Source organism: Phyllopteryx taeniolatus, chromosome 16 (assembly GCF_024500385.1).
Source record: "Phyllopteryx taeniolatus isolate TA_2022b chromosome 16, UOR_Ptae_1.2, whole genome shotgun sequence".
In the NCBI taxonomy this organism is placed as follows: Eukaryota; Metazoa; Chordata; class Actinopteri; order Syngnathiformes; family Syngnathidae; genus Phyllopteryx; species Phyllopteryx taeniolatus.
In genome coordinates, this window is record NC_084517.1 from 17981540 (window position 1) to 18051862 (window position 70323).

At 41.1% G+C, this 70323-nt stretch overlaps 5 protein-coding genes and 1 non-coding gene across 16 annotated transcripts; 3 read left to right on the forward strand and 3 right to left on the reverse strand.

The window, feature by feature from the left end:
- The first annotated feature begins 1788 nt into the window (after nt 1-1788).
- Nucleotides 1789-9146, forward strand: pla2g10 (phospholipase A2 group X). 3 transcript variants are annotated; one of them, XR_009784957.1, is made up of 6 exons: nt 1789-1944; nt 3013-3190; nt 3681-3787; nt 5629-5853; nt 8049-8105; nt 8934-9010. XR_009784957.1 is itself a non-coding variant. In XM_061750397.1 (5 exons), the coding sequence occupies exons 1-5, from the start codon at nt 1908-1910 to the stop codon at nt 9026-9028; spliced, it is 474 nt and encodes a 157-aa protein (XP_061606381.1). In that variant the 5' UTR covers nt 1789-1907; the 3' UTR covers nt 9029-9146. The 3 variants fall into 3 exon arrangements, 2 of the variants coding, with proteins under 2 accessions (XP_061606381.1, XP_061606382.1); XM_061750397.1 differs by lacking the exon at nt 5629-5853 and having other exon boundaries at nt 8934-9146; XM_061750398.1 differs by lacking the exons at nt 8049-8105; nt 8934-9010 and having other exon boundaries at nt 5629-6331.
- On the reverse strand, nt 6818-6889 carry trnat-cgu (transfer RNA threonine (anticodon CGU)). Its single transcript has one exon. It is a non-coding gene; the product is annotated as a tRNA-Thr (tRNA).
- A 396-nt stretch (nt 9147-9542) lies between the features above and the next one.
- Nucleotides 9543-31598, forward strand: axin1 (axin 1). Of its 4 annotated transcripts, XM_061750367.1 has the most exons (12): nt 9543-9722; nt 11440-11616; nt 16302-17249; nt 22159-22299; nt 22409-22505; nt 23477-23602; nt 25109-25476; nt 25546-25695; nt 26745-26942; nt 27705-27812; nt 28882-29031; nt 29261-31598. In XM_061750367.1, the coding sequence occupies exons 3-12, from the start codon at nt 16393-16395 to the stop codon at nt 29385-29387; spliced, it is 2322 nt and encodes a 773-aa protein (XP_061606351.1). In that variant the 5' UTR covers nt 9543-9722; nt 11440-11616; nt 16302-16392; the 3' UTR covers nt 29388-31598. The 4 variants fall into 4 exon arrangements, with proteins under 4 accessions (XP_061606351.1, XP_061606354.1, XP_061606352.1 ...); XM_061750370.1 differs by lacking the exon at nt 27705-27812; XM_061750368.1 differs by lacking the exons at nt 9543-9722; nt 11440-11616 and adding an exon at nt 14236-14374.
- Nucleotides 31599-36199: 4601 nt separating this feature from the next.
- Nucleotides 36200-44206, reverse strand: galr2b (galanin receptor 2b). 2 transcript variants are annotated; one of them, XM_061750388.1, is made up of 3 exons: nt 44141-44206; nt 41074-41472; nt 36200-39585 (listed from the first exon to the last, which is right to left on the reverse strand). In XM_061750388.1, exons 2-3 carry the CDS (start codon nt 41463-41465, stop codon nt 38823-38825), a joined length of 1155 nt encoding a protein of 384 aa, XP_061606372.1. In that variant the 5' UTR covers nt 41466-41472; nt 44141-44206; the 3' UTR covers nt 36200-38822. The 2 variants fall into 2 exon arrangements, with proteins under 2 accessions (XP_061606372.1, XP_061606373.1); XM_061750389.1 differs by having other exon boundaries at nt 41074-41456; nt 44141-44204.
- A 6068-nt stretch (nt 44207-50274) lies between these two features.
- zfand2a (zinc finger, AN1-type domain 2A) lies at nt 50275-54317 on the reverse strand. Of its 5 annotated transcripts, none has more exons than XM_061750015.1 (10): nt 54159-54317; nt 53347-53423; nt 53172-53266; nt 52914-53045; nt 51919-52070; nt 51731-51841; nt 51290-51365; nt 51134-51210; nt 50777-50854; nt 50275-50612 (listed from the first exon to the last, which is right to left on the reverse strand). In XM_061750015.1, exons 2-10 carry the CDS (start codon nt 53399-53401, stop codon nt 50525-50527), a joined length of 864 nt encoding a protein of 287 aa, XP_061605999.1. In that variant the 5' UTR covers nt 53402-53423; nt 54159-54317; the 3' UTR covers nt 50275-50524. The 5 variants fall into 5 exon arrangements, with proteins under 5 accessions (XP_061605999.1, XP_061606000.1, XP_061606001.1 ...); XM_061750016.1 differs by having other exon boundaries at nt 50736-50854; XM_061750017.1 differs by having other exon boundaries at nt 50777-50861.
- Nucleotides 54318-60754: 6437 nt separating this feature from the next.
- On the forward strand, nt 60755-63382 carry uncx (UNC homeobox). The gene is made up of 3 exons (XM_061749243.1): nt 60755-61069; nt 61361-61536; nt 62269-63382. Exons 1-3 carry the CDS (start codon nt 60796-60798, stop codon nt 63136-63138), a joined length of 1320 nt encoding a protein of 439 aa, XP_061605227.1. The 5' UTR covers nt 60755-60795; the 3' UTR covers nt 63139-63382.
- Nucleotides 63383-70323: the final 6941 nt, after the last annotated feature.

A 70323-nucleotide genomic window follows, 5' to 3' on the forward strand; every position in this document is an offset into this window, starting at 1 on the left:
ACGACCATTTTCAGCTCTTTAATACCCATAAAATGTCTTGAGACACTGTTGTGGCTACTCATTTGGAAAAGTGTGTTTTGTTTTGTTTTGTTTTCCCCCAAAAAAACAATTTTTATTGGGACGTTTGTTCAAAACAAAACTAAGTTGATAACTTGAAACTTACGCTGACTGTCATTTGCGTTGACTGTTTAGTAAAAATATATTTTGGATAATAATTTGGGACTCAGTTTATATTGCTATCTTTTCAAATACAGAATAACAATTCTCAGTTTTTACATGAATATGGTGGAATAGTGACATCAGCCTCACAGTTCTGAGGCTGAGGGTTCGAATCCTTCCTGTGTGGTGTTTGCTTGGGTTTTCCCCACGTACTCTGGCTTCCTCCCACATTCCCAAAAACATCTGCATGTTAGCTTAATACAAAACTCTTAAGTTGTCCTGTCTTTGGCTCTACAGTATTATGTGCCCTGCGATTGGCTGGCAACCAGTCTAGGGTGTACCTGCCGCTCACCGGAATTCAGCTGGGATAGGTTCCAGCGCACCCGCAATGGGCAAAAAGAAAATGCATGGATATAGTTACAGTTTTCAGTGGCAGACAGCACAGTGGTTAGCATGTCTGCCTTACAGTTCTGAGGTTTTGGCTTCAAATATTGGCTAAACTCCTCCTGTTTGGCGTTTGCATGTTCTACCTGTACTTACGTGGGTTTTCTTTGGGTATTCCAGCTAAGTGGGAGTATGAATGGTTGTCTGTTTTCTATGAATTCTGCCCTCACCGTTTTGAGTTTCTGGGTTTGACTCTTGGTCCCCGGCCTCTCCATGTGTATTTCTCTACGCGTGCCCAACAATTGACTAGACGACCAGTCCACGGTGTACCCCGCCTCTTTCCCAAAGTCAGCTGGGAAAGGCTCCAGCTCACCCGCAACTCTGATGAAGATAAGCATTATCAAAAATGGATGGATAACTTATTTTTACACTTGTGTAACAATGAAGATTGCGACATGACCTTCTTATGCCACCTTTTTTGTCATCATTAAAGTTAAGACTGCAGGTTTCAGCGTTTTTTTTTTTTCCATGTTACAATGGTTACTTTATTTCTTCACATGCATGGCGGCCTTCTCCTTGTTTTCAGTGGCGTAGACCTGCATTCCACAAGATAACAGAGAGGATTGTTATGTCATGCGATAAGTTCGCAGGACAAAATGCACTTACCAGTTGTATGCATGCAACAAAATGTGTGTGTGTGTGTGTTTTTTAACAATCAGATAGATACACAGTGATTGAGAGATGTTCAGTGAACATGTGATGGATATGAAAAGGAGTTGAAAGGAAGCTGCTTATCTCTAATGAGGAACTGGTACTCTGTTATCAAAAACATAATAATAATCAAAAAAGAAAGCAACAGAGCCTGATATTAGAACATAACATATGATGATGTGACAGAGCTGAAAATGTACTTTAGAAAAAATACAATAACAGGATCAAATATGACTGGATTTGTCAATAAGACAGGCTTCAGTGGTGAACTCAGATAAGTGCAGTCATTGGAAGTAAATCATTCTGACAATAATAATAGATGTTGTTTTATGGAAGGCGAGTGTATTTTATTCACAAAGTTTCCAGGTTTATTTATGATGGAAAAGGATGAGTTCAAATCTCACTCTACCAGTTTAGTTTGGTACTCTGTTATTACATTTGTGGTAATGTATGTAAACAAAAAGAAAAGAAAACAAAACAAAAAAAATGCAAGCCAGCCAGTTTGACAAACACTGGATCGGCTTAGCTGACCAATGGTGATGCTCAGGAGATTATTCAGACGACATCTAAAAAAAGAACCCCACTCCGTGTTACAAACACACAGGGCACGGATGTGAACAGTGTGCAGCTCAGCAGCCTGTCTGTCGCATGCCATGACTGCCCTTCGCCACGCACTTTTGCTCTTTGCAGGTAAGTTGGCTGTTTAACCTCAGTGGGAAGAACAATGCTGTCTTTTTAAAAGCACGGACGGAGACATTGACAAAGGTCAGCCTCAAAGGGGAACATTCAGTAATAACTAAGGTTCCTCTGCATGCATTTTTGAATGTGTTGTACGCCTTATGAGATTCAAAACATTTGAGGATTAAAAACTATTTTGACCAATGTACGTTGATGTGAATTATTCCATAGTTTTCTTTGAAAGTCTTGTTTTTACATTTACAGAAAGTGGAGGGAGCTTCCTGACACGTGTGGATTGGCTTTTTGCTTTGGAAGCGACTTTTCAAAAAGACCAAAATGTGCATGTGCATCCTGGCTGAGGAATAACGACCCAGCTGTGACTGCATTGCCTTTTTTTTTTTTTTTTTTGTTATTGTGTCTTAAGAAGGACTGTTATCAAAACTATTTATTAAACTTACACAGAGAGATGCACATTTGTATTTTTATTCAGGTTTTCAGCATCTGCACATTCTCTGTAGTAAAATGTCAGAACATACATTTGTGTCCATCATTTTCGGGATGTAGCCTTTCAGGCATATGAGAGCAGTTTCCTATGAGTAAGTGTCAAAGTCAACCATTTGAGTTGGCAAGAATGTGTATTTTTGTGCAACCCCCCTGTCTCCATGCAGGCACAGGAACTTAAGTAGGTTTCACAAAAGTACAACTTTACACATAAGAAGATAAACTACGGATAAAAGTATGACCTGCCCATGACACCTATATGGAAAGGGAGTAAAGGAAGAAACATGGATTTGGATGCATCGTGCAAGTGTAGTAGCAGTCTGTTGTAATATTTGCACATGAAATTTTTTTTATGAAATATGATTTCTAGCTAAAAGAAAATCAAAATATTAATAATACACTTAAAAACATGGATGCCAACATGCATTTCAGCTTCGTCTTCTGCTACCTAAAATCAAGATAGTTCTCCATCGATGCATCTTTGACGTGGTGGCTTTGTTGAATTCAGATGCCAGAGTGCATTGAAGTCGGTTAAAGGTGTTAAACTGAGCTCTTTTTCTGTTGTCGCCTCTGTTGCAGTGACTGCGGCCTCTGCAGCCTCTCCGGCCGCGTTCTCGTCCCGGCGCTCCAAAAGAGGTCTTCTGGAACTGGCGGGGATCATCAGATGCAGCACGGGGAGATCGGCTTTGGCTTACGTTTCGTACGGGTGCTACTGCGGACTCGGGGGCCACGGCTGGCCCCGAGACAGGGCCGACTGGTGAGTGAAAAACCTCCCCTGTTTCACCACACAACGTCAAGTCTGCTTTTATTGTTTTCCGTAAATATCGCCTCGGGCGTACCTGATTATAGTGCGAAAAATATATATATATCCCAGTTGACACCCTATATATGACCCACCTATACATTATGTGGTACCCAGGGTATGAATTAGTGCCCATGAATCTCCAGGTTCCCAATTTCCTTTTGGGAAGGATGTTGCTGAGCCTCAAACGCCACACTGAGCCACCTCCACAGGCACTTCTGAATTCCAGACCCCAATCTTAATTGTCTCCATCTTTTCATGCTTTTCTACTTCAAAGCAGCCAACTGCAAACTAAACACTCTTGTGGCCATGCTCACCCCCCGCCCGCATTTAAAATAATGTTGTGATTCCACATGCCACTTTCTGACCCTGTCTATATGGTACACTGTTTAACCCTCCCTCACACATGAACACGCACGATGTAAATCTTCCATTTTGGCCCCAGGTGCTGCCACAAACATGACTGCTGCTATGACGGCGCCGAGCGCCAGGGATGCCAAACCAAAACAGACCGCTACGACTGGACATGTGATGGCAGGACAGCGGACTGTGGTATTGTTTTCTCTCTCTCTATGTGGAGTATAATACAGGGAAACCTCGAAAATGGGAGGAAAAAAAATCATAAACTGGTGCCTTGAGATACGAGTTTGATTCGTTCAGTGACCATACTCGTGACTTCATCTTTTTTCATTCAAATGAATGGAAATGCCATTAATTCATTCCAGCTCCCCCCCCCAAAACAAACAAACAAAAATGTTTGTAATGTGTATTTTAATTTTGAAAAATAGCACGCCATAATATTGTACTTTATAAAAAGATACAGTACAGTAATGACATAATTAAATAACAGAATTAAAAGGAATAAAAGTATTGAAGCAGCTCTTTGTGAGTGTTTACATACATCCCACACTGTCACAATATCATTTGAACACACAATCACATATGACAGTACATGTATCAAAAATGAAGGCATTATTTTTCAATTTGACTCTTTGTTCTCATAGAAACTTCATAATGAAAAGTGTCATGTGAATGTGTAAGTTATTAAATACACTTATCCAGAGGGTTGCAGTAACAGTGAATCGGTCAACATTTTGTGTCACCGTTGGGCTGTGGAGACTCGATTATTTCAATTGAGTTGGAAAATGTATGTTTCATATATACCAAATATTACTTCTATTAGTTTTACACAACCTTCACATGTTTTATTGTTCCATAGCTCTTAGTCAGCACAGTACTAGCTTTTTCCGGCCATGTTGTGACGACTAGCAGTTGTTTTTTTTCCCAGTCTCTGCATGTACCCATTCCCATGAAGATAAGTTCGAGTGCAGCCGGACAAAGATAATTGCGTGAGAATGCTGTGGAAATGAGAGGGTGTATTTTTTCTTTCCTTTTCTTCTCTGTTTCTCTCACTTCTATATATATAAAACGAAGGTGTTTCTTTGCTTGCACATCAGTGAGGGGTAACAACTGGTGACGACTTGCAAATATTTTTCTGTCTTTCTTGTAGTAAAAACCACAAAGACAAGATTGCTTCCTTACTTATTCTGTCAGAAAAAAAGTTTTGCCCAAAACACAATGTTTCACTTTCTTTCATTTGGGACACCTCATACATTTAGTTATGTAAAAGACTAACTATGCTTGCTATACTACATATTTGTTGTCGCTAGAGTCAGAACAAAACCTTCCTTCCATCAAGCCATCATATGTGTTTCTGTGACAAACCCTGGCCAAGCCACTCCTCAGTAAATGAGAACATTCTGCATAGATATCTTTTTTTTTTTTGTATGCCTTCGGCAAGTGTTCATAGGTCTGTAATTTTTGTTTTACACACATTAACATATTTACACTCAGGTTTTTCTAATGGGTAAAGCAAATTCCTGACCCAATTTATGTCAAGTTTCAAATTTGTCAGCGCTTGTGTCATTAATCTACATGAGTGGTTTCATTTTTGTTCTTTTTAGGTTTGGGTGGTATAACAATATGTATTTACACTTGCGTGACTGTGAAAGGCCATGGAACGGATGGATTTTGTTCTGATATTGAAAGAAACTTGTTTCAAAATCCAAACAAATCAGAGCACAATTAGAATTGCGTTTGAGTTTAGATCTTTCCATGAACAGTGGATGCAAATAGGACATGTCACACATAACCTGCTCAACAGGCCTCGGGTACAACACAGATGGCGGAACGTTTGATCAGCTTTCTTCAAACACACCTTTGGTTAAGGTGTGTTTGAAAAAAGTAGATATTCAAATCGATATACAGTACAATGCTGTCAATCACCGTTGTTCTGTATGGTTTGTATTTGTTTTTTGGTTTTTTTTGCATTTGCTCTCCTGTCAAATCCTCTTTTCCGCTTTTGACTAACACAAGCGTGTCATCCCTTACAGACGATTTGACGGACACATGTGAGAAGCTGCTGTGTAAGTGTGACCGAGACGCCGCCAAGTGCCTGAGAAATTCGCCCTACAAAAGGAAATACGCCCTGTGGCCAAACTGGTGGTGTGGCTACCACCATCCAATGTGTACCATTTACTGACTCAAACAAAACAAAAACAAAAATTACGACGACGGAAGAAAATACTGTTTATAATCAACGAACACACGTCATAGAGGTACTTTTATTCGCTTAATTACTGTGTGAGACACTGAATGTCTTGTAATAGCACAATTGGTGTTCTGGTTATGTGGGAACACTGAGCTATTGAGGAAACAGTTTCTATTTGAATTTTTAAAGTCTTTGATGAATCACATCACTGGGTGGTGTTTTCCACTATGTCACTGAATAGGGCGAATGAGTGACCGCATAAAGCCTTAACTTTATTTGGAGGAAATGTGGACAGTGAGTGGAAAATGAACTTATTTAACTCATTCATTGCCATTGTGTTAATGATGTCATTGGCCTGTCTTTTTCTTCTGGAATTTAAAAACAACTGCAGCGATTGATCGTAAATTATGTCAAACTTACCATATACCAACGTAGTTACCATATAGATAACCGATGATAGGCGCATGACAGTAAATATTTGTATTTAAAAAAATACTCTTTAGACTGAATATAAAACAAATGAAAAACTTTTAAGTCAACGGTTACTGAGCGTGCCTTCTTGTGTTGCGTGATGACGTAGTCTTAATTTCTTACGATTTACGCCAATGTGCAAACTAGTTCATTGCGTGCCAATCGTAACCTCAAATAGCCGTTCGTAACTAACAAATGTAAACCGAGGGTCTCTTGCACTACGTGTAGTGCTTTAATTTGTGAACTACCCAAATGTGCCAGGAGATGACGCCAGATTCTGTCTGCTAAACTCCTGTGACGCCAATCACTGCGTGGTTTAAATACCGTTTGCTGAACAACAAGTATAACGCCAAGAACACCCGCAGCTTTTTAGCTATTTTTGTTTTAAATGAAAGATTTAACGTCATGTGGAGCGATCGTTGCTGGAAAAAAAAGCTTAATTGACGGTTTGACGTCATAAAGACTCCAACTGAAAACGCAAGCTGACGCAATATGTAAATTACAAAAAAATAAATTGCCATAAATCTAAAATCTACGATTGATGAGCACGTTTGAGTAAAAGGCACGGACGGGGTTCGAACCCGCGATCTTCGGTTTACGAGACCGACGCCTTACCACTTGGCCACCGCGCCTGCGCGAAGGGCGCCACGTCTGACGTATATAAAGTATATATTAATATATAATTTTTTTTCAAGGATTGCCCGTATTCATTTCGGGTGAATCTATAAATGAATGACAGGTCTTTAAAGTTAACAATTCCCACCTTTTAACATAATAGGGGGAATCATGTCAGTGGTATCACAGTCGTTTGTGTTTATACATAGCTCTAACTCCAAGCATGGTACTATAGTAGTGGTACGCGAGCTCCTCTAGTGGTACTCGAAAAACTCACTGCCGAAGTATATATAGTTACCGTTTCAGTGCATTTGCATTTAATCTATATTTAATTGAATTTAGTTTTTTGTTTTGTTTTGTTTTTTTAAATTGTATTTAACTTATGTGCAATACAGTACATTTGAATTCCAGTCCAGTTTATTTTCCAACATTTGAGGGCAGTGTTAATGTTCAAACTGTGCATAATGTTACAGTGGCTTACAATAATATTAAATGTACTTTTTAGGAATACAATCTGCGTCTCATTTCGTTTTTGATAAACATTTAAGCCTACTACAGTGCTGTGCTTTAATGTTTATCATGACAGTGTTACTTGGCGAACTAAGTGGAGAACTAAGTATTTTTTTTTAGTGGTACTTGGTGTAAAAAGTTTGACAACCACTGATCTAGTAAAATAAACAAATTTCCGATTTGCCTAATTCATAAAAAGAAATAAAGACTTCAGATGTCCCTGATGCAAAAAAAAAAAAAAGTGAGCGTTCACTGCACTGGTATGAATTTGCAGCTGACATTTGTTTAACCCTTGTTTGCATTTTGCACACCTTATTACTTTGCTGATATTTTCAACCGGCTTTAACCGGCTTCCAAACAACACAGGCCTTTCTTTCTTTTTTTTTTATTGTATAACAAAATCTGCACACAACTGACGGTGGCAGGAAAAGGTCAATAAAATGTAATGTGATGCTAATCCGCAACAGAAAAGGCCCGACATTGAGCTTGCATAACTAATAACGCGGAAAAGCACATGGCTGCCTGTGAGTCTTTTTTTCCCTGCTCTTCCTGAATCTTGCAATATGCATGGGGCCTTACTGTGTCGTCTCATTATGTTTATTCACAAAAAAAAAACATCAAAGCTATATCCTCGCCTGAGGCTTTTTTTTTTTTTTTTTTTTGCAGAGGCAAAAGGGGGTGAGGAAGATCAGATAGAAGCTGTGTTCAAAACAAATGAATACGGTAAGACTTTTTTCCAGTAGGATGGTTTTAGCTGCGTGAGAAAATCAAATTTGATGTGGATTATTCACCTTGACCTGTATTAAAATCGAAGGCTATCTGTGGGAAAACAGTCATCCCCTCATTCTTCTACATGATAACAATGCAAAGTTTGCATGCATGCATGTCTTCTAAGGAGGCACATACAAGTTATCAAATGTTATCTATACCCTCATAAAGCACTTCATTACAGTTTCTAGAAGTAGATTTTCAAATGAAAAGCTACACAGTATCACAATAGCCTCCCAAAAAACGCTCCCGCACCAAAAGGCAAAGACGTATATACCAACAATACTATTTAAAACCTTGGATAAACCTCAGTGATAATGGATTGAAATGGTTACAAGTTTCCGTTCTTAGTTTTTATTATATTTCCCGTAAATGAGGTGAATCGACGACAATGGATCGTTGCCATCTGTAGGAATATCTTTAGCATAACATCTCACACTAGGGTAACCGACATTTTAAATAAAAAAGAGGATATAAGAAAACCAGCCTCAGACCAAGGTGAGAAGATAAAGACCCCCAGTCGAGGAAGAGACAGTAGACAGCACAGACACATCGGGGCAAAACGACATCTATGACATAGACAATGACTACGCCATGAGTCCTGATTGTTGTCCACCTGGTACTAGGCAAAAAACGCAACCCAATGAAAGGAAATGCACCACCCGAGACAGCAGGTTGAGAAACTAGAAGAAATTAAGTTGGATGACTCCGTACAATGGAAACACGTGACCCAGTAGTCAAGAGCCAGTCATGACTTTGCAACTTTGTGCCATTTATTTGCAGTCCAGCCGTGGAGGAGTGAAGCACTACAAAGCCAAACTTATTTCAAGTGGCAGAAAGCCAAACTGGCCATTGTGACGAGGCTCGGCTTGATGTGACCCTGACCACAACCAGACGTGCTGGTGTGAAATCCAACTGAAGGATAAGCAGCTGATGATAAGGCAACAAAAGCAGATATCATCACCCGCACTTCTCATTAAAAATATCCCCCACCCATCTGCTCATTTTCTCTTTTTCATTGAACTTATGATGAGCTCGCTTTGTCTAGTTGCAGAAGTTATATAAAGAAATGAGACATTATGGTAAACGCGACAGAAGTGTCCTCAATCGCAGACGTGCCAGACAAGAAAACATGCGTTCAGGCCCAGAGATAATCATGAAGAAGCTACGGGCTGATGGTAATCAAATGCTTTTGTGGGCTACCCCTGTCACTCTGAGGACAACACGTGTGGTCGGTGGACGTGCGGCACGGAACGGGACCACGGCCAAAGCAGCATGTTCAAGATGCCCCCCTGCTGGGCGGCCCTCCAGCCTGTCGATACGGCGTTTTGATGTCGGATGGAAAATGAGAGCACCCCCCCCCCCCCCCCCCCCCATCCTACCCTGCCACTAGCAACAGAGAGAGGGGCTGGAACAGAGAAAGAGAGGACTCGAAAGGGAAGAACCCTCGACAGATGGACTTGCTCGAGATTAAATATGGCGGCGGTCTTAGCTGCGGATCACGAAGGAGGCTGCCGGAGCCGTAGTCCGGCGGCGGAGAACCGGGAAGCCCGCAGGAAGCGAAAGCGGCAGGTAGGACGTCTGGTTGCTTGGCGCGGCTGGTCGTTGGTCCATTGTCTGTCTTTAGTGTTGCTGCCACGCTGGTGCTGCTGTGTCTGGATTGTCATCAAAAGCTGAGCACATCATTTGATGTGACCGATAAATGTGCATCCCACTGCTGGAGAACAAGAACACTTGATTTCATTGCAGTCTTCAATCTTGATGCCTGATGATGCACTTTCTTCATATCGCAAATCTCGCTATTATGTCGCGGATCTTATTTAATCATTTTATCCGTGTGGATCTTTGGCTCCATCCGTAGGAATATCCAATTTAATAAGTCCGATATTTGGTGGATCCCCTGCGTTTAATCCACCCTAGGGTTTGTTCGTCATGATATATTCAGCCAAGACAAAGAACATCAGCAGGACTCTGGCATATATTTTTTTCTGACAGGCTTTCCAAATATATGAAATAGCTTTTTAATATTCAAAGCACACTTTCATTCAAACTGTACTAAAAAAAATGGTTTTGGATGTCTCTACCTAAAGGTCTATTTTAATTTGTAGGTTTTAGTCTTTGAAAACATTGCAGTACTGTTTTGCTCCTCTTTTGAGTGCTTTCAAGGAGACATCTTTGTGTGCTTTCAGAACAGAAGCATTCTTCCAAACATCTTAATGGGCTTTTGTTCATCCACAGCGGAGATAAGCCTATTTCATCCAAGGCCTAAAAACAGGCGTTTAAATCTGCACTGACAAGTTGAACAAAAGCTTATGAGATGCCCAAATGGGAGAAAAACATGAAGTTGTCTGGAGCAAAGAATGCGAAACTATCTAAATATCGGAAAGATTTAAAACCCTCCACACGTCTGCATCTGCAGAAACTAAAACATTACTTTGGCTGCTTTTTACCACTTGACCTTTGCTCGTTTTGGCATTAAACTCAGCTTTTACGAGCCAATTTCAAGTGGTCTACTCTTGCTCTACTGAAACGGCTCATTACTGCAATTGCAAGGCTTATAGTCAATAGGTTTGCCAACACAGTAGCTCAAATATTACAGAGAAAGTATACGTGGGATTGGGAATGCCTTAACGCATACATTTAATCAGCTAAAACTGTTTTCCCATAAAACTTACAGTGCCAATAATAAGGCAGGATCACATGAAAACTGTTCTTTGAATTGAACAAATAATGGAAATATTATGGCATCAAAATTGAACAAAAAGATTACATTTTTGGCCCATTTTGAAGTCTGAATTATTATTATAAACTCACCGAATTTGGACATTATCCAAAGAAAGATGTTATGTATGTTGTAGTGAAAAGACTATTTTAAACATTTTCTTTTTACTGTATAGCACATATGGCAGGAAAAGTTGTGAAAAATGAGCTGTATACATAAAAATTGACCAATTCATGAATCATTAACTACTCGAGTACCCCCAGTTGGAACACGTTGAATTTATATTTTTGACTAAGTTATATTAAATACCTTTTAATTAGTGCATTCACAGGAATGCTATGATCCCAGGCCATTGATGTCTTCTATTTAGGTTGTTTTATTTATTTGTTGCCAAGCAACCAGGAAAACTTCAGATTTTATTAGAACTTTATTGTCAAAACAACTTTATAACCTTCTTTCACAATATCCACATAAGCAATCAAAGTCAATAAACGTGTTATCCTTGAAGCCTTCCACTAACGTAAACGTTTCAGGGCCCATTGAAACAAATAATTTCTTCTCTTTCAGGTACAAATGGATGGAAAAGACCAACTCTGGCGACTTTGCACCTTTGCTGGACCTTTCCCTTTCATGGAAGTGAGGTGGATCTTAAATCAACTTGAAGTGTGCCCTAGCTTTGCTATGGAATCCTGGGTAATTGGGCGTACGGCACGAGGATGCAGAGGGGAGGCGTTCAACCACGAGGTAAAACAGCATTTCTGCGCATGACTTTCCTGCAGTTAATCGGGGTACACACATACCGAATATCGGGACGAATTTTAGCATTCTTCCGCTCAAAGTCAGCAAAGGCTTGACTGCTGGATGTCTTGGCTTGATTGTTGGATGTCTTCTAAAGCAGTGATTCTCAAAGTGTGGCACACGAAAGAGAAAGAAACTTGGTGTAAAAAGTTTGAAAACCACTGCTCTAAAATATTATCCTAAGCGATTATCGTGGAGTGCGTTACGTGGGATTTTTCCTCCCCGGACTGCTCTGACAATGCTCGAGACATCTATCCATCCATCCAGACGAGCGTAAATGTTAAACCTGTTCAATATTTACGATTGCATATCCTTATGTGCGTATGGTACGAGTTCGAGCCAATCCACAGTCTCTGTGATTGTGATATGAAACTGAACGATTGTCAAGTATGATGCATCCTGAAGTTCGTTGACATTTTTGTATGTGTCTCACAAGGCATTCACCACAAAAAAAAATGCCAAAGAGAAGAGTTTGTAACTGCAGTCGAGTTACCAGATAGGCTAAGCCTAGTTTATTCTATTTCTTCTTCTGCTCGGCCTACTGCTCTTTGTACTTTTCCTTTGGATTGTCAATTGCCTATATGTCGCAATGTATGTGGTGTGCTGCATAGTGGTAGTAAGAATGCACATGGCGATTTATTTTTCTTGTCATTTGTGGGATCTGTCGGATTTAAAAGGTTACGTTAATAATCCTTACGTGTGTACCCGTCTTAGTTTAAAGGGGGCGTGATAAGTTGTCTTTCTACACTGAACTCATCCAAGCATGGACCTTGCTTTGCGCACTGGGAATAGAAAACAGGCCTTCCCCAAACTGTTCCTAACACACACTTGTCTTCTTAATGAGGAATTCGGGTTTAGTGGCCTAGTCCAACCCGCGATTGATTGATTGATAATTGATCATCCAGAGAATGGATGGCCTAAAAACAAGTTTCCTCTTTCTAAACTTTCATGTCGTTGACAATAAAACATTCGAGCAAGCAACTGTGGCAATTCGACGGGACGCCGCATGAAACGGATTTCTGCACTTTCTATTGCTCTCGTGTGTTTTGATCCATAAACCCCGTCAATTTGGCCACGTGTTATGCTCTTCCAGCATTTATCCCGGGCGCAGTCGAACTGTGTGAGTGCTCAGTAGCTGCCAAGTATGAGAGCGGATCTGAAACGGCCTCTTTGGCAATATTTGCCTCGTTTCGCCTCTCTCTTGTATTTTAAAGTCAAGTGATGACATAATTAAAAGTGCCTAGTGGGCTTTGCGCAGCACAACACAGGAAGTCACTGTGCAGCGTTAAAAGGAATGCAAAGTGTGTCTTCTATTGATGTGAAGTTAATTATGATGAGCAAATGCTAATACATCAACGGACTTCCAATGTAATCATCTTCAGACACTTGCCATGGTTTACAATGAGAAATTTAACATGCCATTAATTAACGTTATTTAGACTCGCAATGTTAGGCTCGTGAGATTTGAAGGTAAATCACAGCTATTTTATCCGCTTAGTTGATTATGCACTCGTGAATAAACACACGCACACACACACGTACGCATACACCTCCGTGTTTTATCTGGGGGAAAAGTTGGGTTTGTATTCTAATCATTATGTACAGTGGCATGAAAAAGTATTGGCCCCCTTCTCAAATTATAGCTTTAGGGGGACATTACTTTATCCACACAGGGCCAGGTAACAGAATATTGTTTTCCCATAGTAAATTAAATCACCATTTAAAAAAAGTTCGCTTGGGTTATATTTGTCTGATATTTACATTTGTTTGATGATCTTAAACATTAAAGTGGGGAAACTATGCAAAAATATAAGAATTTAAGAAGGCTAATACTTTTTCACAGCACTGTCCAGCACTAGGCTGCCTTGGTGGAGGTTTCCACTTGGTTGGTGATTTTTGAGTGTCCCAGAAGGGAACATCTGAATTAGATAATAGATACTGTTGAAAGAAAGCTGGGTTCACACTGTCCCTGAGAGCAACAACTGAAAGAAAGCTAATGATACAAATACATAAGCAACAGTGTGTGTGTATGTGTGTATATATATATATATAGAGAGAGAGAGAGAGAGAGAGGGAGGGAGGGAGAGAGAGAGAGAGAGAGAGAGAGAGAGAGAGATTTCAGATAATCCTCGAAGGCAACACCTGCGAGATTGATAGATGGATGGATAGAGAACTAGATACAGATTGATGTAGTGACGGATATCAATAGATATATCGTGATTGATAGCGATAGATAGAGAGATTGATAGATAGATAAATAGAAGGTAAAATATTGATAGATAGTGATATCTATATTAATAGATGCGATAGATAGGTGGAAAGAAAAAAAGATAGTCATAGATAAATGGATAGAGACAACTGTGATTTCAGACAGAAGAAGACAACAACTGATAGTTATCTAGATAGATAGAGATAGATTTTGGACTGTCCCTTAAGGCAGCACCTGACAGCTAAATAGCTAAGAACATACAGTGCAACTGTGGTTGTGGGCAGCGGCAATGCGCGCATTGGCCGATAGGGGCGCCACGCACCATCTTGCAGCAGACACATTAGAAGAGAAGAGAGACAGCCATGGAGAGGCTGACAGCCGCCGACTGTCCTCTTTGTTCCGCTTAAAAACTCTCGCCATCCGCAACTATGACACCGTCCGAGACGGCTGCTGGTTCCCGTCCAGACGCCTGCTGCGTTCCGTGGGGCCGAGAAGGTGAAGTATTTGTCACTTTTTGTTTGGGGCTCGCGCTGACAGCGGAGGAGAGATTGCGGTAGTCAGTATAGAGGGGCGAGGGGAGGGAGATAAGAGATTAAATGCGTGCGCTGCCGTCGCTTCTCTGCTCGTTATAAATCCGGTCAGAAATGTGCGTGGAATTGTCCACCGCGAGCCCCTCGACGCAAGCGGAAGTGTCGGCGGTGGTCTCGTCTCAAACGCGGACTACTTTATGTGCGCGCGGCCGGCGGAGGCGGCTCGGACATGTCAGCGGGTGAACAGTGGCACAAAGTTGAGCACTTGTCGGTGCGCCGTCGGAGGCCTGCTGGCTCGCTGTGAGTATATACGTGTATACACTTGAGTTAGTTTGAGGCGCCCCTCCCCCATTTTGGCCGTTGCTCTCCCGTTCATTTTTGACGTGAATGCGACGAGGCTCCCTCACGTCAAAAGCTGACCGACCACAAACACGGAAAAACTAATATTAAGCCGGCGTCTAATTAATTTTGTTATACGTACCTTCCAGGACCTCAACCCCCAAAAAAAGCACACCTGTGATGGGCAGGGAATCTGAATATCAATGCGCTAGCCGGAACGTGCGACTGAAGAACAACCGATTTAGATATCCATACGCCAAGCGAACAGAACAAATGCAGTTAATTAGTGCCCCTTGGAAGAGTCAATTGCACCATAATACCCAAACACTGCAAATGCGAATCCTCTTTGTGAATAGACATTTCCAAATAAACAGCACAAATGCATCATAGATGAGTCAGTTTTGACATTAATGCCCACATTTGATTTAATATTAAAGCCCGGACATTCATCCGTTTCAATTGCGCTTATCCTCATTACGGTTGAGTGAGCTGGAGCCTATCCCAACTGATTTTGGTAAGAGGCAGGTACACCCGGGACTGGTCGCCAGGCACATGTAGGCAAACAACCATTCACACCTATGAACAAGTCTTCGGTGAAGGTAAAAAAAAAAAAGATGCAAGATTTGAACCTGGGACGGAACAACTCCGCCTTAGAACTGTCAATTTAGTGCTGCAAATCTACCTTTGAACAGTCATTTAGATTATAATATGCAGACAAACAGTGCAAATAGTTGTTTACACTTCCCAACAGACTACAGACTTTTTTTTTTTTTTGGTGTGTGCGCATTCGGCAAAGACAGGGAGTGGGGGTGTGCCTTGAAGCAGCCTGCAATCGCGTTCGATATTTCTTGTGAAATATTTAATGCAGCTGGAGCGTGTCAAAAGCCAACATGTCACACTTGACTAGAGACTCTTGTCAATGGAATTCAAAACCACACCCTACACCAATTGAGATGTGCTCCCTGGTGTCTTGGCATGACACCTATCCCAATGACACATATTTGTCCTTGAACGACCTCTAAAATCCTGACACATGCAATGTTGCAGCTGACCCTGCAATAAAGACAATTGAAACACAAATGGAGTATGATGCAAGAATGAATTGAGACATTTTCATTACATGTGAGCTAATAGCAAAACATTTAATTAATGCTCCGAACCCCAAGTGAGTCTTTCATCATGATACACTTCAGTGTCAAACTTTTGCTGGTTAAAAAAAAAGGACATTTTATTAACTCATGTTCATCCTGTTGCCATGCAGAATGTTGTATTGGGGTCAGGTGTAACCAAAAGTGAATATGGTCTACATACCTTGCTCTTTCTTTCTGTCACTTTTTGTGCAAGCTGGTTTATGATTTAAACATTCAGTACCTGATGCATTCCTCTGGCTTCATGCTGAATTTGCTTTAATTTCACTGTTCAGCTCAAAATTGCCACTTGAGTCCTTCATGAAAAAGCTGACTCTGCAGAGTTGTAATTTTAAAAAAAATGGGATGCATGCAAATGGACAGTGTTGTGGGTCTTATGGTGTATTTTCCTCCCCCCCCTCGCAGGAGTTACTTTGCTGTGGTGTAAGTAGGCATCTGGATCTAGTAATCGTGTTGTTCGGGCTTGACGGGGTCGTGCTACTTGGATGCCGGGACTATGAGCGTGAGCAACCAAGGGGGCTTCCTGGTCGACGTGGGTGGCAGCTTCAATGAGGATGCCCCCAGACCTCCAGTCCCGGGGGAAGAGGGTGAGCTGGTGCTCACCGAGAGTCACAACGCCGGCTTCCCGTCATCCAAAAGCCTCAAATGTGAGACGTCCGTGGCCACGCCCAGGCGGTCGGACCTGGACTTGGGCTACGAGCCAGAGGGCAGTGCCTCTCCGACGCCGCCTTACTTGAGATGGGCGGAGTCGCTTCACTCGCTACTGGATGACCAGGATGGCATCCATCTGTTCAGGACGTTCCTCAAGCAGGAAGTGTGCGCTGACCTGCTGGACTTCTGGTTCGCATGCAGCGGCTTCCGCAAACTGGAAGCCGGTGAGGGCAATGACGAGAAGCGGCTAAAACTGGCGAAAGCTATCTATAAGAAGTATATCCTGGACAACAACGGTATTGTTTCCAGGCAGATCAAACCAGCGACTAAGTCTTTCATCAAAGACTGTGTGATGAAGCTACACATCGATCCAGCCATGTTCGACCAGGCTCAGACTGAGATCCAGACCACAATGGAGGAAAACACCTACCCTTTATTCCTTAAATCAGATATCTATTTGGAACACGTGCAGGCAGGGGGCGAGAGTCCCAAGCTGTACTCTAATCAAAGCCCACTTTCCGGGAATGCAAAGAATCTGGCGGGGTATTTGCCGACATTAAACGAGCACGAGGAGTGGCGGTCCGAGCAGGAGCCAGAAGCGCCGCCTAATTGTGACCTCACGCCCAGCAGCAGGCTTACCCAGAGGCTGCTCACGGAGACACCTTCGCATCGCACTGCAGGAAGATTCCAGGAAGAGTACAGGTAACTCCTTGAAGCTTCACCCCCCCACCCCCCAAGCTTTCCTCTGCTAACTGCTGAATTGGAAATAAACTCCCTTGCCACCTCCAGAGCTGCCCAAAACGTGAGATGAAATGTGTGTAGTGGGAGATAAGAGGCAGATGGTGCATGAAGAATTCCAAGTACTTATGTTGGGCTGATGAGAAAGCTGCAGGGGAGCGTTCACTTGTTGTAAGTCAGAGAGGCAGCTTCTTTTGCTGCCACTTTGGCTTAAGTCTGCTACTGCTGAAATGCTCTTAAATATAGTGTACTACCTGTGTGAGGGATGGGCAGCCGCCGTGGCCCATGCCCACACTCTGCATGGCCCCTCGATTAAAAAAAAAAAAAAATAATAATAATAATTTTTATTTTTTTTAAATGATTTTCTGTACCGCTTATCCTCACTTGGGTCTTTTCTCTGCTATATCTAATCAGTTTAACTATTAATGGCACCATTCACCACTAGATGGCGGACATCGCTTTGTAGCGCTGACACTGGATCTTCTCCTCCATCAGGAATAGGAAGCAGTTTATATGTTTCACCAATTTAAAGGTGAGCCTATATACCTAGTTTGCTTAAATATATCAGCCATGATTGTTTTGTTGTGCTGATGAGTATTACAAAACAAACCAAGGCTCTTTTATCTCAGGGAAGCTGGCTTTGTCTCTTAATTACAATATCTAATTACCAGGAAAAGCACACTAGCATCTTGTATATTTAGTAAGGCAAAAGGTAACACTTAGCTCAGCTTAGCTTAGCCTAGCACACAATAAAACTGACCAGGAGGTTACTTTATCGTACACAACTCACAGTCAGGGTTTTATGCAAACAAAGTGCAACAAATGTAATCAGACAGTTAATCAAGGGAAACAATCAACAAACTATATGTAACATAAACACACTTGAATGATAATGATTAACATCCTTATTAGGGCAAAATGTCAGCATTGAATGGCGCAGTGCATGCTGGGAACCAAAGTTGATGTGGGAAGTATACTGAAGCTACCAATCTCTCAAATCAAAAGTCCAAAAACAACCTTTTTTTTTTTTTTTTTTTTCTTCACAAGAACCGTTGACAGTTCAAGTACATGAGGAGTTAATAAAATGTGTGTCCTCTGAAACATGGACATCTTTAACGCCGTTAATAGTGTTGCAAACGCATATGGTGGCTTGAACAATCGGCAGGACTAAGGAGACTTCCCAGGGCTCCTTCAACAAAGCAGAGTGAACTGCCCTATACTGCAAAGTGAGTCGGCCTAATAATTTCTGGATTTTGAATGACATGCAGGACAAATTTTGAGTTGATTTTTGTGAAAAAAAAAATTAACTCTTGCACTTATTGTAGGTTTGCTGTTTAGCAGTTTTGCGCCATCTTTGAATGGTATATTTTTTAATGTAAGAGAGCCCTTTGCACTGGAAAAAAGATTCTTTTTTTGATTGCTTTAAACCCTTTATTGTTGAAGAGAGGATGTTTTATACGTTGAGCATGAAATATATGAAGATACTGTGATGTACATTGGTTCAATGGAAAAATTATTATTATTATTCACATAGTTTGACCATATTTAAAAGGGTGTTTTTGTCATACATCTGGTTAGGAAGTGCATGGTGCTATGTGGCCCCAGGTAGCACTGACGAAAAATTGTGGCCCCCTCCGTCATTTAAGGTGCCCATCCCTGGCCTATCTCCTGGACTTGGTTAGTTTTTTTGGTATGCCTTGTTTATAATATCAATATTGTTCAGAAAAGCTTTCATCGGGGCACCACGGTTCAGGTTCATACCATTCTGTTGCATTGTAACATGAGACTAGGACACATGGCGAGAGACTTGCTAACGTTTGCTTACCTACGACATTTTGCCTGAGCTCTGCAGTATTAGTCTCTACATTCTTCGCGTTGCTGCTGCGGTCCTTTTCTTGCTGCCCTCAAATACAATTTGTCTCCTTGAAATGACAAAAATAAACACAAATACTCAGTACATTACCCTATGCTGTGCCTTACCTGTTGCCTTACCTGACTTCACGGTTTCAGCTTTGCTGCATCACTGTTTTTTTTTTCTGCCCTCAGTCTCCTCTCGAATACATTTTATCTCTTTGAAATGGAAAAAAAATAACATTGGCTTACCCTGGATTCTTCATTACTCTCCACCACAATCTGTCCTGTTCTTGCTGCCCTCAATCTTCTCTTGAGTACAATTTATCTAAAAAAATAAAATAAAATTGAGGAAAATAAACATTCAATTTACCGTGAAGTCGGCGCCTAAGCTCTGAATTCTACAATACTCCACAACACAGTCTCCACTTTGCTGCAGCAAGTAGCAGTCCTGTTCTTGCTGCCTTCAGTCTTGAATAAGTCTCCTTATGTAGTTAGCTGGGATAGGGTCCAGCACGCCTGCGACCCTAGTGAGGACAAACAGTACGGAAAAATGGATGGATGGTGAGAAATACGTACAGGAGAACGTTGCTCTCCATTGTTTGAGTCAGAGTATGAGTGATTAATGTTAGTGTTTAATGTAGCATGATTCTCACAGATTCCATCGACAGGTATGTTACCGAACTGTAAGACTCAAGGGTGCAAAACCTTTGCGATGACGAGACAGTGTACCTCAACCATAAAAGCGTACTGCGACCGCCAGATTCTTAAAGTCTAAAATAAATGTTTGATAGTCTTTGTAGTAAGAGGCTCACACAGGAAAGTCAAAAGCTTGCAAAGTGAGTGCATTGAGACACATTCCAGCTGCAGACTTGCATCAAGAACACAACCAAAGGTGAATCAATATCGATAACGTTTGAAATCTCAGGAAAGTGTGCTGGAGGAAATAAAGGGTCTCCATATCTCACTACCGCAGTTGTTTCAGCCAAGTGCATCCACACTTCTGTGATGTATAAATAATAATAGAGACTCCAGTATAAAAGTGCGATCACTTGTTCAAGAATCAAACATCTTGGGCTCTGTACAAAAAGATTCCTCTTGCCTTTCTCCAGTGACCTTTAGGCCTTTTGATAAATCTCACCTTTCTTCTCCCGTAATTCCCTAATGTCCCCTTATTTCGTACTCTGCACTCTGCTTGTTGCATACATTTCCATTATTAAGGACTGTGGAAGCTGACGGAATTAGCCGGTTGCAAAGGTTTCTCACTGAGCCTTTTTTTTTTTTTTTTTTTTTTTTTTTTTTTTTTTTTCTCTCCCTCTCTCTCTCTTTCTGGCAGCGTGTGCATTCTAAACACGGAGGGAGCCCGGTTGAATACTTTAGGGACTTCCAATGTGAATAGAAAAGACGATGCCAAACATCTATAATTCATGTGCGGGAAGCATTGTCAGAAGTATTCTCGGCAATGTCAAGCACAGAGAATGTGAGTGATTTTAAATTAATGTGTCTCGAGATGTTCAGTGTGCAACACTTGGTAAATTTTGACGTGTGTAGTCATCACCGCAACAGGAAGATGGCTAGAAATATGTATTGAAATCTAAAACTCCTTTTACTACCTTGGGTAAAATAAAATTTTACATTTTTAGTTTTTTAATTCAAACCTATTCAGCAAGTAGAGAGGTTCCACAGGTGTTAAATTGTGTACTTAGGATTTTGTGATGCATTTTAGAAGAAAAAATAATAAATAGGAGTGGTCTTGGTAGTCAACCTTGGGGAACACCCCTTGGTTATTTTGGTCCAAAATTTCAGTCCTTTTATCAACTCCATGAAAGATGCACACTCATCAATACTAATATCTGTAGTGAGATTTTAATTCAATCTTAGTCGATTTTAAGGTTATATGGAGTTGATGGTATGTTGTATATTACTGGGTGATCTGCATTTTTTTTTTTTTTTTTTTTTTTACAGCAGTGGATCCCTACCTTTTCTATTCCCCATCAGCTCTACAATTATGTTTGTTATTTCACTATGTTTATTGATTATGCAATCATTGATAATATGCAGGGGAAAACATTTACGTTACAACATAATCTATCTGAAGATGGGAAAACTTACAGAAAACATTTTACATTCGGAGCTCCATTTTTAAAGAACAAACAGTGGTTCTATGACAGACCCCTGAGGCAAATTGTTGATTGCCTTTTTTTTCCTATACAGCATCCTGTCAACCTGCTCACAGTTAAATCTACCGTAATTTAAATATCAGCAACTCTACCCAACAAGTTATCTTGAACGATTTAAAGCAAGTTTTAATGGCTGGATTTTATACTGCTTGAGTCACCTGACAAAATTCAGATTGTATTGCTCTCATGTGACACAATTTGGGATATGCGTAATGGTGGCAGAAATAAAAAAATAAAAAAACATGGAATAGGATAGCTTCAGATCGGGATCAAGTCTCTTCTAAATGTGGATAAGAGGATTATCTGATATAACCCATCAATGTGAGCTTGATGTCGTCAAAATATACCAATTAGCAATGTATACATATCGTGTCTGCTCAAACACCATGAACAAACACATTAAAAGCATCAGTTGTAAATCGAAACTACAGCGAAAGCATAGAACATTAAATATGATTTGAAATCAGTGACTGGTCAAAATCAGCCCATGCCAACTAAATGCAAGGGAACATTTAATATTTGTATTACTTATATTGACTTGTCACTGCCTGCTTTTGATGCCTACAAAGTTATTTACGGGTAATTTGGGCGTCTGGACATGCGTGTTGTTTCATGTGGTCCGTCTGTGTAATCACTGTCATTTCGGATTTGTGTCACTTGAAACAGACTGTCAAGAAAATCGAATATAGGGAGGGATTCAATCGTTATTATCCACTTAGAACTGAAGTGCCTTCGTGACGTAGAGAGCTGTGCACTACATTATTTGCACTTTGCAATGAACATGATACCTAAGACAGAACCTTGAGGTACACCTTTGTTGTCAATTTGTGCCTTCCTTCCAGACATGCACCCGGTCGGGAGACCACCGACCGCTACTATGCCAATGCTGGTCACGCATTGGCTCCAGCCACCAGCGCTAATGACAGTGAGCAGCAGAGTATGTCAAGCGACGCTGACACGCTTTCCCTTACTGACAGCAGCGTGTATGTATTTTCTTTTTGCCCTGTAGCATTGTTTTTTTTTTCTTTAGTTAAACAACTTTGTGTTGTTTATTTACGGGAATATTTCTGAGAATGTTGTTGTTTATTTCAGAGATGGCGTCCCACCCTACAGATACCACAAACCTCATCGGCGGGAGATGCACGAGAGTGCTCGAGCAAACGGGCTCGTGCCGCTGCCTCTCATCCCCGTGAGTTATTCATGGGTTACCCCCACCTCCCTCCGCCATCTCATTTCCCTCTCGGTTTCTTTCAACTGTCTGTCTCTGCCGTATTTGTCTCTCTCCATGTGCACCCCTGGAGATGGTGCATATTTATCATGTGTATGTGCTTGGAGGCCTGTGAGGGAGTGTAAGAATAGTGGTGGAAGAGAAGGCTGTCTAAACGTAGCTCCTTGCTTTTCGGAAGCTGCGCTCAAGCAGACGAGAAGGCTCCCCCGTGACAGCCGGATGCCTCCCCCGTGCAGCTGAGGCTGCCACTCGCTAGCCCTAATTAGGCCGACCAATCGGGGGGGGGGCGGTGTGAATTGACTGCATTTTACAGTGCTAATCCTCCCTCGTGTCTCCTCCTAATGAAGTCGCCATGAATTACCTGATATGAGGAATGTTAAGTCACCCTTAGATTGTCCATTGTAAGAAGACTTTGCCTTTAGGAGCTCCTAAAATTTTGCAGATTATTGCCCTATTGGTAAAAAAGACTGTTACGACTGCAGGATTATACTCCAGATTCTCCATTTTGCTGCAGTGCTCTTTACTTGCTGCCCTCAGTCTCCTCAGTGAGTGTTATACCGGTTGGTATTTTCAATGAATCTTCTATTATGCACGATGACAAAGCAGAGTTTTTAAAGGATGCCTATACCAAGAGATGTCATTTGTTGGATTATTTGGATTATTGCACTATGCCAAACGTTGGATATCTTTGACTGGAGCTGCCACATGAGGTCAAATCTGTACACATTCATTGTTACTGTTCCCAACTGATATTCTTCCACGAGTATTTCTTTCAAAGCGAGAATACCATAATTTGAAAGGCTGTTCGGTTCACTGCAAGATTAAAAATTCATAGGAAACATCTTGTCTTTTGCACAATCCTGCAGAAGGTTCTGAACTGAAAAGGTACTGAGGTTATGATACCCAACCACCCCCTCCCCCCCGCCCCACAGCGCACTTACAGGATTCCAAAAGACATCCACGTGGCGCCGGAGCGCTTCGCCGCCGACCTGATTCTTCGTCTGGAGGGCGTCCTCAGAGAGAGGGAGACCGAGGAGCGACTCAGGAGGTTGCGCCTGGTATGTCTCTTCCATTCTTGTCCACCGAATCATCTGCAAAACCTGCAAGTGCTCTGTTTGGTTCAATTGCCTCAGGATGTGAACACCATTCACATAATGGAAAGCATTGTGCCTTCAATATTAGTTAGCGGACATCTCTTAAAACAACCCCGGAAAACCAATTATATTTCATCGCAGTTTGGCCGTGCTGCACAAGAGGCAGCAGTCAATGTGTGTTTAAGAGTTTCAAAGGAGACTTCAATGAAATTAATGAGGCCAGCTATTAAGAGTAGGCTTAAAAAAAAAAACGGCGTGACATGAATCACTTAGCAAGATCCGTCTTCGGCCTGTCGGCGAGCTGGCTTCGTGCACCAATCAGATGGCCCACCTGCGCTTGTAAGCCGGGAACAGCGTGGTGGCCGTTTGATGTCACTTGAACGCCGATGAAGTGCTCCGTGCCAGTGAAATGTGCCTTAGTACACAGAACCAAGTGTTTGGTTTGGGCCTGAATGAAACGAAGAAGCGAATGAACACACAGGCTAACTGGTGCCTTAGCCCTGCAAGCTGCAGCATTACACCCCCACAGTCTCCTCTTTGCCCTCAATCTCCTCCCAAAATACAATGTCTCTCCTTGAAATCATGAAAAAAATAAAAAAGCTTACATTTGGATTTTGCAGTATCTTACTACATAGTCCCAACTTCTCTGCAGCGCACAGTTTTTTCCTAGAAATGTATAAACATAAACGTGTGAATGTTAGCTTACTCTGGACACTGGTTTAGCTATGCTGGATTCTGATCCACAGTCTCCATTTAGCTTTAGGGCTCAGTTTTCATGCTGCCCTTGCTCAGTTTTCTCTCAAATTCAATTTGTCTCCCGGAGATGACAAAAATTAACATGTGATAACGCTATCTTACCGTAGATGCTGTGCCTTATCTCAAGACGCCACAATTGTTTACTCCGCAGTCTCCACTTTCCTGCGTTTGTGCCTGCATATCAAATCTTGTTGTCAATGCTGGCAAATTAGGACACATTTTCAAGCATCGTAAAAGCACTATGTGCATCGTGGACCCCCAACTTCTGACCACGACTGGTTTGTTACTTGAGTTGTGATGTCGAGAGATATGATGAAATGCTGCCATCTCGTGCCTCAATGTGTTGCATCCCACCCATTGAGGCCACTGAGGCTTCTGTGACAGTCCAGATTTTAGAATAGAATAGAACAGAATAGAACAGAATAGAATAGAATAGAATAGATTAGAATAGAATAGAATAGAAAGCCTTAATTGACATTGTGTGGTACAGATACAACAAAATTTGGGTGCTGCTCCAAGTTTGTGTTATCAAGAACATAAAAACTATACTCAATAAGGCAAAATTATGGAGTGCAAATAGCAACGAGGCATAGTGGAGTAATGTTGTATGGACAAGTAGCAGCGGAGTGAGGAATATTTCAAATGTAAAAACGTGCCAAATGTGTAGAATGAGTGTTGGCGTTGCTCATTTTAAGTGTACGTTTCCAACCAAAGGAAGAGGAAGGCGACGACGAAGGCTTTCCCTCATGCGCTCACCCGCAGAACTACGCAGACGACTGCGGCTCCTTCCTGAGGGATGCCCACGAGGAGAACCCTGAGAGCATCCTGGACGAGCACGTCCAGCGCGTCATGAAAACTCCGGGCTGCCAGTCGCCGGGAACGGGCCGCCATTCTCCCAAGTCCCGCTCGCCGGACGCTTTCAGAGGGACGGCGGGGGCGGCGCCGTCTTGGGGGGCTCAGGGTAAACATCTGTCCAGGCACGCTGTCAAGGGAGAGTCGGGTCACCACTACAAGCATCACACACACCAAGCGGAGTCACCTTGGGGCGTGGGATCCACAAACATGGAGTATGCAACCTATGGGTATGTTTAATGAGCTGTGCACACGGTGTCTTCTTCGCTACTCCTCACAAAACATTGTGCTGTTTGCAGGAGCAAAGTTGGCGCGCAGTGCAGACGAACTTTCAAACGTGGGGAGGAAGCAGGAGCCCCGTTGGAAAACATGGAGAAGAAGCAGAAGATCCTTCTGTGGCTCATGGAAGGACAGAAAGAGATGATCCGGCACAAGAGGAGCCCGTACGGGTACTTAGCTTTCAGTGTTGAGTTTGGTGCATCTTCTGCACAATTACATTTTCATGATGTCTCCTTGTAAAAAACAAGAATAATATTAATTTAGGCTGATGTCATGAAAATGGCCATGTTACTTTTTCAGTGTTTAGCTTTATAACCTAATTGATTTTGGATGTTCCTTTTGCAGTCCCCTCTCCAGGGTGCAGTTTTTAACCAATCATATTGGAAATTTAAGTGGTTATTCATGTCAGTCAGAACAAGAGCACTTTTTATTTTGGAAGTCAAAATTAGGCCAAATCAGTACGTTGCATTTTAACATTTAGCTAGGTGTTTTTTTCCACACACTTGAATCCACACCTTCAATTATGTCTCCATATCAAAAAACAAGAACGCTATTGATTTGGGATTATGTTAGACAGTAGTTGAGGTCAAGCGCTCTGTCGTGACATTTTCAACCAATCCTTAAATTTTATTTTATTATTATTATTATTATTATTTTGAAATGTCAAAACAAGAATGCTATTGAATTCTGGATGTAAAACTTAATATTTTCTGTGTTTAACTTGACACCAAATGGAAATCTATTGATTATGGCATGTATCTGACTTAAATTGGCCCAAGGTGACCCCACTCAATACAATAATTCTATTGAGTTAAATCGGCGGGTTACTTTTTAGCATTTATCTGACTGCAGCCATATTCAAACTTGAAGTGATTATTTCTACATGTCAAAGCAAGAGTCCTACTGTACATACACTTTGTGTGTCTTACTGCCATTTGCACTGCATCCATCATGTTTTTATTATTGTTATTGTTATTGTTTAGTGTAGCTTTTATGTTTATATATTTGTCTGTTTTACTTTTATTTTACTTATATTTGTCTGTTTTACTTTTAGTTTTCATTCTAGAAACACAAACAAACCTAAAGGTGCATCTCAATTCTGTTGTATGTGCCCGTACAATGACAAATAGAGTCTTTCCATTCTGTTCTAATAATTTTGAGTTCTAGCCAACAAAAGATGCGTTCAAGGACTAAAAAAGGTCTTCATCTTGTATTTTAGTTGCACCGCAGGCTCCAATAAGGGTCCAGGCCATCCCAGCTGCTCTTGGAACAACGTGCAGCCGTCGCATCCTTTCATCCAAGATCCCACCATGCCCCCCAACCCGGCCCCGAGCCCCCTCATCCAACTGGAGGAGGTTCGCCGGCGGCTGGCGGAGGAAAAGATGATCAAGTCTGGAACGGTGCAGCCCAAACAGCGGTGAGCAGATGCCTGGGTGTTAAATGTTTTAGCAAGTCCAAATGTGTTGAAACTTCAGGGTGGGGGGGGGGCGGGGAGGGGGTGTTGGGGGGGGGGTAATTGTTTTTGGAGATTCCGGCCATCTCTTTGTTGATTTATTTATATTTTGGGGGGAGCAGAAATTTGACTGAACGGTCAGCTTCAGCCACACCGTCACTAGATGGCGGCAGCGAACTTCACAAGATCCAGCCACCATCAGATGTGAAAGTGTACTGTATGTATGTAAATGGATGCCTGCGAAGAAAATGATAATGTCCACTGAAGTAAGCTTGAAAACATAGAAAAAACATGAGCCAGGTATGCGTGTCAATACGTACTATACCAGTGTTTTCCAACCATAATTGAGCCATGGCACATATTTAACATCAGAAAAAGTCTCACTGCACACCGCTGAACAAAATGTGGCTACACTGTTTAGTTACAGTATGTACCTTCTGCTATCTTAGTGGAAGAGGATTTAATTATTCTGCCTGTTGCCATACGTTGCTGGCATAGGTAGATAAAGATACGTTATGAATAATTTTTAGAAAGGAACCACTGTTTTTTATAGTCTCTCTATAGTGCAGATTTTTATTTATTTATTGAGTAGGCCTGGAACGTATCCCCTGCGATAAAAGGGGGTTCACCATTACCCGTCCCCTCCCCCAGCAGAGCCCTTTGCGTGATGGACAGATGAATGTCGAGTGTGTGTCTAACAAAGATGGCGGTTGTTGGCTCCTCCAGGTATGTGATGGAGGTGATCCAGCGGGGTCGCACTGCACTCAGGCCTGCACTGTTCCCGCCGCTCAGCGTGGTGCCCGCCGTGTCGGACTGCGAGCTCTCCGAGCCCGAGTACGTCCGCCCATGTCCCCGATTGACTGAACAAGCGCTGCCACCCGCGTTCATCCCCCTACGCCCACACCCCCATCCCCATCCCACCATTCCTCATCACTGCTCCTTTGTCACTGTTGGAGTATGTGGAGCATGAGAAAAATAACCTTACCCATTATAATTAAATCAAATGAAATAGAATAAACTATGAATAATATTTTTTTAAGGGTTTTTAAATTATTTTGTCATGGCACATAATAATAAAAAATGTCCAAATACAAACAAAACTTTCATTTTCCTGAATCATTATTATTATTTGTGTTGTTCGTATTGAAAAAATGTCAAATAACCAAAAATAATACAAATATTATTTAGTCATCTATTTTAAAATTGAAAATGAACCTATTTTATAGTTTGTCCCATTTTTGTTTTTTGCAAATGCACAAATATTTACCTCAATTTTATTATTAGTAGTAGTAAATTAACTTAATAAATATATTTTAAAAAACTGTCTACAAATACTTTAATTTCCCAAACATATTACATAAAATAAAACACAAAAATGATTCAAAAGTAATTTAAAGGAATAGGATAAATTGGAAATCAGTAGAAATGTACCAATTCATATTTTGTCAGTTTTATTTCTCACAAATAAACGGAATATGTATTAAGCAAAACAATAATTCACAATACACTGCAATTGTAATAATGATATAAAAAATTCTGCCTTGTAAATCACTGAAAATATTAAACTGAATGCTTATTTACCTCACTTATTAAACAAAAAAGCATGATTAAAAATATTAAATGTGCCAAAATTATCTATCATACATTTATTTGTAATTTTGTCTCAGTGTTGCTCTGGCATGCTTGTGCCCGCGTATGAACAAGGCTGTACTTCACCTACTCATCAGGAGATGGCGCTCAGCTACAAGCGTGTCATTAGTTTCTGTTTTTCTGCCATACAGCACCACACTTTTTTATTATTTTTTTTGTTTTGTTTTGTGTTGTTTTGTTTTTGTATTTTCGCCATGTTTACTCTTGTTTCCCAGCTATACCGAAACCACATGTTTTTCATGTGTATCGGCAGGCACAAAGTGACGAAAAAGCAAGGGTGCGACAGCATGACAGTGGCGTACTACTTCTGCGGGGAGCCCATACCCTACAGGACGTCCATCAAGGGGCGACTGGTGACGCTCAGCCAGTTTAAAGAGCTGCTGACCAAGAAAGGAAACTACAGGTCAGACTCAGATACCATTGGTCTACTCAAGTGCACAGATTGCAGTACAAGACCATGCCGACGTGCCATTTGTCTGTTGTTTAGTTTTACTATTATTATTACATTGTTGTTATTATGTAATTACCAAAGCAAAAATAAACACTAAATCATTCAGATTTGCAAAATACTGTACTTAGAATAAGTCGAGCTGACGCAAGAACCTAAGAAAAAACCTCCTTCTCTTGCGCAGGTATTATTTCAAGAAGGTGAGTGACGAATTCGACTGCGGGGTGGTGTTCGAGGAGGTGCGCGAGGATGACGCGACACTGCCGATCTTCGAGGAGAAGATTATCGGGAAAGTGGAAAAGATCGATTGAGGCGCGTGTCAGGAGTGGAGAGGAAGTCATAGGCACGTGGGCAGTGGGAGAAGGTGAACGGAAAGTGGGTGGGAAAGCGAAACAGAAAGTGCTGCAAGGAGGCGCCCGATGTATCTTTTGTAAAGTTTACTTTCGGAAAAGTGCGGCAGAATTTTTTACGCTCTTAAAATCACTCGTCCTTTCTAAAGTAACCGCACTTATTGTGATTCTTTTTATATGTACTGATGATACCAGGTGTGTACAGTTTGTGGTAACAAATAACATTTTGTATCTATTTAACTATTTAAAATTTGCTATCCTATTGAAGCCCCCATACCCCCCGCCCCCTCTCCCGGAGAAGACGATCACAATCCTTTTTAAAAACATTGCATTTTGAAATGCCACTTGCAATTAATTTATTATTTAGTGACATTTTAGTCTAGCAGCATTTTGGGCGCCACAGTTGTAATTATGCATTTTTTGAGGGGGGGGTGGCTATTTCGAATACGATATTCCCCAAAAATTGGGAACCCACGCTCAAGATGTAAAATCATTATTATTTTTATTCTAAATATTGGGCCATTTATTCGTTTTATTTCACACAAGTGTTAGCAAAATTTCCCCCGACTAACACTGTGAGTGAGCTGTCAAAACAAATTGTAATTGTAGATTTGAACATCTATGCAAGCTGCTTTCAAATTATAATTATTATTATAAACAATGTGATCTAGAATTGGACTGTATGGGAGTTCATTTTTATGTTACTTATCACATCACAGCATTTTTGAAAGAAGGCATTTTCCAGCAGCAAAGTCGGTGCCTCTCATTTTGGTGCCTGGAAAGATTGCAGCTCTTTAAAAAGCCTTCTTAAATGAAAGCAGACTAAGTAATGATTTTTATTATATAGGCCCCTTAGAACAGGTGTGAGGCCTCATTCAGTGGTAAACATCCCGGGCATGTGTTAATGAATATACATGATAAAAATATACAGAAATTATTTTGTTTTGTACAAGCACAACATGAGGTGTCCTGGCTGGCCCACCAGTAACATTAAACCATGTTAGTAGGAGTTGCGGTGTTGCCATGGCAATAACTGCCAATGTGTTTTTCTTTATGACAAGCCACTATAGCCTCAATCGGATTTTGAAGGTCATATTACAGATAGCTGCTTGAATTTAACAACCCCTCTGCATTTCAATCATTAATCGTAATGTGGAAGCATTTACTGTTTGCTCCATGGCGCCCCCTATAGGTGTGGAGGCTCATGGACTTGACAGTGGAAAACATAAATAGCAATTTTTTTCACGACAAGATGCTAAGCTAATGAATGTACACGCTAAAAACAGATATGTATACCTTGAATTGATTTTAGTGTTTGTACAAGCACACTAATGCCAACGCTAGTAGAACTTGAAAGGTGTCCTTGCTGGTCCACCACAAACCACTAAAGCAGTTGTTGCCGACCCCTTTTCTCTTTATGATAGCCAGTGTAGCATATAGCATCAATATGATTTTTGGAGCTGTGATTTTGAAGGTCAGGTAATTCAATATATTGGCTTTAATGAAACACCCCTTCGAAGTTATAGTATTCGTGCTAACATGTAAGCGCTTATTATAAATGACTAGTTCATTGACGTTTGTAGCGTGGGAGCTGGGAATGTGTCTCGAAACTCACAAGAGAAGCAAGAAAGTTTTGGGGGGTGGATTTTGTCAAGAACGCTAAGAAAATGTGTTTAAAGGCCACAATGGGACGTCATGCATTCTTCCGCATTCATCACTGAAGGATTACGAACAAAAAGTGGACCTTGAAGTCTTATTACAAGTGTGCTGATGCTGGGTAGAAACAACCAGTTGATGGAATGTCCTGAAATCTTAAGGTTTAGATGCAGTATAAAGCTAATATATTTGTGATATTGTCAGGACATGATTTAATTTATGGATGTCATTTTTATTTTATTTTTTTTCCATGTCGTAGTCTTTTGAGATAAGCTGTTTTATTTTCAAACCCCCAAAATGTCATTCAAATGTATAAAGTTACCATCAGAGTGCCTTTATTACTATCATTATTATTATTGCTCTTATGGTTGTTGTTTGTATGTAAATATGTGCAACATTAAGTGTCATCAACCAGCAGCCCAGTCAGCACATTCATAACTTCACGAGAGAGAAGAAGAAGAAAAAAAAAAAACTTGAAAAAAGGTACCTGGACAATAAAAACATGCAATAAACCAACACTGGACTATGCAGTATAATTACTCAAAATGATCAGCTAGTACTGTATTCATGTATCTTGCTTTTTTTTATTTTTTATTTTTATTTTATTTATTTTTTTGTCATGCCACCACACAAATAGCAAAAATCTGCACATAATTGAAAACAAGGTGTGAGTTGGCCACTGAGGGCGCCAATGTTTTTTTTTTCTATTTTGGGGCGGAACCAACCCTAAAAATGCTTATTGGTGGGTTATCCCCACTTATTCAAGAGTTTTTAGGGTAATTTTTTTTTTTTTCAATGCAGTGCTAATGGTCGTCAATTATCAGCGGATTTTAACTATTCGCAGTCCGACCTCGTCCTTATCACCGAATAGCTGGTGTCCGCTGTATTATTATACTGTCTGTCGAACCCGTATCTCAAGGCACCAATGTACACATTTATCACACAAGCATTACATAGAAACACACAAGTACTGATACAACACTTCTCGCACAAACATCAGATACAAACACACAAGTACTGACAGTACATGCATTTACATAAGCGTAACATGGAAACACGTATGACAGTTTCCGATACAGGTAAATGGCATGTAGATAACGTGGCCTTTAAGCAATCTCTTTTAATGGACTGCTTCTCATTGGGTGGAAATTTGCAGCTGCAAATGATGCATTTAGTTGTCCTTAAACACCCTTTCAATCTAAGGAAAATGGCTGTGCGGTTGCCATGGGCAACGTCATGGCCCACTCCCACCGGAACTTTGTCAGTTGTCAACTGTGCGTTTTTTTTTTTTGCAGAAAGCCACGGAAGGTGATAAAAATGGTGATTATGGGCAAAAATTGTTGATGTACAGTTCCCTCCAAAAGTATTGGAACGGCAGGTCAATTCCTTTGTTTTTGTTGTATACTGAAGACATTTGGGTTTCAGATCAAAAGATGAACATGAGACATAAGTTCAGAATTTCAGCTTTTATTTCATGGTATTTACATCTAGATGTGTTAAACAACTCTGGACAGAGCACCTTTTGTTTGAAGCCACCCACTTTTCAAGTGGGATCTAAAAGATCTTAAAGCTGCAACAAAATGACACGATCCAAAGAAATTCCAGAACAGTTGAGAAATAAAGCAATTGACATCTATCAGTCTGGACAGGATTGCAAAAGCCTTTTTAAAAAATTTTAAACCTTTCAGATTCCAGCGAACTACAGAAAGAGCCATTATCCTCATGTGGCGAAAATATGGAACAGTGGTGAACCTTCCCAGGAGTGGCCGGCCTACAAAGATTACCACAAAAGAACAGCAATGACTCATCCAGGATTGCCTCAGTTAAGGTCAGTGTTCATGACACAACGATAAGGAAGAGACTGGGCAAAAATGATATCCATGGCAGTGTTCCAAGTCGAAAACCACTGCTGACCAAAAAGAACATAAAGCTCGTCTTACTTTTGCAAGAAAACATCTGAATTATTCCCAAAACGTTTGGGAAAATATTATATGGACTGATGGGATGAAAGTTGAGTTTTCTGGAAGGTGTGTGTCTCATTACATCTAGTGTAAATGTAGAATATTATTACAGAAAAAGAATATCATACCATCAGTCACACATGGTGGTGGTAGTGTGATGGTCTTGGGCTGCTTTAGTCCTTCAGGATCTGGACAACTTGCTGTGATTGATGGAACCATGAATTCTGCTCTTTAATAGAAATCCTGAATGAGAATGTTTAGCCATCAATTTGTGACCTCAAGCTGAAGCACACTTGGGTTGTGCAGCAGGATAACGATCCAAAACACATCAGCAAGTCAACTTCTGAATGGCTTAAAAAAAGAAAAATGGTTTTGGAGTAGCCTAGTCAAAGTCCAGACTTGAATCCAATTGAAATGGATCTCCATAGAGATCGAAAAGACTCATTGACAGTTATAGAAAACGCTTGATTTCAGTTGTAGCTGCTGAGGATGGCCAAAGCAGGTCTTAGGTTTAAGGGGCCATTACTTTTTCCAAAAATGTATTCCTTAATAAATGAAACCATTTAAAAACAGCATTTTAAGTTCACTTGAGTTATATTTGTCTGATATTTACATTTGTTTGATGAATTTAAAGATTAAAGTTCCAAAAATATCCAAAAATATAAGAATTTGAAAAAGGGGCCAATACTTTTCCACAGCACTGTATTTTTGAAGGTGGAACTTTGTGTGAAAAGTTAGAGAACCACTGTACTCATGTATTGACCAATAAAGTACTACTGTACTATATACATTATGTACATGTAAATCATGTGCTTCTGTTGTATATGCCATATTACTGGACTGATAAGTGCTCATAAAATATTTATTTCACTTTAAAAGTCGTTGGAGGATGGCCAAGACGCTTACTTTTAATAAGAGTAATGATGATTTGGACTTATGTCGTGCTTTCAAGGGACCCAAAGACACTTAAAAATAGAGTTACACAAGAAAAACTTCACAGCATCAATTTTTTTTAATAGTTCCTTGCAGATCATGTGCATTGTTTTCTATTCAGAGAAGAAATAATAATTTTTTTCCACAATTTGTAATGGTAATGAATTTGTCTTAAGACCATGTCTGTAAGATGCTTTCATCAAAATATGGAAAGGATCAAGAATTATAGCGTTCTGGGTGCTTTTGTCTTCTCCAATGACTCCATAAAAAAAATGTAAAAAAAACAAAAAAACAAAGTGCTGGTGGAGACATGAAAATAACTTTCACTCATGGAGGCAGCACTTCGTACACGACCACACCATATGTGACGCATCGCCAAATTCAAACACAGTTTTGACCACCTCCACCACAGCATCGACAATTTCATTGAGCAATTAACTACATGCCGCTTATCAGAAGCTAAAGCTAATTTGTGCATTGAACAAAACTCACTGCAGCTCTGCTTACCTTTTGGCTTTGACATAATAACAGGGGCGTTCATTCCCGTGGGGGATGTGTGCATTTTTGCATGATAGTGTTTAAGAAAGTGTAGTCTGGTGGCTGGATTCAGGTTGTTTCTTGAAAGTGGCTATGGATCTTCATACATACGCAATGCATTTCGAGGCGCTCCCTAACGGACACCTTTTCCGAAAGCAGCTTGTTTAATTTCACCGTTGATTGACGAGAGCTATCTATTTTGCATGGCTACGGGAAAACAAAATGTTTATATCAATGTGTGTATATGATACTTTTCTATTAAATTACCCTTAAATTCCTAGTTACCCATTTCCAAAATTCCCCAGCTTAACTTCCCATGGAAATTTACCAGAAACTTTCGAGAATTTTTCTGTGAATGTTCCACCCTTTTGCAACCCTACTCCAGAGATCCAACTACTGTATGTGTATACATTACAAGCCATTCAAAAGTCCATTTTCCATAGAATATTTCCTCTCCTAAGTATACACAGTACATACAGTAAATAGGCCCTTCGGCTGTCACAGCAAACAAAACAAGCACCAACTAACATTTGCACTTATAGGTAAATTGAAAATGGAGGGAATGATGACAAAGTTCGGAAAATTCATCCTTTGAAAGGAAAATTGGTTGCGAACAAAAAGAAAACACGTTTGAGGTAGGCCAAAGTACACATAAAATTATACAGACAAGTCAACCGAATCTGCAATATAGACCTTTATTCAAGTAATGACTTCATTCATTAATTCATTCATCTTCGGGCGAGAGGCGGCGTACACCCTGAACTGGTCGCCAGCCAATCGCACACACATTTTCACACCAAAGGGCAATTTGGAGTCGTCAATCAAACTACCATGCATGTTTTTGGAATGTGGGAGAAAACCGGAGTGCCCGGAGAAAACCCACGCAGGCACGGGGAGAACATGAAAACTCCACACAGGCGGGGCCGGGATTTGAACACCGGTCTTCAGAACTGTGAGGCAGATGTGCTAACCAGTCTTCCACCATGCCGCTAATGACTTCACAGTTTGTTTGTTTGTTTTTTTCCTTAATGTGTGGAAAATAAAATATAAATCTTTTTTAAATATACACAAGAAGACGTGCACTAGGAACACATCCACATAAATATATCATAATTGACACCAAAGAGAAACAAGCCACTAAAGGAAAGCAATAAAGTGTGCAGAATTTTGTAATAATAATACTGCTTTCACCTGATTATTCAGGTTTGTACATAAAGTATTAATAAATTGATGTCACGTCATGATGAATACACTATTTTCTTAACTTGCATGCATAACACAAAACACACAAACAATTGCACAAAACATACGGTAATTTAGTGGGAAAAAGCGGTGTAATCATATTTTGTTCAAAATGTTACTATACTAACAAAAGCCTGCAAGGTTTGTTTTCCCAAGAAACCTACAAAATTAGTTGATTTCCGACTATTTACCTTTTTTTTTTTTTTCCACAAAATCCGACATACCCCACAATGGTTAAGGCAAGAAAGGTGAAAGTATTTTTCAGTGTTACGTTCACTAACGCAGCCAGATGGGAACACTTAGTCATTTAAAGCCATAGCTTGTTGAATTTTACACTTTAACTTTTATATTTCACATATATTTTATATGAGGTTAACTTGCAAAACAAGACCAACTTTCAACAGGTGTCTCAGCTGAAGCCTCGTCTTACGAAGCCAGTTTGAGCTACATTTAAAAGGATTTTTTTTTTTCATCAAAGTAAATATAATGTATTTATGAATTTATAAATAAATATAATAATTTACAGGGTCAGCTACACTTGCACACAAGGGATGTAATAAGTAAGGATTAAAAAAATGTAAATACATAAATGTAGTGTATGAAGTAAAAAAGTTAAAATATAAATTTGGATTACAAAACACTTAATGTAAATAAGAAAAATAAGAAAATACAAAATATATATATAAAATAAAGAGAAAATAAAACATGGAAAAATAAATAAAATGAATAATAAAATAAAATAAAAACACATTATGTGGAGTAAAAGGTGGTCTAGAAATAAATAAAACAATAAAAGTGACAAAATAAAATATAAAAAAAAATCAAACAATGATGAATAACACCCAAAAATTAAATAGAGGTGAAAAATCAAGATACAAAAGTTAAAAAGCTAAATAACAATAAAATCCAATAATAAAATAAAATAAGTGTAAAATGAAATAAAGCTACAAAATGAAAAAATGAGAAAATAGCATATTTGGTATGGAATAAAATCAAACGTGAAAATTATTAAATAGAATAGGACAGGTATGAAATAAAAATAAGTGATCTATATGAAACAGACATGGTACAGATGAGCCAATAACTACTGTCAATGAAAATATACACACACATTGAGCATCAAGTTCAGTGTCGACAGGTCACACAAATGCACGCTCACGTTATCCGAGAACACATCACACTGACACGTATGTGCCTTTTTGCATGCAGACATACACACGCATATACAGTACTCTCTTTTGACAAAAGACAGTCTACTGTCATTGTGATGGATGGTTTCAGTTTGCAGCATTTCCGACACTTTCAGAATCTGAAGAGGTTGACCAGCATTGTGTTAAGACCTTCCACTGTGTTCTCCACAACACCGCCAAACGACGGGATATGAGATGTGTCGTCCAAACAAAATAGACATGCGCTGACTTCTTCATTGATTTCCCACAGTATGGTTTCCTCCCATACTCCAAAACATGTACCGTTGAAACCAGAATTTTACATACACTATATAAAAAGACTCACTTTTTTTTCCATCAGTCTGACATAAAATCTGACTAAAGATTTTCTGTCTTAGGTCAGTTAGGAAAATATTATTTTATTTGCTAAATGCCAGAATAATGAGAGAAGGATTTTTTTTACTTTGCCATCTATATTGTGATGTGCACCAGTCCCTCCTGTGGCAAAACAACCCCACAACATGATGCTGCCACCCCCATATTTCACAGTTGGGAAGGTGTTCTTAGACTTCCCTCTTTTTCCCCCAAATGTAACAACGCTCATTAGGGCCAAACAGTTAAATTTTAGTTTAATCAGACTACAGGAAATTAAATCTCTTTTTTATATATATTTTTTGGGGGTGCAATGGCTTCTTCCTGACACAATGGCCTTTTAGCCCGCGTCGGTACAGTACTCGTTTCACTGTGGATCATGACACACTCTTACCAGCTTCAGCCAGCATCTTCATGAGGTCTTCTGCTTTTGTTCTTGGATTGATATGCGCATTTCAGACCAAAGCATGTTCATCTCTGAGACACAGAACTCGTCTCCTTCCTGAGCGGCAGGGCCAGACATTTCAATGGTGTTTATACTTGCATACAATTGTTTGACCAGATGAACATGGTGCATTGAGGCATCTGGAAATTTCACCCAAGGATGAACCAGACTCCACAATTGTCTTCCTGATATCTTGGCCGATTTCTTTTGACTTTCCCGTGATGTTACACAAAGAAGCAATGTGTTTCAGGTGGCCTAGTTCAAATACATCTACAAGTAAGTCTCTAATTAACTCACATTTTTAATCAACCTATCAGAAGTTTCCAAAGAAATGACATCATCTAAATTCCTAAATTGTTTAAAGGCATAGTAATCTTACTGTATGTAAATGTATGACTCTGAAGAAAGTAATGAAAAATTGCCTTTAAAAAAATAACTTCTCTATTTATTCTGGCATTTAGCAAATGGAAATAATTTTGGTGATCGGAATTTACCTAAAACAGGAAAGGTTTTGTTTCATTTCATGTCAGAAAGTGAAAAAAAAACTGGATTTCTTTTTATGTAGTGAATGTAGGCCTCTGGTTTCAACTGTATGTTACGTTCAACCATAGTGTAAATGGTTGTTTGTGTATATTTGCCCTGAAATTAGCTGGTGAGCTGTTCAAGTTGTACCCCGCTTCTCTCGCCAAAATTCTCTTGGAATCGACTCTATATATAAGATGGATGACTTTCATTAGCTGTCAATTGTTGCCTATAGTGTATGTGCCCTTCAATCCGGTGGTGACCCTGCTTCTCTTGCCAAAAGTCTTGTGGGATATAGGCTCCATATACATGATGAATGGTTATCTGTGAATGGTTCTTTGTCTGTATGCGCCCTGCAATCTGGTAGTGACCAATCCAGGGGGTATGCTGCGTCTCTTGGCAAAAGTCAGTTAGGATTTGCTCCCGCTTGCCTGAAACCCTCATGAAGATGAGGGCAATAGAAAATAGACACAAACAGTACTGGTCAAACCAGGGCGCACAGCTCCAGATGAATGCACAGGATGTGGTGCCCCTCTTCTGTCACCAATCTCTAATACGCTCAGGTGGGTTGGTGAAAGGGCAGGTTTAGGGTGACCGTGGCCTCCCGGGGCTCGGCCGCCCTTCTGTTCGTCATCTCGCACTCGTTCTGCCGGGCGTTCTCCTCGTTCATCTGCGACACCTCAGTGGATGCCCCCTCGAAACCCGGCACGGTGTTGGCCACGTGCACCACGTGAACCTTGTTGCGACCGTTCTTGCTGAGCAGGCAGCTGAAGACGTTCTTGAAGCCCTTGCGGAAGTGCTTGGAAACCAGCGCGTACACGATGGGGTTGACGCAGGAGTTGGCGTAGGCCATGCAGTGCGACAGGAGGCGGAAGGCATAGGTGACCTGGTTGAAGGGGAAGTCGCCGTACAGGTAGCACAGGATGACCACGTGGTAGGGCAGCCAGCAGATGCAGAAGAGCACCGTGACGATGATGATCATCTTGGTCACTTTGCGCTTGGCCCGCTTGGACTCGGACATGCCGTCCAGGGGTTCCACGGCGGTCCACAGGTACTTGATGGTGCGCGTGTACGACAGGCTGACGATCAGCACGGGGACGACGTAGCCGAACAGGAAGGTGCACGTGTCCAGAGCCTTGCGGTCGCGCTCCTCCCAGCCGGGGATGCACACGGTGCTGTTGGCGAAGTCGATCAGGTCGTAGTAGCTGAGGTAGGGCCCCGCGAACACCAAGGACAGGCCCCAAATGATCACCATGGCGACCACCGCATTGCATGGCGTCCTCAGCTCTCTGGAGCGTAGCGGGTAGCGGATGGCCAAGTACCTGTCGACACACTTTTAATATTAATTCAATTCAAGCCCCCTTTTACCAGTGATGCCAGTAATGCGTTACTTAGTAATATCTGATAATATGTAATGTATGTATCCTGGTTAATGTGCCTTGTGCAAAAAAAAATATATATATATATATATATATAATACACTGGTATATACATATTTATTCTACTATATTTTAAGATAATCATCATGAAATTAAAAACAAATTTAAAAAAAATATATTTTTTAAATATACCGCACAATTTAAAAATAAATTCTCACAGGGCCATACTAGATTCATATGAAAATGAATGAATTTACGTATGCATATTTATTATATTATACTAAGAATTTTTAAGAAGATTATTATCATATCAACAAAAATCTAAATGTTTGTTATATATATTAAGAAATCTGCTGTACAGTTTTACATTTTAAACATAAACATACAATAACCAAACAAATGTTTATTGTACATTATTTTATATAATGAGTTTTGTGGGATTTTTTAAAATAAAATTTGCTCTTGGGTTTTTACGAGTTAGCGTGTCTGTACGTGTATATGGCCCCCGGGCAATAGGTTGCCCACCCCCTGCTCTAAAGGCTTAACCCCTCCTGGATCAAATGTCCCATCTCTTTTGGCGGCCTAATGAGTATATCTCATTTGTAACACACAACTATGAGGGATCAGTGTCTGCTGCAAAGTGAACCGAGCGGTATTGACCGAGCTGACAATGTGGGCCGACGGGCTGCTTTCCGATGGCCTGCAGGGATGATATTCAATTACGCGTCGAGCGACTCGATGAGCTCTCCGCCTAATCGTCTTCTGTCAACAAGACATCCCACTTCCTCCTTCAAATGAAAGTGACACAGCTGTTTGTTTAATCCTCATGCTCCGTTTCCTCTGCTCCTGATCCATTAATCATCATTAGACATTTGGGGGTCGTCAAGTGCTATTGGAATCTGTAGTTCTGAATATCAGAGGAGAGGAGTGGGGGGGGGGGGGGGGGTGTATTTTGTATTATCATTTGTAGTAATATTAAGTTGCAGTGTTATAAAACTTTGTAGACACAATATAACAGTACTCAGTCATATAGTTTTTATCCTCTGCGAAGAATGATTAACATTCGTGCTCAATGAATAGAATATCCGTCTGTCTTATATTGCCCCCAGGTGGCCAAGGTGGGTACACCGGAAAGAGCAGCACAATGACCATTCGAATGATGCAGCGTGACGAAAACAGGTTCAAGGATAATAGTATGGAGTGCTATTTTTTGTCATAAAATACAAATTACAACATTTATTTATTTATTTTTTGGCTTGGGGGGGGGGGGGGCGGTTGTAATAAGATTAGTGGCATTTCTATTCATTTGAATGGGGAAATATGATTTGAGATGCAAGTGTTTTGTTTTACGAGCGTGGTCACGGAGCACATGCATGGGGCTTTGTGTTCAAGCGCGTATTGGCTTCCACGGCCTCCCCTGCGGGCGCCTACCTGTCGACAGAGACGGCGGCCAGTGTGAAGCTGCTGGCGTACATGGTGAGGTTGATGAAGAAGTGCACGGCCTTGCACATGAACGAGCCGAACACCCAGCCGTCCAGCGAGTAGATGGTGGCTTGGAAGGGCACGCAGAAGATGATGAAGAAGAAATCGGCCAAGCTCAGGTTGAGGATGAACAGGTTGGTGGTGTTGTAGCCCACCTGGCCGCTCCGCAGCAGCACGGCCAGCACCAGGCTGTTGCCCACCGTGCCCAGCAGGAAGATGAGCGAGAAGACCACCGACACGATCACGCTGGCCGGGTTCAGCGGGTAGCTCTCTGAAGCGTTGGCCTGCACGCTCGGCTTGGCCAAATCCTCCATGTCGGACATTTTGGAAATCTGGGGCATGAAAAAACTGCAAGTATTTCATTCTAAACTGCAGATCTTTTCAAATTGCATCGGTAGCCTGTCTGACATTAATAATCCTTAATTCATGTTTAAGATCGAAGGAAAACTTAATTGAGATTTCTGCTCACTAATGTGCATACCAAACACGTAATGTTACTGGTTTGATGTGTATTTGACCTGGTGAGAACAGCGACGTCATCGTTTGTTCATACCGATGTTGGTTTTGGTTATTATATTATGATATTTAGTTCTACCATCATTCTATCTGAACATTAGTATATTTACAAAAGTCATTATACTGAGAGGCTTTTTTTTTTTTTTTTTTAATATATATTTTGGCCCTCTCACTTAGCTAAACGAGCAAATCTTATTAGAAACAGCTCTCAGTACAACACAATAATAATAATGTACGTGACAGCTTTAAAGCCCCAATGGACTTTAATGACATGATGGTGGCAGTTCTGCTGCACAAGGTATGACACCTATGCTCAATCTTTTCGGAGTGGGATCTAATTCTATCCTCCAAATGAAAGGCAAGCATTGACGGCGAGGCTTGTGAGTCACAGTCCAACATCAGTTTCTTCCTATCAATTTTTGTGGGGAACAATTTGACGAAGGCTCTTTCTCGTTATCAGTTCCCAGAGAAAGGGCTGTAATGGCGTGTTTGGTGTGAAAGAATCCAATTAAAACACAAACAGTGAGTGGAATGGACAGGTGTCCTGATACTTTCACCTAATATAAAAACTAGTATAAACTAAAAGTAAAGTAGAAATCTCAGGAGCTCAAATGTATATTCGCAAGGCAGAATTTTTTGATTGCTCCTGTTAAGAGGTAGAGCCAATACGAGAATTTATTCCTCATAAATTCTCATTTCTTTTTGCCGCACTTGAAAAGCAGCTGTATATTTCTGAATTGCCCTTAAAGGGCCACGCCACTGAAATGAAAAGCTAATTTGAGCTTCGCGCCCCAAGGTTCTCACAGGGATGACCGCGGCGCTCTTGCTGTATTCCCACAGTGTCAAAAGAAAAAAACCACACACTCACAAAACATCTCATTTGAGATTCAGCAACCACCGGAATCAATAACATCTTGTGATATTACTGTATTTTCATGAATTTACAGTTTCATTTCTAGAAAAATGAAGATTTTGCTCTAATGTTACTGTGAATGTAACACACTTTATATTTGTGAAATGAAGATTTCACCTCTTTTTTCCTCATAAAATTAGGATGTCTTCTGAAATTGTAAACTACTGAATTTCTCATGAAAGTATGACTTCATTCTTGTAGAAAAATGTTATGCTGTTTTCTTTTTTGTAAAATGATCATTAATTTAAAAAAATGTATGCTTTTTTGAAAAATTCTCATAAATGACAGCTTTATTTTTTTAAAACTGCAACATTATTTTGCGAAATATTACCATATTCTCATAAATTACACCCCCCCCCCTCCCGATTTAATCTTCATAAATTACAACTTTACTCTTGTAAAATGACAACTTTAATTTTTTCCCCCCAAATCTTTTTTTTTTTTTTTTCCTGGAAATAACCTTTTTCTCACAAAGCTAAAAATTGGTTGTAAAATTAAACCTTTTCTCGCCTAAAAAATCTCAACTTTTCTTTCCTTAATAATGAAACTTTGTTCTCATAAAATTACAATTGACCTCTTATAACATCACGACTATTGTTTTTCTTGCAAATTACCAGTCCTTTTGTTTAATACTTTGACTGTACCCATGTAAAATTCCTACTTTCTTCTCATGAAATGATGGCTTTGGGTAAAATTGCAACTTTATTTTCACGGTAGTAGTCGTATTTTTGTTCTTTTCAGTGTGGCCCTGATACTCCGTCATACGATCTCACCTCTCATCCTAAATTCCCAAATTGCAGAATGGTTCAACCTTCAGGCTGAGGAAAACAATAGCCTCTCAGAGGTGCGGTCCTGACCAAAATGAAAATCCACTGAGAAACAGCTTGGTTTGCGCACGCTATTTTGCATTAACGACGTAGCTCTATCAGTCCGATAATATCATAGCTGCACAATGAAGAGCTCAGCCGAGCAGCAGCTCCAACATTCTCAGGTCGCATTCCTGTCGTGCTTTTGATTAAACCGCATTCACACACACGGATGGCGGTTTGAAACCAGTCACATAGCAGCATTAAACTTTAATTCAACTCTGCGGCACCACGGGGAACAAAATAATGCTCACATAGGGGGCTGGGGGGGGGGGGGGGGGGGGGGAACAACGTTAAAAAGCACTTGATGCTCTTAGTGGTGTATGCTGAGTCTGGGTTTATCTTTGGATGCTGCATAGGAATTTCAGCGATTCAGCCTTGCAGAGTGGATGGGGGGGAAAAAAACAGCTGTGGATTCATATCTCAATTTCCTGCAGCTGGCTCACCACACGTGCACAGGAGGGTGGGGGAAGGGGGGTTCCCAGGGGATTGACGGGAATTGACATTCAAAGGTATTAAAGACACCTGGCATGTGAGAGGGAATGCTTGGAAATGAAACAATGGCAACTAAGCGAAGGCAGGGAGGAAGGGAGGGTTAATAAAGATGCGGATGTATGGCAGCATCTTATTTGAGGCAAAGAACAAGGAAGGCATCTTCAAACTTTCCACATCACCCTGAAAAATCTTGGCAAAAAGACATTTGTATCAGCATGCAACCCACCTGGATGATGATGATGATGACGACACAGTCCTGACTCCCAGCACCGAGTCCTTCTGTTCCCTCTCGCTATCTGATTCTTGTTGCTATCCGCTACCAAAGCCCCCTCCACCGCATCCCTCGCACCCACCCACTCACTTTATGCTCCCCTCCCTCACCGGCGAGCCTCCTCCACTTGCACTTCCCTGCAGGCACGAGAGGACGACAAGGACGAGGGATGTTGCTGTGGTTCGATGCGCGATTCGGTTCAGTCGTGAGGAGGGGGGCTTCTGTAACACAGGAAACAACAGTTTTGTGATTTTAATTACAGCGGTAATAACAGTTCCGCCTCAGGTTGGCAATTAAAACAACGTCCCCGCGCAAACAATAAATACTGGCCTTGAATACAAACAGCATTGGAAGATGTTGATTATGTCTCTTTTCTCATTATTAGTCGCTGTCTATGTGTCATGTAAAAGCAACTAACTGGAATGTTTAAATTATATGTTTGGGCATGTGCTGTTCATTAAATATTGTAATATTTAATACCCAATATATTACATTTACCCTTTACCTTACGTTTCGCCCACCCCGGTACACAAGAAGTCGGTAAACAGTTGTCAATTTGCGAGTACGCGACTATCCCATATTGAGAAGCATCAGTGGCACTGCTGCCCAAGTAATATATGCTAAAAGAACCTTGCACATGCACGCCTCACGCATCATCTCACTCCTGTTGACCCTCCTAATTGCGTTTCCCAGCATGCCACCCATTCATCAAGCTGCCAAGCTGGCCACATAACATCCAGCGCATCGCTCTCTTTGGTTTGACATGTCGGTGCCCAGAGACTCGTGATCAGCCGTGAGCAGAGGTGCATAGTAACAAGCTATATATACTGCATTATATTTACTTTTTAATTTTGGGAGAAATTACGCTTCTCAGAGGAGTTTGAATGCGGCATTGTAGTTTTACTCGAGTATTTTGGGCCTGTGTAGGACTAAATGGAACAGTCCTTAAATGGTTCAGATCTTACCTGGAAGAAAAGAGTTACAGTATTTCGTAACCATTGGAAGTTTTCAATCTCATCGAATGGCAATGACACATGGGGTCCCTCAAGGGTCAGTTCTTGGACCCCTCCTGTTCAGCCTGTATATGCTACCCATATTTTTCAGAACCTTAATGTTGACTATCATAGCTATGCAGATGACACACAGTTATATCTAGAAATGTCTCCAAATGACCACAGTTCAATTGACTCACTCAGACCCGTTCTGTTCGGTTGTGCACAATCAAAAGGAGCATGGAGAAAATGCATACACAGCAATAAAGAACTCACGTTGGTTTGGAATAATAAAACATATGTCAGCATTGCTGATGAATTTGTGGGCGAATCCACCTGTTGTAGTTCAACACAATCAAATTATATATAAAATTATACAACTAATCATGGTGAGCGTGTTGTGCTTGTTCACATGTTAAAAAGTTAATTTGAGACCATTTACTGTGGCTGAATTTGCCTTAGTTTGTTTTTTTCAAAGTGCTATTGTTGGGCAATACAGTATTTGAATTTGCCGTCCTTTTTTTTATATTTCTTCTTCACCTACGCTCTCGAGTGAGCTCCGCTATGAACAAGAAGAAAATGGCCACAGTCCATGGCAACCAACCTGATTGTGACCCTCTAATTGGTCCTGGAGCTGTTTATCACTGTGTCAATGCGTGTAAATGAGTGGCTCCGTGAGCTCAACGAGGGTGATGCTGTTAAAGTGTGACCTGTTAAGAGGCGTCGCGTTCACGGCTGTCAGGTGCCATCCATCACCCGCCTTGTCGACGTTCAGCTGAGGATAAATGTCAGGCGTGCGCTCTCCCGTGGGAATTTTCCGAGGAATCAATCAAAATGAAATCAGGTGAGAAATAATCATTGGGCTATTTTGCAGAAAAAAAAAATAACCAGCACAGACTTGACTGGCGGTGGATATTTGTGTTTGGTGATGATGATATGCACCGCATCCGCACTCTAACTGACGATGTGTAATTCGGCAGCTTTGGTGATGAAGTGCTGCCTCCATGAAGGAAAATACAGTTGAATCTTCATGGGAGTTAATTATTTTTATTTTTTTTAGAGGGATATGGTTGAAATCTTGTCTGGATTCACATGGCTGAACATTTTCTGCGCTGAGGGGAGTCAGAGAGTCTCCAGAAGTCTCTAATAAGACCACAAAAAGTTGCTTGTTTTGTTGCTAGCAATTTAATTTTTCATAGTAGTCACCAGAGGGGTTGGGAAACTCAATAAATCAAAAGCGCTAAGTTGGCGACCCTGAGTAGTCTTTGCTTGGCTCTGAGTCGTCATGGAAACAAGAGCCATACTGAGCATTTGCTTGGGACAGAACGCACACAAGAGTGTGAAAAGGGGATGTAATGCTACATTGCATTACATTCTTTATCTTTTGTGTAGTTTCAGGGAGGAATGTAAGACTTTTTATTAAGACACCTGGGAACTATTTGAATTGCAAAAAAAAAATAATAATCATACAATCTGTGTTTTTGTTGTTAGTTTTGTTTCATGCCGGGCCCAGAAATGTAAAATATACCACCCAAATGTTCAGCAACCCCCCCCTCCCAACCTAATGTACCAACCCAGTAGTTTTAGGACTGGTCTTATCTGGAAAAATGTTCAGTCAACACTATCAATGTAACCAACTAAAATTGCAGACACCGTGTTTGGACCTTTTCATAGGATGAAAGCATGAAGGGGGACACCGAATTAAATTCCAGAATACCTCCACGAGTCACTACTTATGAGGGTTTCCACGGCAACCGGCCACGGCTCGCTCAAAAAAAAGGACGGCACGAAAACGAAAATGGATAGATTGCCAACTGTGGCCTGACTCGTTTCATGACATTCAATGGAACAGCCAAGCAAGAAGTGTTTAATTTAAAAAAACAAAAACAAAAAAAAACAATCATTGTTCTCGCCTTGCTGGGACCTACGGCCTCGGTGGAAGTTGAGCTGCCGGCACGAGTTACATTCCCCCTCATAAAGTCAAATATATAGGAAACCGATTTGGACTAATGGTAAAGTTCCACAGTGATGACATTATGCAGGGTTGTGCTTCCAATTTTAGTTCTGCACTGTGAAGAGTAACTCGCGTGTGTCTGAATAAGCAACGTAATGGCCACTGTGACCAAACTACCGATGGCATCATTATCCTCAACACTCATAATAATCATTTTCAGCAAATTTATTACCAAAAAGAAACTTTCCCTGCTTGGCCAAGAGCATGTTTTACTATTGACTTATTTGCTGTAGTATAGACATAAATTGCATTTGTGAGCACCAAGTTTGCATTCCGCCCGAGATTATTGTTATCCCCCCCTGTGGACGACTCTGCCGCAAAAAATGATGCTATGTGTATTTTAATGAGGAAAAGAGAACTTTCCAATATTGTACTTTACAAAAAAAAAAATAATAATACAGTAATGACATAATTACATAGAATTAAAAAGAATACAAATATTTGTTTTGTCACGACATCAGTTGAATGACCATTGTGCTGTACTTTCTGGTGTGCCCGCCTTGGCCACAAGGGGGAAGTACCTGTATAAGACAGACGGGTGGATATACTCTTCATTGAGACGTCTCAACTCCTTCCAGCTCATCAGTATGGCACTAATATTAGTCATTTATTGCAGAGGATAAAGAGTATATTACTGTGAGTACTTTTATATTGTATTATAGCTACTTCTTTTATATCTGGCCTATCTGTCCCTTTTAAAAATTAAATGTGGCCCGTAAGCACGTAAATTTGCCCACCTCTGAGCTAAACCATACACTTGACTCTGTTATGTACAAAAAAAAAAAATTTAATCACAAAACGTTAGCAGCAAGCATGGCAGTGATTAACAGCGATGGCGGACGTGCAGCAGCGGTGAGCTGCCACCGTTGGGCCTCAGGGAGAGGCCGTATTGACTCGCAATTAGTCCGCAACCATGTGCAGTGCCCGTCCAAGCAACTTGATGGCTTGGACCTTTGAAATGGCCAATGAGTGGAAAGCCGGCACTAATGAAGCTCAACCTTTTGTTAAGGCCATTACTAGAAGCGGACACACAAGTGGGACATTTCACACCACCGACTCCCAGGGGTGTCGAACTCATTTTTGTCGTGAGCCACACCGTAGTTATGGGTTCCCTTAGAGGGCCGTTATGATTGTGAAACCATCTAAATGTATAATCACCTCATCATATTATTACACACATTATGGGGGGGGGGGGGAAATGATGAATTACTAGTTTTGCTGTAAGAAGCATACTTTAGCAAGAAACATTAAGTAGATGCACATGATTTGCTTTTGCGGGCCACATAAAATGATGTGGCGGGCCGCATCTGCCCCCCCTGGCCTTGAGTTGGATACCCGTGGACTAGAGGATAAAGACCAATCCAAAGCAAATTTCCAAATCACAAATGCAAACAGACTGCATGGAGAGTCAACCGACAATGGCGGCACACCCACAGACACACTACTGTTGCCCTACAGTATATGAAGCTCTTCTGACTGGTTATACGAGTATATATAGATACTATATACAGTATATGTAGGTAGTATACATAAATTTACAGCGGCTATAATAAGTCCACACAGCCCTGTTCAAATAGCAGGTTATTGTGATATAAAAATGAGACCAGGTTAAAAGGGTTTCAAAGGTCAGGGGTATAAAGTCCACCCAAAAAAAAAGGGGCTGATTTTTTTTTACACTTTTTTAATTATTATTTAAAACGCTGTAAAATTATAATAATATTTCCAGCTACACAGCGCTGTAGTTTTTCACAACTATCATATGGTTGCGAAATCTGTCATGTGTTTTTATTAATTTTTTTTTAATGAAAACTGTACCCAAAAATTAGGTTTTTTTTTTTTTTATATGAGCAAAGAAATTGTACTGTATTGTACCAGTTGATTAGGGTTAAGATAATGCTGTCTTTGAAAAAAAAAAAAAAAAAAAAAAAAAAAACGAAGCTCTCTCTTGGACATATTTTACTAATTACATTATGTTGCAGAACTTTTTCCAACAAAATTCTCATGGGGATCAATGATAAGGCAAGATGGACTTTCAGTGAGTAGAGCACAACATGACGTCAGTGATGGCAAGTGGCGTTAAATCCACTCTATGGGCACAACTCCTTATTCTGCTCACTGGTTTGGAAACAGGAGTTCAGAACATTCAGACAAGGATTCTCCCACACCATACTAAAAATACATGACAAATTTGAACATTTAAATACAAAATTCACACATAAAATGCATGTGAGCTCCTGCTGAGTGATTGAAATGGACTTTTATGGAAAGGCCAGTCCTTGAGGGAGTTCTCAAAGTTTCAAAGCGAGCGTGGGAGGAGAGGAGAGCACAGTTCAAGATGAAGAGGAGTGCGCACTTCAAGAATTAAGCCACTTTAGCCTCTACATACACCTCCAACTTATTGTCAGAACGTAATCGGTATCACTAATAAAGAACGGTAAAACAGTCGTGCCCCCCTGGCCCCCCAAAAATTGTGCCATTACAGAAAGAAATTGCTTTAATTCACAGCATCAATGTAGTTTTCATGCAGAGGTGTTTCCAATATTTTGTCCATCTCAAGTACTGTAGATGAAAGTTGCCCACTGCAAGGCCACACAAAAGCAAAATATAATAATAGAATTTCACAATCCACTCTAGATTTTCGAGTAGACCATCATTTCCACAATGACTGCTGTGAGTCACTCCTGAATTTCTCTCATTTGCAGTCGTGCAGCCGTCAACCCGGAAGCTTTCGAGTGCGCCGTCCCTGAGGAATGGAACTAGGCGAGAGGGGAGAGGCAGGTGCAGCTTCTGCCTCAACAAGCACAAAGTCCAAATGCATGGCACGGAATACGACAGAAGGTCATTGAAGGGGTCAAGACGGTTTGTTTATTATATATGTACTGTATACTGGAGTGGTCAGGGTAGCATCAGAGCTTGAGCTTGGTTCCACACTGTTGTATTAACTTCTCTTTCTGTGTTTACCTAACAGAATACAGTGGTGTGGAACCACAAACTACTCCTTGTCAGTTTTTTTTTTTTTTTTTTTTTTTTAAGTGTACAGTATCTGTACATACGTGGGGGGGAAAAAGGGCAACTCAGGGATGCAAGTTTGAAATAATTTATTCATTCTTCATAGATGGGAATATAACAATATTATGATCAGCATATATATAAAAAATATGTCCAGAGAAACTCATTGGTAAGAATGACAGAACCTGCTGGGCGTCTGTGTGCTTAGTTTTCAGTGTAGAAGGCGACAAGTGAGCAACATTTGATCCTTTTATTGAAAATTAATAAAGACAATCGTTGACGCTGGATATCAAGAATCCGGCTTGTGAGGTTTCTAGTGGAGCATTAGCACAGCTTGGGAAGAAAAAACAAAAAACAAAGCAGTGGTCCGAGATTAAGAAAGGCTGCAGTTAGACTGTTTGGACTCTCGCCCCTGAAAGAAAGAAAAAGGATGCTTAGAATCAACTTCTTCCTTCACGTGTTTACTAAATAACTCCAAATGCCCATTCCACCTTGTGGAAAGAAGATAAAGGCGCCATGTTGCCCGCGTACCTACATGCTAGAATGCTAAAGTCGGCTAACTGTTCTGGGCGATACCTGTTGTCTCTGCTGCTGGCGTCTGTATTCTTCTTCGCTGGCAGCGAGGGCCTGAGCCAACGCCAGATCTTCCTGCTCCTGCGGACTGACGCACACACACACACACACACACACTCTTAAAACATGCTATTTTTCAAGTTGAAAACAACAATATGGTGACATCTGACCTTATATTAACAGCAATGTAGAAATTTGACAGTTCTACAGTTCACTGTAGAAGCAAATCTAAATCAGGGTGACGCTACTCTGCCATGTAATGGGGGAGACTCGCTGCTCCATTGTCATCATAGTAAACATGGGTCGTCAACTTCTGGACCAGCCAGTACACTGCCTGTATTGGAGCAGTAAAGTGCTCACCTGAGGGTCGGCTGTGCCGGTGGTCTCGACTCTGCCAAAGACATTTCTAGAGCGGTCTGTAAGGCTTGCTCGTCGGTCTGAAAGCGGGAGAAAGAAACAAAGGCTGAACAGTCACGTAGCACGTAACACGGAGGCCGCGCGATGTCCTTTGCTTACCATTCCCGCCTGAAACGTCGATGGCAGCTGCACCACATTCTGTGCTGATACAGAAGTCGGAATTGGTCGGCTCGTGCTGGAGGAGGAAGAGAAGGAAGGAGATTGTAAACGCGACCAGTGATTCTTAAAAGTGTGGCTCCCTCTAGTGGTATGCCAAGAAATTAAATTCAATCAAACTGTGCATAATGTTACAGTGATATACATGTTTTGTAATGCAGTACCACAATTATTAAGTGCAGTTCAGTTGAATCTTACTTTGAAGTACAATACATTTGCATTTTATATTTTTGAACTGATTGCTTTCAAAAATGTATTTCAGTACTATGATTATTTAACTTATGTGCAATACATTTTAATAAAGTCTTTAGTATATTTTTTGTTTGAATTTTCCCATATATAATTATATTGGAAAGCCGTCAGTTGTATGCATTATTTTCTTACTTGCTATTGTGGCCTCTGCTAGCTGCACTGCCACCATTAGAAACGGATCTGCAGTGTCCTGAAGAAGATGAGGCGGAGGAAGAACCCTGAGCCCTCATTAAAGCAGCATGTCTAAGACAAAATATAAGGCGTGGAATTAGACCACGAGCATTCTTACCGTTGCAGAGCATTATTGAACAAGTACCTACCCGGACTGGGACAGAGGTTTGCCGTCAGTCTTACAATCGTGGTCGAGCGGGTGTCGGTGTTTCAGACAGTAATTTAAATGACACTGGTCACATGTCACACGCATCATTTCCTTCTGCTTACAGCCTCCTTTGGAACACTTGTTGGTGAAGATCTGGAAGCAAAAAAAACATGATCCGAATCATTTTCACATTGTTTTGCTTATAACAAGAAAGGAGACCGGTGGAAAGTAATCAGTCAACTGTGCCAAACATTGCCAAAAGACATTTATATCTTGCAAAAGCAGCGATTTATTCACATAGTGGAAACTTTTGACAGTACGCGCTTCAAAGCCACAGGTATTTTTGGCGAGGTTGCCTTGCCTCACCTACACAACTTGACATGAGAAAAAAACTTTTACAAACCAGGTTCAGCATCAGGAGAAATAAAGCAAATCCAAGAAAGGGGGCGGTGCAAAACTTATATCATTCATTGTCAAATTCTTTTTTCTCTTACCGAAGGGGAACAATTTTTGATTAAATCTTGCAATCTGATTGAAGGAAGAAATTTTTTTTTTTTCCCCCAGGCCAAATTGCCTAGCCCAAGAAAGTAAAAAGAATCTGTTCCCACCCAACTGTTGTTGCAGTTACCTAGTGGCTATGTTTGAATTCACAGTTTAACATTCAACAAATTTATAAGTATGTGAACCACTGTTGATAAAGATAGGGGGGAAAAAAATACTCAATTTTGACATGCATTGGATTTTTTTAACATTCTTCATCGTCATACAAGTGTTAAAAGAAGTCAATGTTCACGTTGCTAAGCGACAACGCATTGTTTACAACAGTTCGAGGCACAGATGTCACTGGCCAACTTCTCGCAGTTTGAATTCCAGCAGATTTTATGTGACTTTAAGAGGCATGTTTTTCCAAACAGCTTTTGTTCAAAGGGCGTTTGACTTTGGAGGTTCCACAATATTTTGGGAAAAAAATAATAATCAAATTGCTTTTGTACGAACCTTTCTCTTACGTTGCGCGGGGTCCGATTTGCAATCCCGATCGATGTGCTCCCCGACTTTAATATCGGGCATCTCTCCTCTCTTGATGGGAATGGGAATGTTGCACAGTGGACATACAGGAACCTGGACATCCTGTGAAAAATAAAAAACACAATATTACGGTGAATAAGAATTATTATAATAGATGTTCTATTGGAATTGGGCATAGTGTAAATCCACCCATATCTGACACCCCGAAAGCACACAACGATAGCTTACCTTTTTGTAAGACGAGGTGCATTTGTGGTGTGCGTAAGTGACGTGGTCTTTGCAGAATATCTCTTGACAGGCGTCACATTTCATGGGAAGGAAGTCTGGTGTGAACAAAAACAGGGTTTTAATCTTCATGTTCACGAGGCAATCGTGACCCATTTATCTGGCCGTGGTCACCTACCTAAACGCTTGCAGGTCTTCTCCGAACAGTGTTCTCCCAGATCTGGAAACTCCATGGCATTCAAATAGATGTCTCAACTAAAAAAAAAAACAAACAAACAAACAAACAAACAACACCAACAACAACAACAAAAAGGAATCAATTTTGCGTGATCATGGAGGAGAATGGAAACTGGGACAGTCATGTGGATGTAAACACAGGAAACCACTCCCCCGGATGTTTGCGAGCTAACCCGTAGCATTAGCTACCGTTATGTCAAGTCATCTTGACTTTGCAACTTAAAAACCCACAAGCACGTTCACTTTCACATCAGGACCTAAAAGCCTGGGAATTCTACACAAACTCCCGTAGAACACATGTCAGAATTTCCGTCACTGAGCGAGAACTAACTCGTAAGATATGTAAATTTAGACAGCACACAACTCGCTAGACAGGCCCTGCTAACCCAAAAGATTAGCGACTCGCTGAGTAAAGTTACATAACTAATATCGACTATGCACATTATGGACTGACTAATTCGGGATAATACGATGCTGTTAACTCGCCCGCCAGCGTCCACATTTCACAAAACTCTTTCACGCTAACAGCTAGCAAGTGGCTAACAAGAATATTTAAGAGACAACAAATATAACGCGACGATATTTAACACAAAATACGCGAGCCTTTCCCTCGTCGCGTAGGAAGAAAAGAAAAAAAACCCGTGATTTATTATTTTGTTTAGATTTTATTTTTGAAGCAAATGCTCAGTAAAATGAGGTCTAACATTCGCAACAAGGCGATAGTAGTGAAGTATTTTTTTTTTCTTAACTCACCAGTTCGAATCTCGTTGTAGTCTTTACAGTCGTAGAATGGAGTGCAAATCTTAAATGTCTTTATTCGTTTTAAACCATCACCGTGTAACGTTCACGGACCTCGAGTTGCACAAAAACTCCTCTACGTCTGCTCAAGCGTGGACATTTGAAGTGTCAAGCACGCCCCGCCCACACGGTGACGTCACCTCGAATTACGTATTAAACGTCACGAGCACTGACGTCATACGTATTGGCCCGGAACAGCACACGAGCATGGAATGTTCGAGGTTTTACTGGATTTTTGTTTACTGTCTAATGTTGTTTTAAGGAAATTATTCATCTTCGCTACCGAAAACAACGTTTTAGAACATATTTTAAACTTAAACACGATTAAACTTATGTCACAACGCTGCAATAATATTCAGTACAATTAATATTATGCATAACATATACATAGTATACACGGTTCAAGTTATTATCTGTATATATACACATCTCAATTTGTTCTCATTGTTCAAATATGACTTTCAGTGTTCAAGATTATGCCTTCATATATATATAAAGAGAGAAAGAGGGGGTGGGGGGTAGAGATGGGAAGGATGTGCAACACGTTAGGGTGGCTAAGAATAGAACATTTAAAAAACAAAAATAGAAATGGAAATGTGTTGACTGGTGCCAGCAGCGTGCTCGATAGATAGAAAGAATACTTTGAGGAGCTGGTGAATGAGGAAAATGAGAGAGAAGGAAGAGTAGAAGAGGCAAGTGTGGTGGACCAGGAAGTGGCAATGATTAGTAAGGGGGAAGTTAGAAAGGCATTAAAGAGGATGAAAAATGGAGAGGCAGTTGGTCCTGATGACATTCCTGTGGAGGTATGGAAGCATCTAGGAGAGGTGGCTGTGGAGTTTTTGACCAGCTTGTTCAACAGAATTCTAGTGGGTGAGAAGATGCCTGAGGAATGCAGGAAAAGTGTGCTGGTGCCCATTTTTAAGAGTAAGGGTGATGTGCAGAGCTATGGGAACTACAGAGGAATAAAGTTGATGAGCCACACAATGAAGTTATGGGAAAGAGTAGTAACAGATGTGAGTATTTGCGAGCAACAGTATGGTTTCATGCCAACGAAGAGTACCACAGATGCATTATTTGACTTGAAGGTGTTGATGGAGAAGTACAGAGAAGGGCAGAATGAGCTACATTGTGTCTTTGTAGATCTAGAGAAAGCATATGACAGAGTACCCGTAGAGGAACTGTGGTACTGCATGCGGAAGTCTGGAGTGGAAGAGAAGTATGTTAGAATAATACAGGAGTTTAAGGTCGCGGCGGGACTGCATCAGGGATCAACCCTGAGCCCCTTCCTGTTTGCAGTGGTGATGGATAGGCTGACAGATGAGGTTAGACTGAAATCCCCGTGGACCATGATGTTCGCAGATGACGTTGTGTTCTGCAGGGAATGCACGGAGCAGGTGGAGGAACAGTTAGAAAGGTGGAGGCATGCACGGGAAAGGAGAGTAATGAAGATTAGCTGAAGTAAGACAGAATATATATGAATGAATGAGAGGAGTGGTGGGGTAAGAGTGAGGCTGAGAATGAAGAGATGACAGGAACCAGAGCTGGAGGTGGCAAAAATGAAGATGTTGAGGTTCTCTTTAGGAGTGACCAGGTTGGATAGGATTAGAAATGAGCTCATCAGAGGGACGGCCAAGGTTAGATGTTTCAGAGACAAAGTTAGAGAGAGCAGACTTCGAGGGTTTGGACACGTCCAGAGGAGAGAGAGTGAGTATATTGGTAGAAGGGTGATGAGGATGGCGCTGCCAGGCAAGAGAGCGAGAGGAAGACCAAAGAGAAGGTTGATATATGTAGTGAGGGAAGACATGAGGGCAGCTGGTGATATGGCGACCCCTAACGGACAAACCGAAAGGAAAAGAAGATAGAGATTATATAGTGATAAAGAAATATATAATTAATAAAAGGTATTATTATTATTATTATTATTAAATTTCACTCACAGGATTAATAAAGATCCGTCGATTTGTCTGTCTGCTATTATGAAAGCTGAAAATGACAACCACAAGTTTTAAATTGTTCAATTAAAGGCTCTTTTCGACAGTGAACATTATCATCCATGTAAATGTAGAATTTGGGTCAGATGTCTTGAGATGAGCATAGATGCCGGTTTACCTAATAAAGTGTCCAGTGAGTTAAAAAAACAAACAACAACAAAAAACACACACACAGACAAAACCACCTCTCTGGTCGGATATTTTGGACAAAACCTGTCATGAGTCACCTTATGCATTTAGCAATACTACTACTGTCACTAAACAGTCGCTAGAGGGCAGGAGAGCTCAGTTTATCCACATTGGAACGCTCCCTTGAGGAATGGATGAGATGTGAGAGGTGATCAGGGTCAAGGAGTCCTAACAGCCTGATCAGGGATCAGTTTTACAGCAGCGAGGTGACATTTAGAAGCAAAGCGTTGCTTGGTTAGTGACAAAACGGGTACAGTCGCACTTACATTAAATGCAAACCTCAAATGTGTTAAGAAATAAAGTCCACTTTGAGCTCTTTTTTATGTTATTTGGTGCATATTTGTTTGCAGTTATTATGCTCTTGGGGTTTGGGGATTTTTTTTGTGCGGCGGCAGATGGCCGAGCTACGGAACACAATGAGCAACTTTCTCTCCAGTAACGTGAGAAGCACCAAGGGACAGACTGCGTAGCCAAGTTTACACCGCGCTAACTACATCTGTGTGGAGTTGAGCTTACGTTCTCGCCAAATCTTCCGAGGCAGCATGGTTCAATGCAGGGCTTCGATTTGCAGGCAGATGATGACTTCATGTGGAAATGTCTGGAAGGAAACAAGATGGAGCTGTCCCTGGTGCTTGGATCACTTTTCAGTTCACTTCCAATCAATTATAGCCATCAGACCCTTTTCTATGTGGGCCTAAGTTGCATTGTTGGTTCAAATGTTAACACAAAAAGAAGAAAAACACTCATTTAAATATTGCATGATGATGGTTTGAACTCAAAGTTTTGTTTGACTTTTGAGGCCTGTTTTCGTAGATTATATATATATATATATATATATATAAATGTCCCATATCAAACCTTTGGGAATTGTAGAATTGTAATGGAAAAGTGGCTTCCAATTTGGATCCCACTTTATTTTTTATGTCATTCAGCAGAGTGGATGTCTTAAAGTTGAATCATAATAATAAAAATAATAACAATAAGCAGAGAGCACCCTTCATCCAGTGCTGTAATTAACAAGGGGCGAAATGCAGGCGTAGGAAGCAAGAGGAAGAAGAGGATGGGCGGGGGGTGTGGGGGGGGGGGGGAATGCAAATGATTCCGCACAAAGGCTCCTTGCAAATTGGCGTCACCATTTCTCAAATTATATCATTACTATATTTTGAAAATGTTAATCTGTTGAGCGGATTTCCCGGGGGAGTTGAGTAAATTAGTTCTATTTCCGAGGCTGCCTGCCTCTCTGCAGGAAAAGAAAAAGAAGAAGAGAGGGGAAAAAAAAGGCATGTCGGCGACAAGCACCTCTAATTTGCTGATTACAATTAGACTCCCCACTTTGGGCTCCTTCAAGTATTCATAATTTTCGGCATATTAAGCATGTTTTAGCAAAGGTGATAAGTCACTTTTAATTGAAATGAAATGATTATTTTAATGGAAGTTTGGTTATTATTATTATTATGAGGAGGCACGAGTCAGTCCAGGCTTCATTTTTTAACACGAAGCAAAGAGAGAGGGAGAAAGATGAATACAAGGGGGTGTGGGGCGAGGGGGGGGGGGGGGGGGATTTTGAAGGGCATTAGGGTGTCAGGATTGAATGAGGTAATTTGAAGGGAATTACTTTCTCTTCTATCAGAAATGAACTGAATTAAAAAGTCCAAATCAATCGCTTTCACTTCTCCATTCTACTTTGACAGCGGCACAATTACAGATAATTAGATGGGAGGAAACTTTTAATTGTGGGATTAGAGGGAGAGGCAGAGAATTTGCAAGGATCAGAGAGAGAGAGAGAGAGAGAGAGAGAGAGAGAGGGAGAACATTTCCAGGCACTTTTTATTTTTTTATTTATTTTTTTGTTGCTTTGCTTCGAAATCGAATCAAAGGATTTGAGAGCTTAAAATGGCAACCAACCTCTCTCTCTCTCTCTCTGTATTTTTTTTTAATACTGTTTAATTGGAATTGCATCTGGTTCATCCACATCATCCCGGAAAAAAAATAAAATAAATTAATTTAGATTTAATTCTATAATTATCACCAAATCAAATAATGTGCAACCTAATTTAGATGGTTAAAAATTAACGTGCGTGAAGTTAATTGAGTAATTAAACCCCCTAAACTGCCGCCTATTAATTTGCCTGCCTAATTAAAAATGAATTTGATGCTGTGCTGCTATAAGAAGGCATCATTGTTGGCAGTGGATGGGGCTCCTGATAAGGCCGACAGTGTGTACATGTGAATCTTTTTGGGTGCAGGTTGAACAGGTGCATTATATTCCAACATTTAGTTTGAAACATGCTTCTTACAAACATAATGATGTATCATATTTCAACAAAGGTGAACCTAAGATGAACACAAATTACCATCTATTGGATACGTGTCATATTTGAACAATTTGTGTGTGAATTCTTGCAGACAAGAAAAATTAACATTTAGCCAAATGGCAGAAATGATCTGGGTGGCAAAGTAACTTGAATGGATACAAAATACACCCACATTAGCTAAATGGCCATCTATTAGAATAAAGCAGTGTGAAATGTGGCACTATGTTTGCAATGGGGGCTTCAGGGGTCACCTCTGTCCTATAGTGCACTTAAAAGGCTTAAAAGACAAAATGCGGGAGGGCAAACAGTCAAATATCCCATTTTTGGCGAACACATCATCTCTGCACTGATGTAATCCACTGGCATTGCAATGTCAAATGTTTTACCATTGAAACTGGTCTTAAAGTGAACTGCAGGCCCTCAGTGATGTATGGCATTAAGGGGGCTCTCCAATGTGATTATGAAAATGTGTGTATATTATCCAGCTCCCGCATTGAATCATATTGATTTGGGTCAACAATTAAATACAAATGTATGCCATAAGCAAACAATATGAGACGACATGGGAGCACCAAACAACTGTAGAGTTAAGTGGGGCAGTTGTTTTAATGCAAAGGCTAACAAGGCGGGGCAGTTGCTCGCCTCAATGGCGCGCAAGTTCGTCTTATTATCGGTTTAATTAAAGCAAAGAATCTGACAATGTCACCCACGTGTACAAAAGAAAGAGAAGCGTCTCTGGAGACTCTCAAGAGCTTTTTTTTTTTTTCCCCCAGGGATGCCATCAGAATATAAATATATAGTTCGACCAAAAGCAATTATAAATTTTTATGTTTACAAATAAAAAGTGGAATAATTCCCATGATCTTGTCCTTGCACTTTAAAATGAAATTTTAAAAAATGACTTCAAAGAAAGAAGATCATTTTCTTATATGGAGTTCATTCAAATGTATGTGGCGAAGACACAGAGGCTTGTTTTTGTGTGCAGGAGAGGGTCAAGTGAGGAGCGGATTATATCCTTCCCTCATAATAATATTAATTAAACAATTTGCATGCTAATAGGGTAACAATTATCGCGGCTTCTGTTGAGAGATTCGGGTTATTACAACATGCCAATCCAGGTGTCAAGGGTCACCGGGGAAGAGGAGTGGGTGGATCTGTGGGGGGGGGGGGAGGCAAATTTCAACTCTGATTAAACACCTCGTGACACGTCCACCCTCGGCAAGCTGGATGCATCACTTGAGGGACTAATATGATTTGGATTGTGCAGCAAGGTGCACGCACTATCTTTTTTTTTTTTTTTTTTTTTTTTTAATCCGACCTCATTTATATGGATGCATTGTAGCCAAACATGCATTTAAAATATGACACTTTCACTCTGTGCCCCCTCGGAACGCAGCCATATCCCTATTTGCTTTATGCCTCTTTGAGCACGTCTTCTCGTAAATGTTGTTGCGTGCCTTCAAATCGTAATCCATAACAGGGGTGCAAGCAATCAAATCAATAAAAGATATGATGACTTTGGATTTGGATTTATGTGCTCAGCATTATCTGCAGCAAAATGTGTAAAACAAAGTAGGTATTTTAAAAGGTGTCCAGCGCCTCTCTCTGCAGGTGGGCGACAACTGCTCAAAGATATCCGCCTGCATGCTCCCCTCCCCGGGATCCAGCCAGCGCTTCCTCCCGGTGGGTCCCCCGTGTAAGCTGCAATGTAGTTCTTATCAAAGCCCTCTTGTCTTGTTGTGACAGCTCTGATATTGTTTATTGAGGTGGATGTCAGCCTTAATTAGCAATCGATACGGGAGGGGCTGGGGGGAATAGCCTGTGACGTCACCGCCCATTACCGCCTCTCATTGGGTCTCGTATTCCCCACAAGCCCGGGCTAATTATCGGGGAGGTTCATGTGGATAAAGTGGAGCTCGTCTCTGCCTCGCACACATCATGCCCCCGCCTCGTCGGCCACACTCGCTTTTGCGTGCTTTTTAAACAAAAAAAAAAAAAAAACACACAAAAAAAAAAAACACTAAAAAAAAAAAAAAAAAAAAAAAAAAGCATAACAATCCCACCCCTATACACACATCACGGCCCCCAGCCCGCGGGATGATGGACAGCCGGATACTGGAGCCGCCGCACGCCCAGTTCGGAGGCTCCCTCGGCGGCGGCGGCGGAGGCATGGTGGGCTTCCCGTACCACCTGAGCCACCACCACGTCTACGAGCTAGCGGCCGGCCACCAGCTCCAGTCATCCGCCGCCGTCCCCTTCTCCATAGACGGATTACTCAATGGGTCGTGCGCGGCGTCCGTGGGCGGCTCCGGTGGGCTCCTGGCGTCTGGCTGCGGGATGAACGGAGACAATCAGCCGTACAAACTGACAGGTAAGACCGCCTCGGTGCTGCCATCGTCAACGCTCCTTTGCCCGGTCGTCAGAAAATGAGCAATTGACGCGCAAGTCGAGCACAATGACAATCCTGTGGCTGTGAATGCGTGCCTTTGGCTAAACAATGATGCAAAAATGACACTCAAAATGCAATTAAACGAGTGCTCCTGTCGCAAACAAGGAGGCACACTTGCGGCTGCACACGCTTAAAAACATCACACGCAGCCCATGGACCACAAAATCCTGCCCCAAAAATATGGCAACTGCATGCCTGTGCTTGTGCTGACAGACTCGGGGGACCTGGACAAGGAAAGTCCCGGCTGCAAGAGGCGAAGAACACGCACAAATTTCACCGGCTGGCAGCTGGAGGAGCTGGAGAAGGCGTTTAACGAGAGCCATTACCCCGACGTGTTCATGAGGGAGGCTCTGGCCCTCAGACTGGACCTCATCGAGTCCAGAGTGCAGGTACAGCTTTTGTTTCCTCCTTTTGACCCGTTTGGAGGCTTGTTTCGTGTGATATGGATCAAGCTGCAAGTTGGTATTCGCTGTTAAAAAGAGCAATAATAATAATAATAATAATATAATAATAATAATTGAATAGTCCAGGGCAGTGTATAGACATTTTAATTACTGACATTTGTTTGTATCATCAGGCCATTTAAAATTTGGACTTATTCTATTATTATTAATTATTTATTTATTAGTACAGTATTATTTGTTAAAAAATGTGCTTACAGGCCACCATAACTTTGTGTTTCAAAAACGTTTGTGTTGTGACCTACAGTAAAATTTTAAATAGTGCAGTAAAATAACTTTTGATAAACTGCTTTTCTGAATTTATTTTTGCAGATCTAAATGGTGGCGTATGGCTTTTTGCACATATAGACAATGTATAAAATAATTAGCACATCATGATAAATGTTTTATATTTCTAAGGGGGGGGGGGCAAATTTAAATCTACCAACATGACAATAATTAGTGGTGCAATAACAGCTCCACGTTGCAAGTTATTTTTGTGTGTCTGTGTGTGCAGACTGGCCAATTGAAAGTCCAATTAAGAGCCCGAGCATGTGACGAGACAGCAGGACCAGTTAGTTAATTAAAACATTGTTGCGTTTAATTGATTTGTTTTGGGGGGGAGGGGATGAATTAAAAAAAAAAATCACACCTGCTTTGTCTCGCTCCATATCCATGCAGGTCTGGTTCCAGAACCGCCGAGCCAAGTGGCGGAAGAAGGAGAACACCAAGAAGGGTCCGGGCCGGCCCGCGCACAACGCACACCCGACCACCTGCAGCGGCGAGCCCATGGACCCGCAGGAGATCGCCCGGCGAGAACTGGACCGCCTGGAGAAGAAGAAACGGAAGCAGGAGCGCCGCCTGCTCAAGGCCCAGAACAAGCACCTTCACGGGGATCTATTTCACACCCCGGGATCGGACAGCGACAGCGGCTTGTCTCACGTCACCGACAACGAGCTCGGCACCGGCCCGCGTTTGGACCTCACCAAACCGGTCTGCGAGCCGGCGCCCCACTCGCTGCACACGCCGAGCCAGAACCAAAGACACTTGGACCAGGACGCTTGCGGCTCCGAGCTGGACTCGGCCGACACCGGTCACCGCTCGAGCCTGTGCTCCGGCACCAACCGAACCTCCGGCTTGCAGAAACTCAACCCGTTCAGCGTGGAAAGCCTCCTGTCGGACTCCAGACCCAGACGCAACTCCGCGGCCTTACCCAGCTCTCGGCCCCTCATTGGGAAGGGCCACTTTCTGCTCTATCCCATCACGCAGCCGCTAGGATTCATTGTCCCCCAGACGGCCTTAAAAACAGCTTCGAACCCTGACAGCGGTTCCGAGGATCCGGCGGGGAGGAACCAGGCACCCGGCGTCCAGTGCGGCGCCTCTTCGGGGTGCAGGAGCGTCTCCCCGGGGGCCACGGACAGGGACCGGGCGGGGTCGGGCTCGAGCAGCCCTGGGACTTTGGGCCACGAACTCGGCACACAATGCGTAAAGGAACATTTAGAGGAGAGTCCAGTAGAACCACCGCCGAACTCTCACGACAAAACGGAATAAACCTTAACGCAAAGAGGGTCACGAGAACGTTAAAATGAAGGCCAAAGCTCAACTTTGCCACGTTAGGTTCTCCTCTCCCTTTGAGTGTGAGTGTCTAGATATCATTTTAAACGTGTCAGAACAAAACACAACAAAGCCCTCAAGAGCTGTAATAATGAAAAAGAAACGACTATACTATTTATATACATATGTGAGGCTTTTTTCCCGAAATAAATCTATTGCATACAATCTCCTCGAAAGCGTGTACGACCTTAAATGGCGATAACAAGCCTTCACTTCCGGGTAGGGCCAGCCAATCACATGTGAGCGGTTCTTTTTCTGGGGGGGGGGGGGGGGGGGGGGAATTTGGCATTGGCATTTTGTTTTTACATGGCAACAAGACTTCCGGGTATAGGGGCAGCCAATCACGTGAGGAGGAAAATCTCATGCTGACATTTTTTTTTGTCCTTAAATGGCTAAATGGTGACAACGAGGGCCAGCCAATATTTTCTTTTTAATTTTTATTTATTTATTTTCTTATAATTTTTTTTCGGGGTGGTGGTGGTGGTGGGAGGGGGGGGGGGGGGCTCTAGTGTTATATTTGTGTATATCAAAGGTGACAACAACGCTCCCTCGTAGGGCCAGTCAATCACTTGCGATTGGAAGAAATGCAAGTTGTATTTTGTATATTGCCTTAACAAATATATTCGTCTACAACACACATGCACGCATATATATATATATATATATATATATATATATATATATATACACACACACACACACACACACACACACACACGTACTCTCCAAAAAGATGAAATGAGGTTAGGAGCCTGAGGCAAAAGGGAGCCGCTGCACTCCTGCAGAGTTTTGATATGAAAGTAATTATTTTCCCGGTGGCTACTTTGCGGGGGGAATACGGTTTATTTTGGCTCTTAAAAAAAAGAGGGTGTGTGTGTGTGTGTGTGTGTGTCGAGGAGGCGGGTAATACATTACCGATTTGTGGTGATATGAAATCACATAAACTTCCAGGAATAATAGAATTAGCATGAAAAGGCCTGGGTGTCAAATTGAAATAGGAAAATAATAGCCTCGGCAGCTGCGTGCATGTGTGCATTATTGGATCGTGGGGAGGCATTTTCATGAGCTCACACTCTGCGTGTGTGTGTGTGTGTGTGTGTGTGTGTGTGTGCGTGCGTGTGTGTGTCAGGAGGGGGGCCCTGCTGGACCAGAAGGGGTGGGGGGCGTGGGGTGCACATGAAGATAGATGTTCGATGATATCCGCTCATTGTTGTGTCGCCTTCACGTCCATGTCGGGCTCTTATCAGCCTATTGATCACGGCCGAGCTGTAATGGGCCGGGCCGGGCCGAACGTGCCTATTTACAATGGCACAACACATTTGTTCTAATAGGGAAGGCGCTCCCCGGGGAGGCCGAGCGGGATCTGGGACATCTGCTATATAGCCCCCTCCACCCCCTACACGGTTCCTTTGCCAATATTGGACCACAATATCATGTCGGAGACGTGGAAGCAATGCTTTTATTTCTAATAATACTAATAATAATAATACAGCACAAAACAGCCAAGCCAACCGTATGCGCGTGAAACTTTTTGTGCCTTATTTGCACACACAGTACATGAAATAATCCAAAAGTGCTGAGGGTTTAAATCATCACGCAGGGATATAAAATATATTTGCATAAATTGACATCCTTGCAGCTGTTTGCACAAGGAAGCAATGTTTTATTAAGGGAAGTGAACATGTGGGCGATTAAATGCAGACTGAATGCTTTTTATAATTTTATTATCGTCATTGCCAATTTCCAATGTATTATTGCATCTTTGGTAGACTAGTTATTTTGGGTACACTTTGAAAAACAAAATGCCTTTCATAGTAATTACTAGTTTGGATTGACACCCTCAGTATGTAACATTGTTTCATTATTGTCAAGGTTGTAGTTTGCATCTGTGTAAATTATGCACTCATATTTCCCCCCTCAAATAATATAAGCGAAAATATATAAATATCATATTTTGTTCCTATTCATTAGGGCACGTGTTCTCCTTTGCAAAAAACTAACGAACACATTGTCAAATTCACACCTGTGTCAAACTAAATGAGACCATCTTTATAAAGGCTCTTTCCTCCTAATTTATTTCGGATGTTATATCGAGTATCGAGTGTCTGCAATGACAAGGGGTGGGGGGGTGGTTGAGAGAAAGGTGCACTTTTCTCTCTAATTTTCCTTAAGGCTCCAATTTGCACTTGAATTGAATGTGTACATGTATTTTATTTATTTTTTCCATGCACGGTGCACTCTGAGGCTATGTGGGACGTTTGCCCAGTTCATCTATAATTCATTAGCAGGCTGAATAGGAGTATCGCTGGCTGCACATTGGTGGCCTTAAGGTGAAATTAGCGATTTGCTTAAGTAGTTAAGCTTTTTCTTGCCTGAGAGCTGCACGCCTGCAATGCTTGAAGAGAACCATCAATCGATGGGGCTGTGCAAAAAAAAAAAAAAAAAAAAAAAAAAAAAAGAAAAGAGCGGCGTGTCGCCCATGAATCACACTTTATGAATTCAATTTGGGCCCGTATAGCCGCAGAAATTTTCAATTTGAACGGCGGGATCATTATAGGGGGGAGGGAGTAAATTGTTTTTGCTCTATTATGCATCCCGGACGCCGTCGTTTTTCTCTCTAATCACGAGGAGGTGTCAGGTCGGCCTGTCACGCAGACGCTGATTTTCAATTTAACTGATCATCGTGCATCCATTCATACATATACATGCGTGCACAAGTTGATAAATAAGCTATGTCTGCGAGCAAGCCTGGAATGCCAAGAGGGCAGGTGTGAGGAGGGGCACATTGGCAAAGTAATATTGGGGGTGGCGGCGGGTATGTATGCGGCAATAAGTGCAGATCAGGCAGCTAATTTAGCACCTCCTGCTTTTTTTTTTTTGGTTCCATTTCCATTTCTCATTTCCAACTCTCCAGAGGAGGAGGAGGAGGAGAGGCAGCCCAGAGGCATGGCCGTGCACTATCATGTAGAGAAGGTAGGGGGGTTCAAGGGGGTGGGTGGGGGTACACACACATACAAGAAAACCCCAGGCTTGTCTGCTGCAGCCCCCTCACATTCCCTGCATATAGGATATCAGGCTTAATTAAGGCTAATAGACTTTTCTCTGTGTGTGTTAGTTTTATTTAATGGGGACAAATTAATTAGGGTCATTAGGATGTGCCATTCGCGGCATTCCTGCGGAATAGTCGAAGACGTGAGAAAATGACGGGATTTGACATAAGGGCACATCAACATTATCATATCATATGAATAAGTTTCACTCTATAATAATAATAATAATAATAATAATAATAAAGGTTCTCCATTAAAAACAAATGGTACTTGACATTTGACTTCTCTTCCTGCAGCAACTTCTTTCCTAACCGCCACGTTTTCTTTCTTTCTTTTTAGGATTATTTCACACTCCTCCTCCTCATTAATGGGCCGGTGGATTTAATCATGCTTATCTTCTACGCACATACCTAGGATAAGCCTCAAATTAACCAGCTGCACTGATGATTCTTTAAAGTGTTGTAGCCATGCAGAAAAATGTGGCAAAAAACTATTTATGAGCTGAATCTGCAAAAGACAACTCATTAACAGTAAATATATATATATATATATTTTTTAAAAAGAATGATTTATAAACTTCAATCTCTCAACATAAGTGTCATGTTTATGTATTGAAAAAAAGTGGACAGCAGTGAGACATTGCTCCTATTTGAAGAAATATTCTTATAAAACATTTTAGCAGACTATTTCTCTTTGTAGTAAATCACAACAGTTCACTTTATAAAATCTGGTTCAAAATATTGTGTTGTAAAATTTTTTTTAGTTTTGAATTGGTTTGGGTATGCAAAAAGGCAAATTTAAGTTGAATAAAAAAATGGGGGCAGAAGTGATCACATTCTAACCTGCAGAGTAATGATGTAAATTTCACAAGCGCTGACATATGAAAACTATTTGCCTTGGATAACATTCCGAGAACTCATTTTGTTCAATTGAGCACACGTTGGCAAAAGTGCAAATAATATCTACATCTAAATTATCCACACTGATTGAAAATAAATACTGTGGCTTTACATATAAATAGCATTTTTTTTTGGGTTTGTTTAACATGCAGCAGATGTGCTTCAATAGTTTAGTAATGATGAGGGGCTTTCAAATATATACAGAATATGAAACTCTGGTCAATTCAAAAAATGTTTTAATTTGAAATAAAACATTAATATTACAGAACATTTATACTAATACATAACCATTTTAAACAATTTCAAATTATGGATTGGGGAAAATCTGACTTGCCTTCTTATGATGTCATAGGAGCGGTCCTATTAGCTGATGCCTGCCTAATTTTGGGCTTCAACCTTGAAACATTATGAACACAAAAGCAAAATATTTTGCTTTGTGCTTCTTTGCATTGGGAAGTTAGTCTAAGTTGAGTGGGTGAGTGCTGAAATGTGAGTGCCAAGCGCGAGGCAAAAGGGGGGCTTTTAAGAGTCGACATTTTTGCAGATGAAACGGTGAGTTACACTCTTGTTGTGATTGCTACGCGTGTTATCCCCTTGCTCGTCTTCCAGCTGGCGGCCTGACAGAACTCGAGAGGCGAGGCGACACAAACGCACGCACACACGCACACACACACACACACACACACACACACACAAAAGTAGCATATACAGGCATCTTTGCGTGGCACATCAGAGCACGACGGCGGGTTGTTTGTGTAAACAATGTACGCTTTATATCAATCACTAAAATCATGCGGCATGCATGAAGTTGCATGATTTAAAACAACATTTTTTTTTTTAGAACACTGCAACGTGGATAAAATCAACAACACTACAATATCCACAATTCAGTTTAACTGGGAGCTGTTTAAAATATTTTACTTCTTCATGGAGCTACAGAAATGAACCAAGACAACAGGCTTACAAACTCCAAACACAAGAATACAAATACTGTTAAATGACTACTTCATTATTAGCTTAATAAAGGCAGAATTCTTGACGTAGCTCTTGCACTGTACATATTGTGGCCAGTGAGCATTGTACATATAGAGCAACTGTACATACACACCAATTAGCACCTTTTGTTCCTATGTGGAAATCTGTGCTGTCTAATTGGCTTCACTTAGGTTAAATAAAGGCTTATTGGCACTTGGCAGACTGTTTGCCATATAGGACCTTCACAGTACATAGAGTCAATTCAAAGCGGCTGTTCTTAGAAATCAACACGTCAAAGCCCCTTATAAAAAAGACTGTTAGCCTGAATTTGGACACACTCAGCAACGGCATTTTTGTTGTGTTTTGTTGTTGACATGTCGGAATTAGTTTTCTAGCAGGTGGAGCTGTGCAAAAAAAGAAGGAGCTTTATTTTCCTAAACGTCGCCGTTTGCGACCACTTTGAAAATTGTTTGTTGAGGCTATATGAGGGAAATATGACACAGTTGATTAGTTTTTAGTTGAAAATGTCGATGTGTAATCTGCACTGTGAGATGACTCAGGGATGGAAAATTACCTTCAAACAAAAAGTTCCTTATGAATCTGACTGAAAATGTCAGGTAATCAACCTTTCCAAAAGTAACACAAACAGACCTCGGACCTGAACTTACTATAAATTCTGTGAGCTCATTCCACCAGTGAGAAGGTGGAATGCCCAAGGTCTGGAAGCAGAAGGTGCCTGCAATGGTGGCTTTGGGAAAGAGATTATTATTACTTTTTTTCCCAGAAAGAACCATGAAATGCTTTGTCGTCTTGAAAAATTAAAAACTAAATAAGGCAAATAAAGTGATCCAGAATTAGAACCGTCGGATCAAAAGCAAAGGATGGTGTGTTTAATAAAACTTTATAACATGAAGCAAGTAGAGAACATAGAACTACAGTATACGTATACTCTGAAATGAGGGGAAATTAGTGCAACCAACATCCAGGTCCCAGTTTGGGCTCTCCATTGATGTAAGCAATTGCTTTCATTTTTTTTTGGCCAATCAATACGAATCACCAGGTATGTCAGAGTCGCAGACAAAAACCCAGGAGAAGATCCCTAGCTGCAGCCTGAAAGCTTTGCGAGAATCAAACTGTCATTTGGTCAATAGCTAAAAGGCTGGAAGAGAAGAAAAAGGGAAAGCATGAACCAAGCTGAGCCGTTTGCTTGCGATCCGAGGGATGGTGACATCCATGTGGGCTTCAGACAGACAGCAGGTTGTCTCGAACATCAATAAGAGTGTACAGCGCTATCACAGGGGGTTTAATCAGTGTGAGAAGAACAATCCAAGTTTAAAAGTTTGACTTAACACCTGGAAATCCAACAGCACCTTTGCATCATCTATGCTAAATGTAACTTGGTTTTAAACAATGGCAGGCTATAAACCTTTACTATGTATCGTTTTTAGGTTAGATCTGTTATAACTGTATAAAAAAATACATTGAATGTACCTTTAGTGGTACAGTTGGGAATTAAACCTTTACTATGTATCGTTTTTAGGTTGGATCTGTTATAACTGTATAAAAAATACATTGAATGTACCTTTAGTGGTACAGTTTGGAATTAAACCTTTGCTATGTATTGTTTTTAGGTTGGATGTTATAACTGTGTTTAAAAAAATATGTTGACTGTACCTTTAGTGGTACAGTTGGGAATTAAACCATCATTTTCATAAAAGACAACACCTCTTAAGTAGGGGTTGAACAGATTAGTCGACTAGTCCATGAGTGGACTTCACTACTACGCATTGACTTTTAAAGCTTGAAGCCGACTAATCGCTAATCACATGATTTTGGCATCTCGTTTTCCAATTGAGCAAATTACTGAGGACTCTCGACGGATCCGTCTTTCGCCGTCGCCGGTGTATAACGCTCTATGGGAGCAGCGAGATGTCCAGCCAACATTGTGACAAGTCTTGATTTGTCTGTGCAGGTCCAAAAGTACGAAAATATGCTGCTTGTGGATGAGAGTGACGCTTAGCTTCTGCTAGTCCGATTGCAGTTAGTCTTAAAATATTCATAACAGCGGGACCATGGGACTGGCGGTGAGGAACGAGGACAAAAGCGTAAAGTGAAGCTCCATCTTCGTAGCCAAAATTTGATGTCTTACTGACAGCAAAAATGTGCTCGCAAGAACTTTCTTCATATCTCATTTATAA

What these genes read in the sequence shown, in the direction of transcription:
- pla2g10 (XM_061750397.1), top strand. Translation starts at nt 1,908, where the DNA reads ATGACTGCCCTTCGCCACGCACTTTTGCTCTTTGCAG. An exon ending in CGCACTTTTGCTCTTTGCAG is followed by an intron (nt 1,945 to 3,012) that starts GTAAGTTGGCTG and finishes CCTCTGTTGCAG; the next exon opens with TGACTGCGGCCTCTGCAGCC. An exon ending in TGGCAGGACAGCGGACTGTG is followed by an intron (nt 3,788 to 8,048) that starts GTATTGTTTTCT and finishes TTTTTTTTGCAG; the next exon opens with AGGCAAAAGGGGGTGAGGAA.
- axin1 (XM_061750367.1), top strand. Translation starts at nt 16,393, where the DNA reads ATGAGCGTGAGCAACCAAGGGGGCTTCCTGGTCGACGTGGGTGGCAGC. An exon ending in AGATTCCAGGAAGAGTACAG is followed by an intron (nt 17,250 to 22,158) that starts GTAACTCCTTGA and finishes CCTTCCTTCCAG; the next exon opens with ACATGCACCCGGTCGGGAGA. An exon ending in CACAAGAGGAGCCCGTACGG is followed by an intron (nt 25,696 to 26,744) that starts GTACTTAGCTTT and finishes CTTGTATTTTAG; the next exon opens with TTGCACCGCAGGCTCCAATA.
- galr2b (XM_061750388.1), bottom strand. Translation starts at nt 41,465, where the DNA reads ATGCCCCAGATTTCCAAAATGTCCGACATGGAGGATTTGGCCAAGCCG. An exon ending in GCCGCCGTCTCTGTCGACAG is followed by an intron (nt 39,586 to 41,073) that starts GTAGGCGCCCGC and finishes GTGTGTCGACAG; the next exon opens with GTACTTGGCCATCCGCTACC.
- zfand2a (XM_061750014.1), bottom strand. Translation starts at nt 53,401, where the DNA reads ATGGAGTTTCCAGATCTGGGAGAACACTGTTCGGAGAAGACCTGCAAG. An exon ending in GCACCTCGTCTTACAAAAAG is followed by an intron (nt 53,046 to 53,171) that starts GTAAGCTATCGT and finishes TATTTTTCACAG; the next exon opens with GATGTCCAGGTTCCTGTATG. An exon ending in CCGCGCAACGTAAGAGAAAG is followed by an intron (nt 52,071 to 52,913) that starts GTTCGTACAAAA and finishes TTTTGCTTCCAG; the next exon opens with ATCTTCACCAACAAGTGTTC.
- uncx (XM_061749243.1), top strand. Translation starts at nt 60,796, where the DNA reads ATGATGGACAGCCGGATACTGGAGCCGCCGCACGCCCAGTTCGGAGGC. An exon ending in TCAGCCGTACAAACTGACAG is followed by an intron (nt 61,070 to 61,360) that starts GTAAGACCGCCT and finishes TTGTGCTGACAG; the next exon opens with ACTCGGGGGACCTGGACAAG. An exon ending in TCATCGAGTCCAGAGTGCAG is followed by an intron (nt 61,537 to 62,268) that starts GTACAGCTTTTG and finishes ATATCCATGCAG; the next exon opens with GTCTGGTTCCAGAACCGCCG.